Raw genomic sequence first — 72089 nt, forward strand, 5'->3', positions numbered from 1 at the left:
GATGAGCAGGTGTTTCCATGTTTTACACATATAGGCTTATTTAATGTATATATAGGCTTAATTTTTTATGTTTCAGTCAAAATGGCTGTTAAATACAATGTGTTCATTTTTCAGGAGATATTTCTGATATTCATGAGATATTTATTAAACATAAGATAACCCTCGTGCATAAGAAGAAAAATACCAAAGTAAATTAACTAAAAAGAGCACTTTCTTTCCAAAACTGAGTTCAATCTTTTTACATATAGACGTAGGAACACCACAAAAGCTTTTCTCTGAGAGAGAGGAGAAAATCAAGCTTCATTCCTTCTTCAGATGTAAAAAAAATCCACAACTCAACACTATGAGCCTGAAATGATGTGTAGCTGTCAAGCAGACCTTACTGAGAAAAGAAAATAGACAAAAGAAACAAAGAAGCTGCTGGTGATCTCAGAATGCAACAAACTTCTAAAACTAAACTTTGGAGGTGTGGAATAATAGACCTAAAGATTTCTTTGAAACACTAAAAGCAAGTTCCCCACAAAAGAATGAAAGCTGTAATAAAGGCAAAGACTTTCAAACGCTAAATACTTAAAAATCTGAAACTATATTTAGTTGTTGAGGCTTCTGTGTAAATTTCTGATAACAATATTGTTTATACTTTTTTGTGACGATGAAAAATGAATAACTTGCACTTAATGGCTGTTTTGACTGGAAGACGAATAAATGAAGCATAATTTCTGACTTTTGCACAGAGATGTACCTTTTTAAAAACCTTATTTTAAACCTACCTACCTTCTTTATTTACATTTTTATTGTCTTTTAGGCCCTTAGCCACCGCAAACACTGCACTTTACCCCCCTAAGACAAAAAGATTGGACACCCCTGATCTAAAGAGGAATGAGACGTAGCTCAGTCAAAGCTGCTTGTTACATTCTGCTCAATATAAATGATGTGACAGTGTGTCACAAATGTTGAGGTTACAAAGCTAAAGCAGGCAAATGTCCAAATAACACCACTTTGAAAGTTAAACTATATTATTTAGCAGTACCCAAATCAACACACGTCACATTTAGGCCAAAATCTCTTGAAGTTCAATTTAAATACTGAGAAAAAGTCTCAGTAGTCGGTACTGTAAATATGGCTGTTTTGAAAATGCTTTGAAGCACAGTGCACAGCTGCTGACGGCTGAACAGAGACAGGTGCTTCTGCTCTGGTTCACTAGTTTTGCCCAGACATGTCCCTCCTATAGAAAGAATGACTTCTCTTGGTGCCTAGAGGAAGAGCACTCATTAATATTTATACTAATAAATGAACACTCTCACTCACACACACACACACACACACACACACACACATGCAGGGTGTAATTACTCTTCAGGTTGAGTGTTAGAAGTGTCAGTATGCTAAATCATTCTCTCCACCCGTGAAGCAATGCAGCTAAACTGACTGACAGCAACACAAACACTGCCTCGAGAGTTTTATGTTCAGACAAATAAGTGAGAGCAAAACACCAGCATCAAAAAAACCACACAAAAGCAGCAGTGCGTGATCTGCACAGTGGGCTGATCTTACTGTGGGTGTTTTTGTGTAGGCTGTTGCTGCAGGTGCCTCGACTACAACAGCATGAGGATGGATTTAATACCCCTGCAGTAAATTCAGATGCTACTTATTTCTCTTAGTTAAAAAGTTAACCACGTGGAACTTTTTCTTATTTTTTAACTTTTTTGTAGTAGGAATGAAAATCATAGATTGAAATTACATATATAAAAGGTTCTATGTGGTGAAACTTTATACACAAGAAAACTTTGAGTAGAATTCAGATTTTTAGTAGAATTAGACCTTATTGAAATCTCTTTTATCTCAGTTCTGCCCAAAGTGTGGCCCACAGGCCAAAGTTGGCCCGTGAGGACATCTGATTTGGCCCACCAAAGGAGAGAACCAATGAGAGAACATATTTTTACTACACTAACTACAACTCTTTATATCTATATTCTTAACCATTTTATCAGCTCCACTTACCACATAGGTGCACTTTGTAGTTCTACAATTACAGACTGTAGTCCATCTGTTTCTCTGCGTACTTTGTTAGCCCTCGTTTACCCTTATAGGACCACCACAGAGGAGGTATTGTTTGACTGGTGGATCATTCTCAGCACTGCACAGACACTGACATGGTGGCGGTGTGTTAGTGTGTGTTGTGCTGGTCCACTGTAGTAACACACACTAACAGGCCGCCTACAGTGGACAATGACTGACACACTGTGTCCAGTCATTGTCCACTGTATTACACACTCTTACTTCATTGGTCCACTTTGTAGATGTAAAGTCAGAGACAGTAGCTGTGTTAGTCATCCTTTAGTCCTTCATCAGTGGTCACAGGATGCTGTTGGCTGGACATTTTTGATTGGTGGACAATTCTCAGTCCAGCAGTGACACTGAGGTGTTTAAAACCCACAGCAACACTGCTGTGTCAGATCCACTCAGACCAGCACAACACACACTAGCACACCACCACCACATCAGTGTTACTGCAGTGCTGAGAATGATCCACCACCAAATAATACCTGCTCGGTGGGGGTCCTGACCATCGATTAACAGGGTAAAAGAGGGCTAACAAAGTATGCAGAGAAACAGATGGACTACAGTCTGTAATTGTAGAGCTACAAAGTGCACATATATTGTTAGTGTAGCTGATAAAATGGACAACGAGTGTAGATACAAGGAGGTGTGCTTGAAGTGACCGGTTGGTGTATATATAATTTTCCTCCTATTTTGAAATATTTTAGTACCATCACTACAAAACTACTGTGTAATGTTAAAAAATAAGTTTTTAAAAACATAATAATAAAAAAAAAACTACTTACCTTCTTTGTTTGTATCCTGTTTTGTCTGTTTGGGGCCTTCAGCCCACATATATGTAAAAACATCCATCCTCTACATATATACAAAAAATAAAATATATACATGCCACAATTTATTACTTATTTTCCCCCAATATGCTCAAATTCAGAAAATAATCAGTTATTAAAGTGGGCAGAAGTGTGTTCTAGACCATGTATTAGCTTATTTTCACTAACAAAATCAACAAAACAAACTTTTGTAATATCACATATATCATAAATAAGATGGTTCACCCCGTTTTTAAAATAAAAAGCCCAAGTATCAAATCCCTGCATTTAGAGACCCAATGCTGCATGTCTGCATGTACAGAGGTGCTTTACCGTGTAAACTCACAGTTCGCTGTTTCTTGTATTGTTACCCGATTTAACTTGCAGTGCTGAGTCAAATTCTGCACAGAAAACTTATCGGTGTGTATCAGAGTTTAATTGCAGACTCAAAGGAGTTCACTAAACGCTCTGAACTTCCGGACCTGCGCTCCGCTCAGCCCGTGTGGTCGGTGAGTATAAAGAGGTGCAGAGGGGGGCGAGGGGGCGAGGGCTACGGCTGAAGTACACAAAGCTCGATATGGTGCAACTCTCCAAAGCAGGAATGAAAGATACTCTAACCCTGAAGGCTGGTCATCCTCCTGCAGGTCTGATATTTCGTTCTAATCGTCTCTTTTGGTCGCCTGGTCGTTTAGAGTTGTTGTTGAGTTCTCTTGGTGGTGGTGATTGTCGCTGCGTGCATTGAAGTGAGGACGGCTGTTAACTACAGAGCCCTTTTAGACTGATAAGGGCTCTGTTTCTGTTTTTATCCGCTGAACACGCTGTGTGGAGTTGAGAAAATCGTTAGTTCGTCTTTGGAGATGTTTTTGTGTGTTTTTCCCTTCATTTCAGTCGCTTGCAGGCTTAGTTTTGGTGTTCGAACGAGTCACAACTACACAGGAAAACCAAGTTCAGGGCGAATTAACTTTTTAATCTGACCTGCTTTCTGTTATCTGACTTTCACTTTGCTCGGTGAGAAGCAACGTCGAGAACTGAGAAGTAGCCGTTCAGGTCGCCTCACATGTGGAGGCAGATGAAAAATGAATATACGAGGCTGAAGTTGTTTTCCTGTTTGCTGGCTTTTTGTTCGAATTCTCCCGTTCCACCTTAAATGGTGCCCCAGTAATTGCTCCTCTTTAAATGGTGCAGCAGTAACTGCAGGACCATTTAAGGTGGAACGGCAGAATTCGAACAAGAATCCGGCGAACATTGTAATTTTCCTTGTTCGAATTCTCCCGGTGTACCTTAAATTCTGCAGCAGTCACTTATGGGCTATTTAAGGTGGAACGGGAGAATTCGAATAAGAAGTTGAAGATAAGTTCACTTCAGCTTTCCAGGTGTTGTTTAAACACTTCAAATAACTCATCATTGCCCTGCACGTCACGGGGGGTCTTCATGTAGCCTAATGAGTCGTTTGCTGATGCTGTAAATGAGCCCAGTATTTCAGTACTGGCGCTGAAAACTAGTGAGTAACGTCACTGAGTGAATCCAGACAAGTGGATAATTGGATCATTGTAATTTCATGTATTCAGGGTCACAGGATGTCACTGTTGCATAATGATTGCATAATTCTTGCTTGTTGGTGCTGTTGATGCTCTCTTTAGGAGACTAGAGCAAACTCAAGAGCTAACATTATTAAACAGTGTCATTAAGTGTGGATACAGAGCCTTTCTAAGATGTCTTCTGCCAAGTGCTGCTGCATCTTTTACAACTGCATTGCTTCAGCACGTTGCGCATGTGTCACCTCTCTCTGTAGTCTCTAGGTTCTTGGCCTTAACAGGCTGGTTTTGCAACCAAGCAGCTCCTATGTTACTTTCCTTAAAATTTGGCCAATGCTGTTGTGCCGATCCCAGTGCTCTCTCTGCCCCAGGGTCTTTAGGCAGGCAAGTCACCCAGCTGGTTCCAATAACACTGGCTGCTCTGTGTACACTGGCCTGGTGGGGATCGGCATACCACAAATGAGTTTAACCATGCAGATTGGATTAATTAAAAAAAAAAGTGTAGATTCTTGATAACATCCCAAGCAGTTAAGCATATTACAGAACTGTCTGGGTTGTGTGTTTATTGTTGAGGGCCAATTTATTTGAGACATTTTACACAATGACAATTGTTATTGTCATAAATTATTAACTTAATTATGAACAGTACAGATTTAAAGAGCTCTGATCTGCATGTTTCATTACGAGAGAGCACAACTTGGCCTGGTTATTAGGATTTGGGGCAGCGCAGTATGCAAAGGTTGTGGGTTTTAATATTTATTTATTTATTTTTTTTATTTATTTTTTTTATTTATGTATCAGGAATGTCTTCAGCTTATCATAATGTTCTGTTTTTGCCGTATTCCATATATGACCGCGTCTAATGTCAATGAGGTGTACCTGGTATTGCTGGTCTACCAGAAAAGTGGTAGAGTAAAACCTGTCAGACCTAAGATCTAAATCCTGCCACTTTTGCCTTTTTAAAAGATGGTCATGGGAAACTGAAAGATTTAGCTGAATTGGTCATGGAAGGTTAATTCAGTTAAGCTTGCCACACTTTGTTTTAATGCAGTGTTATCAAAGTTGGGGATGTGCTAAACAGGCCTTACAGTGCATTTATGGTAGATTATATTTTTTGTTATATATTTTTTTTCTCCTCCTAATTTTATGCAGTGAAGGCAGGAGGAAAACGAGTGGTAAAGAAAAGTAATGAGGACAATGGAACCCCAGAAAAAGAAAGCAAGAGACCAGAGAAACCAAGGTACACTTGTTTTACATCTCCTTTGTCTTCTGTGCATACGTTTAAGCTACAACCACAACGTTCTTACAAGGTTCTTTCAAGATCTGCAGCAGAAAGCAGGAAATGTTGCTGCAGTGTGCTGCTGTTACTGCTGACACTTAACACTCACTGGTACTGTTTAGCTACACAGAGCTAGTAAGAACAGAAATGGCACAGGGTGAAATACTGATTGATTTGCATGAAATCCTCAGTGCATGCAGGATTAGTGATGTGTGAAAACAATGTATGTTTTCCTTCACCCTAAAAGGAGTTGTTTTTTTCTCGCAGGTCCTTGACTGTCTCTTCCCGGATGCAACAAATTGGTATTCTGATGGCAGGCCCACTGGAAAAGGTTTGTGTCTTTGCGTCCGACAGCTGAACCATGTAATAAGAGTTATAATAGACATTGGATATGCATTAAAACACTCCTATCAAGAAGAATTATTTTCATTGGAAACTAGTAAATTTTTTTATTTTTTTATTATTATTTTCTTTTTTTATAAAGGTGCTTCTGGCTGAAGTTCTTTAGGCATTGTTATTTGATGTGGGGATAAAATGACTATAATGTGAGAATATATTAAAAGGCAGTTTGATGAGGCTTTACTAGGTGCTTGTTTATATATGATTTCTTTAAAAAAGAAATCAGTGAGGATCATGGATTTTTATGATCCTTTCCAACATCTTTATAGCTAAATTGGCTGAATGAACACTGGAAACATGCTACTGCTTCGTACTGTCTTTTGGCCAAAATTGCCATATAAATAACATGTATTTACTCTTTAAGGGATAAAACAAACTTTTTTTTTTTTTTATTTTTAAACTAAAACATCAGTTATCCATTAATCACATTAATCCAACAAAGTGCTACAGTGAAAGAGGCACCTGGCTGTTTAGCACAATGAGTCTTCCATAAAACCAAACTTGATATTTGGTATCTGTAAACCACCAAATAACTTGTCTAATTATGTATTTCTTCACCATGTGTTTTTCCTGCAGTTGGGCCATGATTTCCCTGAGACTCCAGTTTCAGTGCGGCACGGCAAGGTCCGGCCCAGTGTGGAGAAGATGCACATTCAGCGCACCTTCTTCATTCAGCAGCCCCGCAAGTGTTGAGCCAAAATGTCTGCCATTGAGGATGTGGGTAGCTGTGTTGAATGATGCACAGCAAGGACCTGACACAAAGTCCCCTTTAAAAATATTTAACTTGTCATTAAATGACATCTGTCTAAGCTTGTAGATATCTCTGCTTAACCTTGCGGTTGTGCAGCAGAATGCTTGTTCGGCATAGACCTTATGCCCATCCTTGTGCTTAGACATCTGTCTACTTTTGTTGGTGCATGTAGGAGTCATTTTGTAGCCCAATGTAGAGCAAAACACACATGAATGATGTTTCTTATGACTGTACTAATGTTCAGTTTCAATGCCTGTGAGCTAGTTTATATTGCTTAAATAAATATGCATGGCATTTCAGAAAAATCTGCTTTGTTGTGGAGTGTTTGGGGAATTATTATTATTATTTTTTTTCTCTTTTCCCTCAAAGTGATTAATACTGCCGTGTTCTGTCGGTGAAGCTGTTTTGCAAAAAAGTTAACTTTGAGTTATGTTCAGTGTTGTTTTGTTTCATGACCACAAGAGGAGGCCAGAGGCTGCTCAGCCCACACCAAACGTCTATGGTTGCTCCTTGTTTGAGTGGAAGTGGTTTAAGTATAAAAACTATGCATTCTTATTGCCCTGATTCATGATCATGCCAGCAGTTTTTCCCTGCATGTCATAGTTTTGTTAGTGAAATTCCACCAGAAGGTGAGTTTCTCATCTAGATGAAGACAAAGCAAACTTATGACATCATATGGACACAAGCAAGCCTCTATAGTGTCATGATGTTTTTTGTTAGGTGGGCCTTATGACAAACATTACCTCTCGCTCCCTTCCTGTGTTTGTATAGGTTCTTCAATAATAGAAAATGAAATGAACAATTTCATGTTGAAAGCAATTGCTTATCTTTAAGGCAGGCAGTGCAAAGTATGCAGCATCATTTGACATGCAGGTAACAACAGGTTTTAATGAAGCCTTGTAGAAAATGTGAGTCAACAAAAGGCATCCAAACATTTTCCTTTGAGATCACATGAAGATCGCACTAAGGAGTTGAGTGGTCACAACACCTTAGCGCGTTATAGTCCACAGTACTAGAGCCTGGATGCGGCAATGACATGCAGCTGATTCAAGTGCAACTACCTTATCTATATTCATTGTCCATTTTATCAGCTCAACTTACCGTAAGTGCACATTGTACTTCTACAATTACAGTCACTGAACAGTGAGTGTAGATACATGGAAGGTAGACCCAATAAAGTGACCAGTGAGTGTATGGTGAAGTGGTTTCTGTATTCTGACTGATGTTACAATTCAGTGAAACTTATTTAAACACTACTAAATGGTTTTGTTATCTGAAATAATGAAAGTAATCAGGGCTCTAAAATCCTATTAGTCAATATCAGCTGTTGTTATTCAATATTTGGACAATGGTGAGTCTGTAGAGGTGAAGAATCTTTGAGTAGTGGAAAATAATACAAAATTAAATCAGTTTTAATTCTACATTTCAAGCATGCATATGTTTTTATAATTCAGTAAAGATTAAATAGTTAAGTTTATATATCGTCACTGTCAGAACAAAACTTTCTATCTTTTTTTTTTCTCCATACTTTGAAGTCCCAGCTGCTTTAAATTGTCTCAAAATTTCATGACAAACAGACCAATAGAAGCGGCCCAGAATGACTTACAAAAAAATCTTGGTACATTAACTTACATTGAAAGGGTTTACTTCAGAGTCAACTTTCTTACAGTTCACAGTGTAATTCATATTATGAAGCATTAATGAAATCAGTTTTTACCAAGAGAAATGTAAGCTGGTAGAGAATGGGTATTCATCTCTAGAGGATAGAGCAATGATCTTTAAAATAAACAATTTTTAAAAACACATTTGTTTAAAAAATTTTCATAAAAATAGATACAAATGTAGAAAACAGATTTTTATGAACTCAAGAATGCATTCACACAATTTTATTCCTTAATCTTTGTTTCCATTTTGAAAAGCGTGTTTGTCATTGACCCTCCTATATACCCACCCACAATTCCTGATTAATAACAATGCAAGACACACATATGACAAAGGTGCATATGAAAAAATGTTTATAAAAATGTTAATGATAATTCATATAAAATCTACAACTACAATGCCAAACAAATGTTAACATGCACAATTAATGTCATTTAGATCCCTGAAAGGTTTTGGTAAGTAAAATATAAGAATAACAGACATCCTCAAAAATTGTTCTGCAGTATCCCTGAAGACTTTAACAGATACAACAAATAATGGTTAGACAATCTAAAATCATGCATGATACCATTGTTATAAAAAAGTATGCCCTATTAATACTAAACAATCCCATTTATATGAAAAAAAACAAGCTGGATTAATAGTTGTGGGTCATATTAAAAAAACGTGTAAAGCACTTTTCTCAAAAAACTTTGGAATGTAGGTATATGATCTAACATGATTTCTAGTTTAGTTGCTTTAGAATTCACAGCACCCACTGTATGTGTTGTAAAAGAGGTCTTAAAGGCCACATTAGACTTCTTAGGCTCTGGTCAGGTCCTCCATGACATCACCAGCATGCTTCCACAAGGCCTTGACCAGATGCTCAGCAGCTTTTGTGCTGTTTGTAAACTCCAGAACTTTCCTCATTCTGGCCTGTTCCGTTGGCTCTGCTTGCACGATTGCCCTCATTTCATCTGATAGTTGGAGGCCGTCAATAATTCCAACAACATTTTTTACTTTATCAATTAAGGCACTTCTGTTACTCCTCAGAAACTCCTGGTTATCTGTGTGTTATGTAAGGAAGAAAGGAAGGGAAAAGAAGGAGAAATGCACCATTAAATGACTTATAAAATAAGATATGAACAACATTGTAGCACAGAAAATCTGTTGGGATATTGACTTTTCTCATGGAAGCTCTAATTATATGTTTGATCAGGGGTTACCTGCTATTGTCTGGTTTCCAGCATAAGAGGTACTGTTTGGGTTGTTAGCTGCAAAACACAAAAAGACATGAAGAAATTACTGCATTTCATTTGCATGCAACTCACATATGCAGATAACAGCCTGCATTTATTGGGGCTGATACTGTTCTAGTTTGCCCCTTGGAGCTTTTTATAGGCTGTTGTACAAGTTTGCCCGAGTTTGTAATAGAGCCCCCTGTAGTGCAAGGTTTTAAATGGTGAGAGTGAAACATTTCACTAAGTGTTTGAACTGTGCCCTCAGGTTATCTACATTTAGAGCAAAATCTGAGTGCAACAAAATTGTAATACTATATTTACCATAGTTAATGCATGGTTTTCCATCAGTTCTTTAGGATTTAGGACTCATATTCACATTCATACTGAAGTCATTCATGCTCAGGTTACTAAATACAGGGGCAAAAACATTACTCCCACGATCTGCCTGAATGTGCACGGTTTTACCTGTTGACACAGAGAGTCAAGTCATGATTTACATTCAGTAAATATCTGCACCCCCTCTTAAGTAGGCCTGATGAATGGATTTAAATTGTATGTCAACTCAGTAGAACATTAAGTATTATATTGTGCACCTCACAAAGCCTAAATATGAGGCTATATAAGATGTCTATTAGCTTATCCTGTGGAGATCATCATGATCGCAATCACAATTTTTACATATACACAAAAGACCTTGACGTTTAAGAGTTTAAACACACCTGCGCTTGAGCTGCTAATCTCTGAAGCTGCACTTGGACCTGTAGAAAAGAAGAACAGAGAGACTGCATGAGTTCATATAACTCTGTTATAATCCGTGTTGCTGGACTAGTACATGTGTCTGCACCCTGACCACTATATTTTCTACATTTCCCCAGTTACATTCACTTAAGTACATTGTTGATGGGTTTTTTTTTTGTCAAAAACTGTCAAACTGTTATCTGTTTTAGATTCTTTTACAACCGTGGAGATCTACTTTCCTGTGGACTGTAGTTTGAACTATAATCTGCCACACCTGCTCCAGCGAATTAATATCTTCAGAAGTCCTTGATTAGCTGGATCTGACGCTGTATGGCATTAGGTAAAGCGATGGGACAGAGTTTGGTACTAAACTCAGCAGGAAAGTAGATCTCCAGGAGGATGTTTGGTGACCACTGTTTTAGAAATTAGCTCCCATTTGTCTCAATGCAACTGTGTGCACTTTCGGCATAGCAGCTTTATGATGAGATGCTTTTCCAGCAGAGCTGAATAAGGCAGTCATATGCTGACATCTCGTTGTAGCTGAAAACTACTTGTTGGGGGCCATTTTTTTATACAAAGCCCTGCTGGTCACATCCCATATAACACGTGGCCAAAACATAGTAAGGCGTGGGCACAAGATAGGTCATGGCATGGGAACGAGATCCTAATGCATGCCCACGGCTTAGTAAGGCATGGGAATTAGATAATCAATCATTGGCCACAGCTTAATAAGGCATGATCTCATTCCTACTACTAAGTCAATCTTGTTCTCAACCGTTAAAACAGCGTGGCCACGCATTATTGTTATTTATATGCGATGTCACCAGCAAGTCTCTGTATTTTTAATGTTTAGTTTTTTTTTTAAATAAAACATTTCATACCTCTGCCTTACCTTAACTGGTGTCTTAGAAATAAATGTCATGTGCATTTAGGCATTAGCCATTGTATCAGAATGTCTTTTATGATACGAAAAACAGTATCTTCAGTTAGGTGTGTCTAAACTTTTGACAGATGTATTATTTTTTGACAGTGTATTTCTGCTTGATTAACTGATTCAGTAATGAAATGCTGAAGTACTCTGACTGAGGCTTTCACCTACCTGAGGTGTTCACTGTAGTTATCCACTCTCTGAGTTCTGGGCAGGACTCATTCACGTTTTTATCTCGCAACAGGTCCAAAAACTGGCCGCAAACCGACGGTCCCTTTTTCATAATCCTATCCAGAAGCTCTGCAGTCATTTTCTGTATTCCTTTGCGTTCCTCGAATTGCTTCAGCTCTTCATATTCGTCGTCTGTTATAAGCGGCTTTGACTGGACCTCATGTAAGATCATATCATTCAAGCTTAGCCACTTGATCAGATCCCGTTTCTTAGACCTGATAATATCCTTTTCAGCCATTCTCCCTAAAATCGTCAATACAGAACAATAATCAGACGCTGTAGAGTAACAGTGCACAGCATAACAGTATAACAGTATAACAGCCTGACAGAGAAAAGCTCCTGGCCGCTGTACTCCAGCTAACACAGTCATCACTCGCCTGAACCTCCTGGATAAAATAACTTTTACTAAGTGAAGTAAATTATGAGTATAAACCTTTTCATTGAAAGTTTCATTCAGAACCGTACTTCAGTCTTCAGTCTTCCGCCTTCTCGAGCACCACGCAGCTGCTTTCACTTTCCATTTCTTCACATTACCAGCAGAAACAGCGACCCCCATGATGTTGGATGATAGATTCTGGATCACAAACGGCACTCCAACTCATCCCAGGTATTGGATGGAGCTCCATCACTTCAGTGTACGCAGTTTAGAGCTCCACAGCCCAATGCTGGGGGGTTTATATCCCTCTGGAAGACGCATGGCATTGAGTATGGGGAACTTAGGTTCATGTTCGGCTATTATATTATAGTGCACCCCATTCTATTGGCAGAGCCATTCTATACAAACGTTGTGGGCACAATTAAACATTTTAAAGTAGCTGAATTCACTAATTAGAAGGGCTGTCTGGATACTCTTGGATAGTGTATCATAAAGAAGGCCCAGCAAACACATTTCTTCAGCATACAGCAAAGAAGTGCAGTTGCTGATGCAATTCTATTCTGCACTCATCCAAAGCAATCAGCAACACAGACTCTCAGACGAGAAAACCTGAACAAATTGAGAGCAGGGCCTCAAAAGTAATCTGATGGGATCCCCAATCAGTGCAATCCCTAGGTCTACATTAAATACACTAAGGGCTTCAAAATCACCTCAGACTCCTCTCCCGTACCACAATCCATACTGAGTTTAGCCCCTTCTTTCTGGTAGATGAAAGGTTTTCATCATCAAAATGAGCAGTCATGTGAGAAATTCACTCCTGACTGCACTTCAGTGATTGCTGCATACCAGACTCTTTCAATTTGCATTACTAGAATATTTGGATATCACTCTCCTATAATGCAGGCCTCAACTCAGACAGCAGGAGTTTGCATTACTATGTTACACTTCTACTTCTCTTTTATGCTATTATTTATAACATTTTGTGTTGTTTCTCATGTTTGCCCATTTTGTGCCTTATTTTGCACTTTATTGTACTTTGCAACTTGAAGCAGGAACCACAAGATGGAGACATTTAGTCACATTTTTAGAGCCAACGTGGCAACAAAAGTGTTTTTTTTCCACCCGTACGCCTCCAACTCCTTCCATCTACTCAATCATAGCCCAGCTGCAATATTATGTTACCCCTGCTTGTCAGAATATGGGTCATATTCCAATCATAGCACATGAGGGGGTGATGAGTCAGAATACAGGTGGAAAGACATCATAGGTGTGCTATTCATGGTCTACAGAGGAATGTTTAACCTGTTTAATCTACACTTTATGGCTAATTAGGCAACACATTAAAGCAATAAATAATAACACGGCTGGTTCAGTTTGGGTATGTACTAAAATGGACCCTGTGCACTGACTGTGAAACAGAGAAATATAGTCATTAACTATAAAGTGGCATTTTAATTCTTCTCATTAGGCTCCCAGAAGCCTGGCTGACACCTGCATTCAATTAGTGAATTTTACAGAGCAGCACTCAAACAGGCAAAAGGCATTAGATGAATCTAATTCAGCCTATTTAAATAAGTGCACCTCAGCTGTACACTGATTGTCACAAAGGACATTTTATTTAGTCATGAAAATGTTAATTTGGTGTTTGACAACAACAATGCAATGTAACAGAACATAAAGTAGGAAAAATAATCATGGTGAGGATGATACATGCAGTATACAATCAGGGAATGATGCAAACCTGCCCCTGAGTACAGCAGGACTCCTATCATTTCTAACTATATTGCCTATCTATATTGTACAAATTGTACAACTTTGTATAGACATTGGTATAAAGACAAACACTCATTTTTTAAAATACTTTCTTTTGTTGTTTTTTTTTTCAAATTTAACTGTATTAGACTTTGTAACTCAGTGTATTATATAATTTATTTCTGTATATCCTTTTTACTTGATGAAATTTGTGTATACTTCTGCAACACAACAGTTTCCCTCTGGGATCAATAAAGTAAATAAAGTAAAAATCAAATCTAATCTCTTTTAGGTTTTGTTGATGTGTGTAAATCTTAGGAGGTAAAAGTTTTTATGTTAGTTCACAGGAAATACTTCAAAACCAAGATTTCTGTTCTACAGAGGAAAATTAAACTGTTAACTCAAATTGCTTTGAAGAAACTACTTATTTATAGTTTAGGCTGTTAAAACATTAAGTGTGATTAAGTGGACCAGGTCTGTGTGCAACATACTTATTTATTTTTGGTAAATGTGATTCAGGTACCTGCTTACAGAAAAAAAAAAGAGTTATTAAGATCACATTCCTGTATTTTAAGAAAAACACTAGGATAAGAGGATTTTCAAAGCCCCCCTTTATCCCTTCAACACAAGAACAATAACAGAAGAAAATGAATAAAAGTAAAATTTGGTAGGGATACTGGATTACTGGATATTGGACTGAGTATTGGATTGACACTTCAATTTATGCTTCACTATTCGGCATAATCGAACAACCAGAACTGTCCAAGTTGAAAAATCAGCTGATCAATGATAACGGAGTATGTTTCAACTTAAACAACCTTGAGCCTCTGAGCGTGTCTCTAGTTGAGCTTCAAAAGTGGCCTCTCCTCCCTTAGGTGCCAAGTGTTTTTCAGTTTGTCCACTCGTCCCTTCTCCTTTGCCTTTCCAGTTCTGTGTCCTCGTGAGCTGGATGCACACTCACTGCCCTCACGTGTGTTGGACGTGTCTGCACGCTGTCTGTCCTCTGGAAGGTTGGAGATGGTCCCGCTGCTGCTGTGGAGGGTGTTTTTGAGGGCAGGCTCCTCTGGGCTGCAAGCTGTGGTTGTTCCACTCTCGCTGCTGCTTAGATCAACATCTTCTGAGCAGAGAGGTCGACTCTGGGCCGTGCTCCTCACATACTTCTGACCTGACTGCTGCTCATTCAGGTCTACCCCGGAGTCCAGACTGGTGTCATTGCTGTCAGTGAGGAGGTGACTTCTTCGAAGGTCTAGGACAGAGTGACGTACCTGAGCAGCAGGTTTGCCCTCCAAGGAGACGAACCAGGCCCTGGGGTGAGGGAAGGGCTTGCTTTTGGACAATTTTAGCAGAGTCTGTTCTGAGATTCCCTGATGATGTTCGCAGAGGGTGTCCATCCCCACAGCTTCGTTGAGGGTTCCTGGAACAGACACGGACTCCAGCAGGCCATTAAAGCAACTCCAGCCTCCTGGACTGCTAGACAATCCAGGGTCCCCATATGGGATCTTCATGGTTACCGCTTCTTCTTTGAGCTGTTGCTGGACGTCTGAAAGCTGACTTGGTTTTGGTAAAGTTTGTGCAAAAGTGTCTTTGCTAACTGGCTTTTCCAGATTCTCATACTGGACAACCTTCCTGGGTAGTGTGGCGGACCTGCTGCCTGATGCTTTCCCTGATGACCTGAAGCCCTCTGGTACCTGTAGTATAGCCACTGGCTGGTTGAAGAGGACTAAGCTCTCCGGAAGAAACATGTTTTCATTCAAAGATACAGGCATCACTAACTCACTGCTGGTGATACACAGGTGAGGCTGCTGTGAAGGCTTTGAAGATTCTGCAACTATTCCACCAATATTTTCATAGATATGAAGTGCTGGATGCCCACTTTTCTTCTTGAAGGTACTGAAGTTCCCTTTGATCTCACAGTTGACAGATTGATCCTTTTGAAAAGTACTTTGAGATGCAGCTGAGTGAGACCTCTCCTCAGGAGAGCGCTCTGGATTTTTCAAGGAAATGTCCAGGCGGTCACTGTTGTTTGTGCAGGTGGTCTGATCTTTCTTCTGAACTGCTTTTGTTGTGCTGCTGACTCTCTTCCTCTCTAACTTGCATAGAGAGTCCCTAAAGGAAACCAAAAAAATAGTAGTATTTTTAGCTGAAGTAGTCAGACATCGAACTGACTACTTTTAAACTGACAGGACATTATATGGTTGCTCCCAGGATGAAACTAGATCATGTATTGCCGGCTTGCGTTGACATATTTACAACTGACACAACAGCTGACAATTTAATATAACAGAATGCAGCAAAGACAAGCATCTATGAATTTATTCTAATCTACATTTTATTCTGATGCAAGTAACAGCAGGAATAATATATTGCTGATAATTCTTATGTTGACTCAATAACTCTTTCACATGTTCTAACAGTTACATCTCTTTAATATGTAGCACAAGGAAGTTCCATTAACAGGTAAAAATCTGACATGGTGGACGATATGAAGGTATTTATCGTTATTATAATGAATTATGTCACAACATTTTCTAAGAATATTGTGGATACTATCAGTACTTAAAGTTCAATGATCAACTGCATTTTTCATTACAAAAGAAAGCAGAATTAGTCCTGTTTAATTGGATCTAGTGGAGCATGTGAAACACTGAATAAAAATCACTGTACTCAGTTTTTGTCACCTTTTTTGTTTATTCCAACTCATCAAACCTCAATATTGTGATATACATTGTGTGTTGTGAAAATTCCTTCGGGTACTGTGATGTTATCCCTTTGCCATATCGCCCACTCCTACCAAGATGATTAACAGTAAGGACAATAGTGTCACAGTAAGGACATTAATGTCAGTGCAAAACTCAACATAGAACAATGTCTTACCTACAGTAGCAAGACACCACACCACACAGTCCAATAGCAATCACTAATGTTCCACCTAGTGTTGCCATCAGAAGGTACGAATGGTATGAAATGAAGTCTAGAGTGCTTTCACCTCCCATGTAACCTAGTTTTCAAAAAGAGAAATCTGGTTACTGATGCATTTCCCTGAGAAGGAATAAAAGCACTGATGTCAAAGGCCACTACAGAGGATGATGATGTGGAGGACAATGACAGATTTCTACCTGTGGGTGAAGGAAAAGGAGCAGCTATCCAGTAGCCAAGATGGGGAGCGACGTATACCCAGACCAAATGTCTGTCCTCCTTCTTCACTGTTCCCAGACCACGATTCACCCATGCACCTGAATCAACAAAAAGGTATAATTAGTAATAATATGATTCGTACGGCACTTTTTTTATACAGTTTCTAATACAACTCAAAGTGCTGTTCAATCATGAAACAAAAAGAGACAATTAACAAGGCATTAAAAAGAAAGCATGAGCTTAGCCCAAGCATCATACAGACCTTTTCACTGCTTTTGAAGAAGTTACTACTGTATGAAGATAATATTGTATATATATTTCTTAATTAAAACAGTGGTTATGAAGTGATTCCAGGAAGTCTAGACCTACCCGTCTTTCTGTTGAAGGACCAGGCTGGGATTGTGTCAGAAGGCTTAGATTGGCTGCTTTCAGGAAGAGGCAGAGTGATCTGGATAGGCCCTGTGACCTGGACTTCTCCTCCATTACACAGGAGCTGGACACTAACTGCAGCAGCTGGCTTTAGTTCAATACTTCTATACCCTGTGAGTACAAAACACACCCACAAACATACATGATTGCTCTCAAAACGGTTGTTTCAGTAATACTAAATACATGCATTCGGTAATATTAAGTCTCACCTGACTTGCTAATGATAATTCCTGTGGTGTAGGGGAAGTAGTGTTTCTGAGGCCCAGTCAGGTAGGCTGATAAGGACGAGATGTTGCTCACTGGTAAAGATAGCAGGCTCTTTGGGAACTGCACATTTGGCTGGGGCATGGCATCTGGCAACAGATAAGCATTGTAGAGAGCTTTTTATAGCTTAATATAGCCAGTAACCAATACAATTACAATGTAATTTGCTTGTTTACTTGCTATTGTCTCAAACAAGCTCTTAAGGCATGCTACTCCATCCAACTAGCATCTAACGTTAACCTAAATGTTTACATTAGACTACCTATAGAAGATGTCATTCATTTCATAAGGAATACAGTCAAATTACATGTTTTGTTGATTGAAGTAAAAATAAGTTATTACATCCTCTGCAGAGAACATACTTCTGCATATTTAAATACACAATTACTGTTTGCTAACTGATTTTAACTTATTAGAAAAAACTCAAACATGGCCTGTGCAAAAGGCACAAAAGGCAAAAAAAAAGGCACACTTTATATTTTATTGTTTTCTTATATGTTAAATTCAAATTGAGCAAATAAAAAGAAACAAGTTTTTGAAAAGAATAACATTTAACATATCATGAAAACACATTAACACAGCATTAAGGTGGTATTAATCATAAAACATTGACTTTTTCTTGCATATGTAAAGTCTGCTCCCAACAAATTATCTCATAAAAAAATCTAGAAAATGGTCTATAATCTTTCATATCATGTTGCAGGTTACAAAGGATCGGATTGAAAACTGCCATGGATGAGATGCATAATGAATAAGAGGGAGATAAACAGACATCAGTGCTGTCTGTGTAGTGCTGATGGAAGCTAACTGGTGAAGTATGTTGTTAAGAGATTGGATTGTTCTGTGAGTCTTCATTCCACATTTGTGTCAGTCTTTATATGAGGTGCCCAATAAAGATTTCAGGTCACCATGGCCCCCAGTGTGATTGCCCTCCTTCCCCCCTGCCAAAGGTTGCACTACTGCTACCTTTGTACTGTACCATAGGTTTCTTTTGATCAAATGCAAGATATGTCTCCATACCAGAGGTTTTGCCTGTTATGAGGACAGAATCTTCAAATAGCCATATGTTTCCTTGGTTTTGGGAGAAAAGTGACAAAGTCACAGATGAAAATACTGAAAAACAAATAAAAACAAAACCAAACATTACCACACATTGTTAATACAATGGTATCACAAAAACATCCCACACACCGTGCAGCTACACTTACGCTCCGCTAGATGGCGACAGCCCATTGAGCAAAAACATACACTTGTTCATTAGACCTGTTCACAAACCTTTTTTTCTCTTAAACTTCCCCGTCAGTTTTTTGTGTTTTGTTCGGCAGTCATTTTTACTTACTCGGCCTCTTGGTGGTTTTCCAAGGCAGTGCTGTTTGGATGTAGCCATCCTTGCTGGCCACCAGGGTGAGCTCCCTGCCCTGTGCATATGGTATGCTGAGTACACTGGATCCATCACTGCTGGTCTTGGTGGAGCTGATAAGTGTGTAGTGTGCAAAGACGTCCACAGACGCCTCACTCAGAAGCTGGTGGCTCACTGCATCCTTCAGCTGAACCCTGAGGGTGAATGCTGTGTCTGAAGCATCAACAGAATCAAAATTAGAGCTGGTGTTCATTAAGACACAAGGTTTTTTCTTCTGTTTCAGCTTTCAACACTGATTCAAGTAATGCAGGGCTGAGGAAGGCTGAAGATTGAAAACCTCTGGGTTATTAACCACACTGGAAGATCATAATTAGAGTGCAGAGAAGCTGAAATATGTTCCTCACATAAACACAACATTTTCAAAATTTGCTGCTCATCTAACAATAAAGGGTATTAATAAGGAATTTGTCCCCACTTTGCTGCAGTAACAGCCTCTATTCTTCTGGGACTGCTTTACACTAGATGTTGAACATTGCTGTGAAGATTTGATTGCATTCAGTGACAAGAGCATTAGTGAGGTCAGGTACTGATGTTGGATGATTAGTTTTGTTTTTTTTTTTTGTTTTTGTTTTAACTTAATTTTTTTTTGTTTTGTGCAAATTCACATTCATATCCAAAAAATACAAAAGAGGTGGCAGAAAAAAAAACAAAAAAACAAAAGTACATGAGATCTTATTTAAAGTCAGAGGTTTACAGGTACAACATCTCAAACATAAAACTCAACAACAATCTCTGTTTACATACAAAAGGCAGAATGATCAGAGTCAAAGGTCTCAGTTCACCACGCTTACTCAGGTGTAGCAATCCCATTTCATCCAGTTTTTTTTCCCTCTCTCCTTTTGAAGACGTACAGAGTAAGTCAACATTTCCATGGAGCGAATATAAGTAACAATTTCAACAAAAAGGTCCACAGTTAGGGGGGTTTCTTCTGAGCCAGCACTTAGTAATAGCTTTCTTACAAGCGAAATATATTCAATAGGTAGCAATCACTCTTACTTAACCCTTCAGGGGTTACATCAAGATACATTTAAATTAAATGACACCTCCACATTAAAACCCAAGATGTCGGAAATAATTCTGCCCATATTAATCCAAAAGGACTGAATTTTTGGGCAACACCATACTACATGCGCATGGTCTACGTCCATTGCCCCACACTCCCTCCAGCAGGGGAAGTGGGCCCCAGTTAACCTTAATTTGAGTTTGGGCGTTATAAAAAATCTGATCAGACTCTTCCAGCAAAAAATCCCTCCAAATCAATGAATTAGTGGAAGTACAATGGTTTTCCCATACTCGTGACCATACTTTCTCTGTTATCTTTTCCTGTGTATCTTGTTCCCATCAAAGTCTCACATAATTAGTAGAATTTTTATTCATTAAACAAATGGTTTTGTGCAGTTTGCCAATAACCCCTTTATTTCACCCGTATGTGCCTCTATAAAAAACTGAGTCAGTCGTGAGAAAGGAACCGGGTTGGGGCCTTTAACCTCTTTCATATAGAAGTGACGGATCTATAAATATCTGGATGATGACACGAAACTAGTCCAGATGTGGACCTTAAAGGACACATATTCTACATGTTTTTTACATTTTAATTTTTTTTTTTCTTCTGAAGTTCATTTATAAAGTTTTTGTGATTTTACATGCCTAAAACAGCCACAATTCATTTTCGTCAAACCATTTACCACCCTCTCTTTATCCCTTAGAATGAAAATTGCTGTTTCTGAACTATGTATTTGTACTAGGCCTTTAAGACTGATACGTGTAAATAAGCCCTGTTCTGATTGGCTGTTCTCTATTGTGGCTCATTCTGGGCAGAAATATTGCTTATAGCTTCAGCATGAATGGGTGAGGCTAAAGTGCTGTAAACTGAGAAGTCAGATATATGTAAATGACTACATGACTTTTTTCGGACATCACAATCACAATCAATTCAAAATAAGTTTTGTAGCCCAGTTTCCATATATAGACTGTCTGGGTTGGGGAGGGAATGGTACATATTGGAAACTTGAACATTGCGCTTCATTCTCCAATATCTCCCTAGGTTTTTTCTTAAATTCGTTCTTGAGAAAGGTTCTAAGAAAAAGTCCACATCAGATTCATGACATGTTCTTAACCTTTTAAAATCCCAGGCTTATTACATACTAAGGCTTATTGTTCAGTAATTACAGGGACTTCAGTACAAGCTGGTTGTGATATTTTTAGGTTATAGGAGTGTGTAAAACTCTGGGCCCACCGGTGGGCCCTGACCATGTAAGGGTCTAAACCGCAGCATTGTTCACACCTTCGTGCTCCTGAGTGTGCGTAGATTGTGTTCTTACCTAAGATAAAATTGGTGAATGTCAGAATCTTTGTGAAAACTGCGTAAGTGGGTTAAAAAAAATTCTTCTTAAGAACAGTTGGTAAATGAGGCCCAATGTTAACACCAAACTCTTGTTTTCAAAAAGCAAAGGGTCAGTTTTCCTTTATGCTGGCCTTTAAAGTAGCTGAATTCCTTTATTAGAAGGGGTGTTTGTAAACCTTTGGAAATATAGTGCAAAATTATGCCCAAACATGCATAAAGAGTATACCAAACATCTAGCAGGACAGAAATAGTACACTCATTAGTACAGCTGTGACCTAGTAAGCTTAGTTTTTGTCAGCAATATTTCTGCATATCATCACTGTTGGAACAAAACCTTGTATCTGTTACCTTTGTATGGAAGTTAATGGAACAATATTTTTTCCAATATTTTTCCATGTAATTTTGGACCATTTCTATTCGTCCATTCATCATCAAATTAACAGTGTAAAGAGCTGACGGTTTCAAATTCTGTTGAAAAAATTAAAACGAAGAACAAAATGGAAACACAAGGTTTTTTTTGACAATGAAAATATACTGTATCACTCAGTACGTATGCAACAGTCTGTACAGCCTGTAACAGTCTAAATAATGCAGCAGTGTAACAATCTGTAACAGTCTGAATAGTCCTATAACAGTCTGCGCTGATAAGTGTTCAGTTTACAGCTAAGTGTTGGTATCATGTGTGCACTGGAGGACACCTTACAAATTGGCTTCCCAAATGGATGTGGAGGACATCCAAAGACAAAGCAGCAGCTCATTAGTCATATCAGCAGCATTACATATCAGCATTTAACCTCCATTATGTACTTAATAGATGCCAATGAGACAAACTCTACAGGTCTGTACTGAATGCACTGACATCATAACCTGCTGTTAGTCTAAAAGCTGATTTGATCTGAAACCAACAGTCATGCTCCAGGACTGTCAATGGCAACAAGATTTCCATTTCAAAAACATCCTAAGTGAATTTATCATGCATTTTTAATAAACACCAGGGAGGTTTTAATAAACACAACAGGGAGAGGAAAAAGATGAATACTGTCAACCACTGCCTGCACAGACACACTGCTTTCAGTGTTCTTTGTCCTTTGTTCTTGCTGTTGCTTTCCCTTCCTTTCTCGGTCCTCTCCTTATCCTGTTCCCCTTCTTTCTGTCTCACTCTCTTTTCTCGCCTCATCCCTCTCTTACTCTGTCTGTTTTGTGCTCTATTGTCATAATACACACTCCATGAGCTAGCTCTCCTGGGACTGCAGGTTACCCTTGTCAGCAGGAGCACTCTTTACACAGCACCTAGTGTGGGATGGCTAATTAAACCAGCAGTAGGGAGCGGGTGAAGAGCTGAAACTAAGCTGTCATGCCAAGACATCACTGCCAGCCTTCTGCTGTGAGTCCCTCACAGTGTCCACCCACGCTGCAACCCCACCGCTAACCTCCAGATGGGTTACTGAACAGGAAAACATTGCATTCAGTTCACAATGTAGAGAACAGGCCTGCTGCAACTGATCAGAGAAATTAATGACGCCTTTTATCTATACGACTACAAGACGATGTATTTTAATTGCATAAGTGTCCTCTGTTGACTCTTAAAAATAAAAAAAGTGAAAAAGAGGTTATTTAAAACAATGGCATAAAAGAAACACTTTTGGGTCCCTTATGAACCTTATTGTACAGTGCTGTACAAAAGTCAGAGACCAGCCTTCATTTATTTAGAGTCAAAACAGATAAAGTCAAAAGAAAACAAGTAAAAAAAAAAAAACCAGTAATTTCCTGAACTAAATTTCCTAAAAAGAGAAAATGAGACTCCTGGTAACCATCCAAGGCCTTGTAGACCACCAAAACTGTCCCAATAAAAACAATAAGATAAACAATACTTCATGTATTCCTCTTCTATCTCTCAAAAAAAGTCTTAAGTTGAATATAGTAGAAAATCAAGCTCCACTCTTACTTCAAATCTGAATTAATCCACAGGTGTTTCTGTCCATCCTTCCACTGTGAGAAGACAACTCAATGCCATGGGTCTGAAAGGATGTGAGAAATAGAGAAAAAAGTAGAAAACCTGCAAATGAAACAAAGAAGCTGCTGGTGTTCTCAGAGCAGAGTCCAGACCTCAACATCACTGAATGTGTTTTGGGATTACTTGGATTGTAAGAAGCAGAAAATGCAACAAACTTCTATGACTGAACTTTGGAGGTGTGGAAAAATATTCCTGCAGATTTCTTCGAGAAACAAAAAGCAAGTCTACTGAAAAGAATGGAAACTGTAACAAATGCAAAGTGTGGACACAACAAATACTGATAACTCTATTATATTTAGTTGTCTAAATACTTGGCTGTTTTGTTTTGATAATAGAAATGAAAGGTGGTGGACGTTTGCACATTACTATATATGAAATGTGTGAGTGTAAAAAAACTTTTGAAACTTTATAGAACCTTCCACCTAATGTGAAAGTTCCATAGTAATTCAAGGTTTTTCTAGAACTGTAGTTCCAATTTAGGTACCGCTGTGGAACCCTTATTATTAAGAGTGTATGTGGCCGGTGCAGGAGTTCCATGCTTTAAAACCGTGACATGAAACATGAACAGAACACACAGCACATGGATAAGTTCTTTGATGCTGCCATCCATTTGTCAGAAAGATGAAACACAGAGTGACAGCAGTGCCACACAGCTGACATGGCGGATCTGAATTTCGGAGCTGAGAAAGCACCTCAGAGACAGATAATGACTACTCAAGGAACAGTTGTTAGCAATGCCATTTTTCGTTAAAAAAGTGCTGTAATAACCTCAGAGCACTTAGAATTGACCTAACTCACCATAAAAAGCTGCAGCAAAGTGCTCTGCAGACGCAGCAGTCAATAGTTATAGAATTGCAAAAAGGCTTGTACAGGAATTTGAACCATGGCATCAATATGTGAAATCAATGCAAGAGGAGGGAAAGGGAGAATAATTTCTGCCAAATTATCACCTGTGAGCATGAGCGAAATAACTTAACTGGGTGCATTATTATTGATTTATGTTGATTTTGCACATTACATCGCTTTCATAATGAACTCAAGTTGCAGGTAATCATTCATAGAAGTTCACAGGGTTGTCTCATAGGACTTCACAGAGGCAGAAAAATAAGTATGATTAATTTACACCATCAGTACGTACAATGTCTGTAAGATGGAAAGCTGTTCTCGAAAAAGAGATGATTTAAATTTAAAGCACTTTCCATTTGCCGACAGTACACATAATTTCATAAGAGTAGAAATGTTAATACATGCAGCACTGACTTTCCAGTCTAAAATAACATTCACATTTAATTATCCTCATGGGACTATTAAGAGATGCAGAATCAATTTTTACATGGAGTGGATGAAGGAGGGCTACAGGTTTGCCCAACAGACTCAGAGTCATGAATTGATAATTAACTAAGGCCTTTTACACAGTAGGCAGAGTTTTAATTGACTGAAATTAATTCAAAAGGCCATGTCCCTCTTATGAGCATCAGTTTGGTGAATAGGCTCGCTGGCCCTAAGTGAATTCAGTTACTCACAGGTGGCTAAAGCAAATATAAGCTGTAAATTCTAGCAGTTAATCATTGTGGACTGTGTACTCCAGTGTTAAGTGTACCACACATTTTTAGCGTAAAAGTATAAAGAGGCTAAATAAAGTCAACTGGAAATACTGCATGAGAATCACTGTCACCAACAGCAGCTTTTTTAAACGCTTTTTCACAGTAAACAGAATTTTCCCAAAAATGCAATTTTTCATTAATTTTTTCTTCAATAATATTAATGGAGTATATTTACAAAATCAGAAGCAAACTGGATTTTTATCTTCATTGGTGAGCAAGAAAAAAAAACATCTATCAAACGTCACTGTTGAAAACGTAATTTGAAAATACCAGCTGCCCTTTGCATTGTGTGAAAGTTTTATAATGAATGGACCAAAAGAAATGTCAGAAATTACCTGGATTCAAATGTCATTGCATTGACTTCCATTAAAAATTAATAGCATTTTTTCTGTAAAATAACCATTTTAGAGATACAAGATTTTATTCGAACAGCAATGAAAAGTGTTTTTACTGTGTTTAAATGCTATTTTTTGTGGCTGTTGTATGTGATTGTTTGATATGAAGAAAGCAGCTGTGCTGTCTGTTTTATCTCAGCACAGCCATTTTTGTGGAGAGGTGTGGATTGTTTTCACAGCAGGGGGTCTTCACCCCTCATCTTTCACCCCACATTGCTCACTAGCAGATCAAAGAGATCCAACAGTGTTCTAGTTAATCTAATAACAGAGTTATGGGGAAAACATTTTAATTGATTATATCAGCCCCTTAAAATCCCAGACTTATTACATACCAAGGCTTATTACTCAGTAACTTCAATGCAAACTGGTTAAGCTATTCTTAGGTTATAAAAGTGTGTAATAAGACTTGGGGCCCGCTGGCAGGCCCAGGCTTTTTAAAGGGTTAATTAAAATATATGTGCTTCAATTTACATTTCCAAAATATGACTACAATTTCATATATGTGCTATCTGGGGAGATTTCCTACCCCTATATCCCTATAAGCATGTTGTAACTAAGTTACAATAAGTGAAACAAATGGAATGAAGACGGCTGTATAGACTCAAACCTGTTAATACAGAATGCAAATCAAATGTATATTCACTATGTAATTAAATATTTAATCATAAACTATCATATTTGAATAGCACAGTAAAATAAAAGTTCTCAACCTCATTGGGTTAAATGCTGTGTGAATCAGAAAGGGTGCGGCTCTCTGTGTGGCCACATGCTTGGTCCTGCATACCTCTGCCAAAAGATCTTTGGAAAAATGCCAGTGGACACCACTACTGACTTTGATTACTGGTAAACACCACTCTGTCACTTATGTTTAGAAGGATTTGCAGCATCTGATGTGATCATTAATTATGCAGACTTTATCAATGTGACAGTCACAATGAACTAGAACATTTTACATTCCCGACTGCCGATCCACATCAGCCACAATGTCTGTGTATCGTTTTACAGAATATATTACGCCTTTCAACACACTGTGTACTGTTGAGAAATCACAATTAAGACAGTTTAGGGTCATACACAACACAACACATGTCTTACTTTAACAGACATCATGACAAGCATAAAAAAACTGTGGTTTGCACAGCAGTGGTGCCAATAGAGAGACAGCCAGTTTGACAGGCCCGATAAATCTGTCTGGGACTGAATGATGACAGATTACTATAATCCCCTTGTACAGAGATTCATTCCTCCTCCATGAGACCCTCTGGTGCAAAAGCTTTGCCATGTGTAGAACCAAGCTTTTGGACTTCTACATGGACATGACTGTTAAATCTGCAGGATATGGTCCACAGAGGAGTGTAACTAGGGCTGTCAGTACAGATTATATTAGTAATTGAGTTGTCTACTGATTATTTTTGACAATTAATCAAGTAAAAGTATCAAGCAGAGTTTAAAAAAATGGCCAAATGATGAAAATGGTACAATAATAAATGATACCTTTCAAAAGCCTCTCAAAGATTCAAAATATGCTGGCTGTTGGGTAAATACAAAACACATCCTCGTTTTAAATGCATTGTGGTGTGATGCTGTTCATACACACACACACACACACACATATATGTGTATATATATATATATATATACACACACACACATACATATGTATGTATGTATTTGTATATATGTATATGTATGTATTTGTATATATGTATATATGTATATGTGTATATATGTATATGTGTGTATATATATATATATATATATATATATATATATATATATATATATATATATATATATATATATATTGTTTAATAGTACTTTATAAGTACTTGAAAGTACTCGAGACAGCCCTTGTAATTAGTTCAGTTTGCTTATTTACATCTACTTAAGTAAGATTCTGATGGAATTGTTTTTGTATTTTCGTTTTTAATCAATAAGTTTATTAAGCTTTTGCCTTTATATCAAAGTTATATTAAGGGGAAAAAAACAACGGTACAGTTTGAAACTCTACTGACCCACCCTTCCCTCCCCACCCTTTTTTTGTTCTTGTAACAGACTTACCACCTAAGTAAGTCTTGGTGACAAAAGTATATCCACACTGGTGACCTCTGTACTAGCATCTGTTTTCTTCTCTAGGTCAGGGAAGGCCAAAGCACATGTAACAATTTCTACTTTTCATCTGGGACAATACTTTGAGCAATCATTATTCATTCTGTGTAGACTTTCATGAGAAGTATACCAGATGAAGGTTACTAAACTGAATGTACTTATGGCGTATATTAAAAGAAAACATTTGTGCCTTTTCACAAATTGATTTCCACACATTTTCGTGGATTCTGCATTCCAGGTCTTTTTTTCCACTTTAGTTTAACAGTGGAAACAGTATCTGCTTGGAATTTACATAGCTTGCCATACACATATGAAATAAATCCTTCACAATCCTTTTTGTGCTTTATCATATCCTCTAGGGGGAGAGAAAGTAGAGGGATGTGTTTGTACTTACATATAAAGATACTTTTATTTTTTGCTTGAGTGCATGTAAGGAAACTTTTACTCAGTTCCACTTTAACCATTTGCATCGAGTAACAGAATCTCTTTTTGTGTTTGATTTCATCCTGCTGTTAGTCAAGCACTTGGCCTGCTTTGCTGTTGCTCACATCTCTCACTCTGAAGCTTTAGCATTTTTTTTTTGACTGAAAAGATCACGACAGCTTCTTCAGTTGTTCTGCTGATACATACTGAATGCTCTATAGGGAACTCAGTGCTCAGTACCTTTTTGCCCTGATTCTGTTCTATTACAGTTGTTTTGGTAGCTTATTTTCCCTCTACTTCAGTCACTATTTCAGCAACTACACTCGAGGATGGGTTTAGGCTTTTCTTCCCACCTCTGGTGATCTTTACTTTATCCTTAGGTGTCTCTTTATTTGCACTTTCATGTCTATTTTTCCAACAAAGGCTACAACAGCATCAAATCTGTGGTGTCAGCTTCACACTACATCCTGAGAGGGTTATTTGCTGATGATGCTGAACGCCGGCCACATGTACTGTTCCAGCACTGGACGGTTATGGTGTGTTTCAATTACTAGCCTCTCTTGACCTTGGTGAGTCACAGTGGTGCTTACATTTGCATTTAATTTAATTGCACTTAAATGCTTATCAGCCCAGGCAATGGCCCAAGGACTAACTGGCAGGGGGGATATCTTCTCTTATTAGGTTATCATTGAATTTGCCTGCTGTTTTTATGCTACACCGGAGAAACTTATTTGTGTGTGGAGAACAGTGAAAGATGACCTTTTAAAATCATGCTCAAACAGCGTTCAACACTCTGTAGTGACTGAGAAACCACAGCAACTACTCACAGCAGAGGAATCAAAGTGGAAAGCATAAAGAAACAAGAAAATGCCAGCAGCGCTTGATAAAACAGAGCATCACCATCAGCATGAACATGTCTTTCATCACTGGCCTACTTTCATAGCTACACAGATGCTTTGTCCTGGTGATATTATTAATGTTGTACCCTTAGGCACAGATATTGTTTTATGATATAAGATGGCTACGTTCAGCCAGAGCTGCACTAGATTCATCCTCAAATTGTAATTCCAAAAAATGTATCATGCAAGTCCTGCAACTAGTGCAACATGTTTTAGTAACACTTTCTTTTACAGTCCTCTAAGTTGTAGGTATTAACCAGTGAAGTGGGAGGTGCAAACTCCAAAGTACTAGGTAATTTTTTTAGGCAATATGATAATAAGTGCCGAGATATTTTAACTACATTACACTGAAATGCCAAACATGTTCCAGATATTAACTACATTACACTGAAATGCCAAACATGTTCCAGATATTAACTACATTACACTGAAATGACTAACAGGTTCTAGCTATTAAGCTGATAAAAAGTTGGAGTAACAAGGTGGTAAGTACAAACATACTAACACTAAGTTTCACTGTAATGGTACATGTTTAAACAGAAAAGTACTTTTACTTTTACCTCATATAACTACCCAGTACTTTTTATCAAATATAACTGCATAGTACTTGCACTTGCTCAGTTAATACCTAGAACCTGTTGGGCATTTAAGTGTAATTTAGTTAAACCATGAAACTTACCATCATGTTGCCCAAAACTATTACCTAGTACTTTAGAGACTGTACCTCATGCTTACCTGGTTAATACATAATACTACTGTACCCTCATCCTCCAATCGAAATCACGGCTGATGACTGAATAGGGGCAGGTAAAAGGCTGACCTGCGAACATGTAAATAGGGGAGAGCAATATGTGTGTCTGTGATGCCTTTAGGTTGCTGGCAGTTTGGTGACTTGTTGCGCTGTTGTTAAAATTGTAGCCACGTTAGTTTTAGTTCTGCCTTGGTCTCACTTTGTCTCTTTCTCTCTCTCTCCCTTCCACCCCTCATCACATACTCCATGTCACTTCCCCTTTACCTCTAGATACAATTACAGGGAGAACATAACATTAAGCAAATTTTATACACTTTTCATGTTGATCAGTCTGAGCGTCTAATAGTAATATTGCTGTGGCACATTAAAATCTCCAGGCGTGGTAGCTAGAAACTTTGTCAGTTACTGGTAAAGTTTCTAAGATGGAACGACAGTGGATCACGACCAATCTTTCAAAATCCAACATTCTTTCCTGAATTGTAGGCAGTTCTACTGCAAAATGTAAAGTGATGTTTCAGTCTTTAGACTGAAGCCTCACAAAGACTATGGCCAACCTGATTGGTTTGGCAACACTACAACCCAAGAATATTCTACAAGGATAGAGAGTATAATCTCTATTGATACAACAAAATTATACTTAACATACTTTTCATGATATACAATATGAATAATGATATCACATTACTTTTTGTGGTCTACAAGTTATTACAAGGAGGTAGTGCCAATTTTACAGAAGACTACAACAAAATGAGAGGGATTTAGTGTTTCAGGAAAACTAGAAAGACACTATTTTTTATCTATATATCTGAACATATGCTGACACATGAACATTTACTAAACGTAGAAACTGGGACCGGGAATATCATTATGGAGAAATATAACATATATTTATTTAGGATTACAAATTAAGGGTGTAGCAATTTTTAAAAATCAGATTTCTTTATGTTATGTGGGTGTCTCGATTTGATACATTAAATAAAATGCAGACTGTGGCAGTTGCCTGGTCTACAGGCACCGTCGACAGCCATGAGTGAGGGCAGGAAGGCGGTGCCTGAGGCTCGCACACCGACGAAGGTCACAAGTGACAGCAGAGGTGGATGTCAGCTGATAGAGAGAGAGGGAGAGTGACGACAGCCACAAGAGGCATGAGGACAACTGCTGAACTATGCCTCATGTTTGATCCCGGTGCACAAGCTGCGAAGCGGGGATGGGGACGGGGCAGGGAAGATGATGCCGATCTGGTTTTGGCAATGTGGCCGCCTTTGAAAGGAGCAGAGAGGGAACAGAGAGAGAGGAAGACAAGCAGCAGCATAACAGACTGGCGAGCTGAAAAGCTCACACATGAGAAAAAGGGACTGAAAAGTTTAGTGTAGAAGCCACAGAGGGTGGGCAGCTTTGAGCTTTGTTTGCACTTTGTGTTTTGAGTGTAAACTAAAGTGAATATGCTTGCTGCAACTGCTTATCTTGCCTCCGGCGTCCTTCTTCCTCCTGGGGTAGCACAGAGATTTTAGCACAGTAGCCCTTGCCTACACATTCTGCTTTCCGGACTACAACAAACACATTATCAAAAATCTGCTTGAAATATTGGTCAGATCTAAAGATCTGTCTGATAATACATTTGAAGCAATTATCTGCCAATATGACTCCGATATCACTGTGCATCACTAGAAAAAAACAGAAATTTTAAGTTTTTTAAGAAATGTAAACCTCTGTTATGATACATGGTTGCTCAGTGTCCTAGAAGTACTGACAACAGGTGGTATACTCAGAAAAGTTAATTATAACATAATTTATTACAATTACATCAACATATTGCCCACAACTACTTTGAAGTATGCTCTCCTCACATTTTTGTGTTTTCAATCTTGCTACCCAGTGAGGTGGCTATTGACTTCTAGTGTTTGTGTGTACCATTAGCCAAACATGTCTCAGCTGACTGACTACATTTGGGGTAAGTGGAAATTTTGCCAAACCACTCATTTAAAGCTACGTGTCTTAAATTCGTTTTTTCCCTAAATTCTGCATGGTGGGATCTTAACGAGCAGGATTACGTATAAGCTAACATTAAGTAGCTTAATAACAAACCGCAACCATGTTCTGTGGGACAGTGAGGCCCTGCAGTGTTTACTTGGCTCTGGCATTGTGCGTGATGGACACATATAGTCAAGGAAAAGAAAAGAAAAAAAAGAAAATGAAACAGTCCACTGAACGTTAAAATATCAGTCTACAGTGGCTCTATATATCACATCATGTTGTAGGTCAATAAATCCATATCAGAGAGGGCATAAATCACTGGTGCTGAAGCCTGCAGACATAAAACCAGACTGAAGTCAATTCAGAGGAAAAGTGGAAGAGATATTCAATTAGGCCAACATTCAAATAGGTAATTAAATTATGTATAAATTGAAAAAGAGGATTTAACCCAGAAGTGAGCTTCCCAAGCAGTTTATATAAATTATGTTTGACATACTACATATACCTTTACAGTAATATGGCTTTATGCAGTCAGCAAAACAGGCAAATGTAGCCCTTTTGCAGCTCTGAGCTTGAGGCTTGGATAAAATCTAGGCACACCAGGCCAAAATGCCTGGGTACCCTCGGGATAAACAAATGAACAAGCTTGCTGGAGAAGGGAACACTAAATTCCACTGTACTGTGGCCTGCCCAGACTGTAAGAACAGAATACTGAACTAAACAAAAATAGCACATAAATGGCATTTTAATATTTGTAACTGCTCAAATGTTAACATGGCATACAATTATTCTAGTTTATATTATTCACATCAAAGCAGAAATCTCCTTTATCCCAGCATCTAGTAGAGCCACAAAAGAAGCTTTCACATTCCAGCACACATCTCTACTCCTATGAAATATTCCATATTCCAGCATAGATCTTAACTCATTTCAAAAAACTCCCAAACTGAAAGATTTTCCTGCCGTTTCACACAGAAGTGCACTCCCACGTGGCATGAATAAATCGTTAGCATCAGCCAGATGGAATCACAATTACTACACAGTCATGAACCAACAAACACTAATATAAGGTGGGGATGTGCATGTAAGTAAAATCAAAGTTTACTAAAAAGCACACTTTTGGATTTCTCAAGCTTATTAACCTTTTCAGCTCCTTGAGACCACATGTGGTTCCAAAATGTCATATTCTTCATAACCTTCATATTTCATAAGCTACATTCAAAAGGTGGGTGTCGTATGAGAGCTGTAACTGTCTTCTTTCCAGTCAAATAGATGGGTAATGTAATTTTACACCCTTATAATAAAAGAAGCTGAACTCACATTTTTTTTCTACTGAAAGTCGACCCATTTTTCCACAAATCTGGGCTATAAACTATAAACAGATGGTGCCTCTTCAGTGATCTGCTCTGTAAAAATTATTTTTATAAAAAATTACAAAGAGCGTCTAAGATTTTTGGCTTTCAGCAATAAATTGTAAACATATAGCAATATGTGTATGATCATAAAACACATGTTCTGTTAAATTGAGAGGAGCTTTTACAGAAAAAAAAAAATAAATAAATAAAATTTACAGTTATTTCATGCAGTTACTGAATAATTTGCCTTATGATTTGGTTATGTAAATTCAGATGGACAAACCAAAATATACACTGGTCATTAAGAGGTTAAAGGGTGTAACGGCTACTGTTACAGGAACTTGACTGGGTTTCTTGTCTTTAAGTTTCCATCTGTCCTAAATGGATTTTAAAGGGCCTGTTTCATGTTCTGTCGCATAGTGTTTTTAGTGTATTATGTAGACATTGTTAACAGTAAACTGTACCATTTAGTTTACATAGTTTGCATATTTATATAGTCAGTTTTAAAAAAAAAAAGCTACAAAAACAGCCTGTTTTAAATTCACTGTTTTTGTGATGTCACAAAAAAAATATTTACTTATATCTGCATGTTCAGCACACAACAGTATAGGCTCGCCCATTCACAGTGAAGTTATAAGGAGTGTTATAAGCCTGGAGTGCTTTTTGAATGAGGCACAATACGAGGCAGCCAATGAGAACAGAGATCATTAACATATATCAGTCTGGAATAGTAACAAAAACAGTCTCTGTAATTCTAAGGGATAAAAAGAGGTCAGAAAATGGTCAAGTAAAAAGGAATTATGACTCATTTGGTATATAAAACAATACAAACATTAAAAGTGGGCCCTTTAAAGCCAAACACAACATAAACAGCAGGCTAAATAAATTGGTTCACCTCAGAATGAAATTCTTAAGTGTTTTCTATTTCTCTTGCTCTGAAGCCTTTTAAAGAAAAATTGAATCCCTCTAAGATGCACTGCATACAGCATCAGTTCGCTCTACATTTGTCGCAATCTTTTATTTGGATTCACTAACAAGACACAGACCGTACACTGAAAATACCACACCATGTAACTGATACCCTTTGACGCCAGGAGGACCGTAGCCTAGTACAAAAATGGTAGGTTTCAAGGGCTGTTATGCTCTTTTGTGTGCCATTGATAGTCTTGTACTTCAGCATTATTTATGTCCTTCAGTACGTCTCATCTGGCTTCATTCTGGTAACAAGATTGAGGTCAATTTAACATAGGATATAAGGGCTTAAATGTGTTCTGGTTACAGGTGGGCAATATGATATATATATATTTTATCTTTATTGTGATAAATGACCTGATGCCTGAGCATATCAAGGATATCGCCACTGAGTAATCATTAGTAGTTTTTGACAGTATTCGTTTATACTTTGAATGTGGCAATACTGAAGCTTCTTTGTTTGTCTTTTCCACTAATCCAAAACCTAATATATGATATAAGTATCATGATATTGCATGTTTGCCTTTTCGCCTGCCCCTAATTCTGGTAAAGACTTTATTTAGTTTTAAACCTGTATTCTGGTGAAGACTTCATTTAGTTTACAAACCCAATTCCAAAAAAGTTGGGACAGTGTGTGAAATGCAAAGAGAAAAGGCAGTGATTAGTACATGCACTTTAACCCGTACGTTCCTCAACGAGCGCTTGCAAGGATTTTAGGTATTTTATCCTCTACGGTGCATAATATTAACAAAAGATTCAGTAAATCTGGAGACGTTCAGGGAACTCCAATTCCCAGAAGCCCTTGGGCTGATTAGGACCAACCTGGCACACCTGTGGACTCCTCTACTTAAGGCTGTGGCAAACAGCAGCCCTTTGTCACACCTTTGTAGAGGAGTGACTGGTATAGTACTTAGCCCAGGTGAGTATTTAAAGGAAAAAAAAGAAAAAGAGGAGAGGAAAGGAAAGGAGAGGAGAGGAAAGGAAAAGAAAAGAAAGGAAAGGAAAGGAAAGGAGGCTGGGAAAAAAAACCAAACGAGAGAAATTGCCCCAAAACTACTTAAAAACTAAAAGAAGGCTTGAGCAAGAAACTGCTCCAAGCCATACAAATGATGTTTGCTTCTTAAAGAGCAAACAGGTGAAACAAAGTCTACCTTTCTCTCATAATCACAGAGGAAGTATTTTTTGTTTTCTGACCTTTTTTTATTTCACTTTTCTATTTCAGCCTTTTTGCCTTTTTCCCACCTTTTTTATTTCCCATTCGTTGGTGTTTTTCCCGTTTTCGCCTGTGCTTCCCGGTGGCACAGCGGTAACTCCCCGGACCGCCAATCAGCCCATTGGCGGTTCGATCTTGGCTCTGAGCCACCTGAACTCCAACATGCACAACGACCAAATTCGCACTCCATCACCTCAATAAACTCATTTAAAACCCTTTCTCATGGTTTTTCCGCCCTGCCGTCCCATAACATCTCTGTGCATAAAAGAAAAGGACAAAAACCACAACTGAATGCCCATCACCTTTGACCCCTCAGATGGCACTGCATTAGAAACCCGCATGCTTCTGTGACGGACGTAACTGCTAGGGCTCTGGAACACTTTGACAAACCCTTGTCAATAAACACTGTTTGTTGCTGCATCCACAAACACAAGTCAACAACGTCCAAAAACTCTGCCGAATTCTGGACCCAAGCTCATCTGAAATGGACTGATGTGGAAATGTGTATTGTGGTCTGATGAAGCAACTTTTCAGATTGTTTATGGAAATAATAGATATTGCGTTGCCATCCTTTTCAGGGACGCCCATGCTTATTTTCACATGACAACGGCAAGAAACATTCTGCACACTGCAACAGCATGGCTCTGCATGCAATCAAAGAGGCTGGGCACTAGACTGGCCTGCCTGTCTTCTATTGAAAACATGTGGTGCATTATGGAGTGCAAAATGTGACAACAAAGGCCCTGTGTGGTTGTGCAGCTGAAGACTTGTACAAATGAAGAATTGGTAAAAAATCCACTTTTAAAACTGGATCTGTTGGTGTCTTCAGTTTCCAAATGTTTATTAAGTGTTAAAAGGAAAGGTGATGTAACACAAGATAAAACATCAAACATTGTTCTGTATTGCTCTCGATTTAATACAGGTCAAACAGAAATCATAGCTTTCTGGTTTTACTGGCATTTCACATTCTGTCCCAATTTTTTTAGAATTGAATTTGTAAAATCCTAGTAAGTAGTAGGAAATGGTTCCATAACTGTTATTCAATCATTCGTCTTTCACCTAGAGCTGGTTTCACCTAGTTGTCAGCTGTTGTCGGGTATTAAATGAAATGTAAACCAAAAATTTTAAGCCACAAAAAACAGCCCATTGACAGAATGTTGATAGGCTGAGATCTTAAAAGAACAGTTCATTTAACAATGTTAATATTACAAATAACAAACATATTAGTAGATCGAAATGGGTACTGGTGTTAGGCATTCCTTTGACAAAACAATCCCTTCTTTTCCCCATCTTTGGATGATCCTATGCCAGAAGAGACTGAGCAACAGGCATATGCTCATTTGAACTGTAGATTGGCATAATCAAAGGCTGTGAGCTTGTGGTTATGGCTATTTTTTAGATTTCTTGCTTTAAAGACATGATTCCCAAATCTGTCCTTTATGACCCCCAGGCTAACCATGCTTGTTCAGCACTTATTTTTTTCACCCAGGTACCAAAGATGGCTCAGGATTCAATGGGACTTGGGTCAGAAATGACTGCTCTGAAGGACTGTAGAGAATTCTGAGAGCCCGGCTGCTCAGCTCGGTGAAAAACAGCAGATGGAGAGCAAAGCAGGAGGGAGCCATTTAGCACATCCAAATGCAATGCTAGAGTAGAGCAATGCACTGAGCTGCTTCCTGTACGAACATTCAGCCTTAGAGATGCAGTAGGACAAAATCCAAAGAAAAATTACTTTTGCACTTATATGCAGTCTTACTGTCTTCATTTCATTTAAAACTACTATTGGGCTTACACCATACAGTATAATGTACATCAAAGGTGTTCAAGTGAAGACTATATATGTAGTAAAGCCATATGCATAATGACTGTTAATTTCAAGTTTGCTAATTACCGTTTCAACAAACTGATTCTAGGACTCTTATGCATATAGGGTATGGTATAATGAGGGTATATTTAACATCCCATGGGTAACAACACAGCAAAATATACTTAAGTCCAACAAACCAAACAAAAGCAGTTATGACTCTTGAAGACAAAAATATTATGAGTTTCTTTAAATAGCTGATGTTTAGTGAGCCACGCAACGCCTACAGTGAAGAGCTATTGCAAGCTAATTCACCCTTGTATAGAAGCAAGCTGTAATTCTACAATTCTCTTGCATTGTTCAGAGAAGTGTCTGTCTGTGTGTGTGGGTGGGTGGGTGGGTGTTGGGGGAAGGTGGGGAGTAGAGGTCCTGGGAGACTTTCTACTGTTTATTATGTAAACTTCGCTGTTAAACTCACTACCTGATCAGCAAATACCAACCTGACAGTAATTATCACCACTACAGCCACCAACATTCACCACAATATAAAGAGAACATCTAAACTGAATAAAAGAACACTCAGACAAGACACACAAAACTGCACAGGCACAATACATTTACGCTCCTACAGTTGCGCGAAAGGTTTGGGCGCCCATGGTTAAATTACCTGGTACACTTATTTGATTGTGTAAATGAATATACATTCACTGAGCTCTTTATTAGGTACACCTCCTTCTATTTACACTCTTTGTCCATTTTACCAACTCCACTTACCATTTAGGTGCACTTTGTAGTTTTACAATTACAGACTGTAGTCCATCTGTTTTGTGCATAATTTATCTCACATTTACCCTGTTCACCAATGGTCAGGACCCCCACAGGACCTCCACAGAGCAGGTATTATTTAGGTGGTGGATCATTCTCAGCACTGCAGTGACACTGATGTGGTGGTGGCATGTTAGTGTGTGTTGTGCTGGTACAAGTGGATCAGACACAGCAGTGCTGCTGGAGTTTTTAAACACTGCGTCCACTCACTATCCACTCTATTAGACACGCCTACCTTGTAGCTTCACCTTGTAGATGTAAAGTCAGAGACGATAGCTCATCTGCTACTGTACAGTTTGTGTTGGTCATCCTCTAGTCCTTCATCAGTGGTCACAGGACACTGCCCACAGGCCGCTGTTGGCTGGATATTTTTGGTTGGTGGACTATTCTCAGTCCAGCAGTGACACTGAGCTGTTTAAAAACTCCAGCAGCACTGCTGTGTCTGATCCACTCAGACCAGCGCAACCCACACTAACACACCACCCCCACATCAGTGTTACAGCAGTGCTGAGAATGATCCACCACCCAAATAGTACCTGCTCTGTGAAGGTCCATGGGGGTCTGGACCACTGAAGAACAGGGTAAAAGGGGGGCTAACAAAGTATGCAGAGAAACAGACAGACTACAGTCTGTAATTGTAGAACTACAAAGTGCATCTATATAGTAAGTGGAGCTGATAAAATGGACAATGAGCATAGAAACAAGGCCTGATTGGTGTATGTCAGTACTGTCGTGTGTGTGTGTGTGTGTGTGTGTGTGTGTGTGTGTGTGTGTGTGTGTGTGTGTATATATATATATATATATATATATATATATATATATATATATATATATATATATATATACACACATGAAAAATACTGGATAACAGCATCGGCCCACTTCCCAGTTCCATATCTGTGTATCTCTAATTATTAATGATAATACAGTCTGATCTTTACAGCTCTGGCCTGTGTGTATAGTGAATACTGTACTGCTACTCTACTCTACAGTACTCTATTGGTCTATATGGACTAATAGTAAGACCAGGCATAGATTTGTAAACAAACACAAGCCTATTAGTCCCAGTGTACCAGAACAGCAGCCTACAAGAACACTTATAATAGTAGAGTTCATGACTGACGTTCCTTGCTTCAGGTCAGGACGTTCAAACCACAGAAGCAGCCTAGTACTCACAGACACACAGTAGCCTAAGGACATGAACATACCCGGCACTGCTGGCCTGGCGGAGACCCCTCGCGCCTTCCGCGGGCGATAGTTGAGCGAGTCCTCTGGAAGAACGAAGCTGTGGCCGCCCTCGACCCCCCTCAACCCATCCTTACTGCATACAGACAAAGTTAGCAAGAACAATAACGCAGGAAACGAGAACATGGCGATGAAAAATGGAAAAAGGGAGACATAACTGAGAGAGTGAAGCTACTGAAGACTACAGTCCCTCCCTGAACTCCCTGAATTCTCCATGTGGAGAGCCTGAGGGGAAGATAAAAGCCCTGCATACACAGCCTGAGCAGGAACACATCCCAGTTCATTCAGAACAGGGAGGGAGGGAGTGTGGAGGGCGAGGGGATTATATGATGCCACCTTCTGGTTAAATCATGAAACTACACCCGAGTGAAGCACACCAGTGCGATTTAGAGCCCATGTCCTACATTTTCCTTCTGTATCTCATTCTTTCCCAATCATGCCTTATGTAATGGCTGTTTTTAATGTGCTTTTATGGCTGATGTAAGATAAATGAGTTTGGTTCGGAGTGGCTGTCCTGTATTATGCCTCATTCAAAAAAGCACTCTGAAGTAAAAACACTGCTTAGAACTTCAGCGTAAATGGGCGGAGCTAAACTGATGTTGGCTGAAAAGGTGCATTTATTGTAGCGTCATGGCGAAAAAGGAGCCGCAGGAGAGGCCGTGATTTCTGCTGTGAGAGATGCTCTTCATTACCTGTTCGGTAAGAACGAAGGCCCAGCAAAGACAACCTTGTCACACAGTTGTCTACTTTCTTTTATACAACAGTTAGTTCCGGCCACGCAAGCTGATTGGTTGAGAGGCGTTCTAACTGTGCTGATATTTCGCCATAACATCACGGGTTTTTCACAAACACTATCACTCCGCTAAGGCGCCGTTGCTAAGCAACGAGTTTGACAGCTGTAGGAGACGCTCAAGCCGTTTGAACGTTTTTACTTCTCACTTTGCGCACAAACAGAAAACGGACGCTTAAGATCGCATTTGACGGACAGCTATAAAACTGCCGCAATAAAAAAACAAAACAACTGCTCAGTGACAGTTTCTGAATTTAGTGTAAGGAGCTGAACGAACCGCCGGCTGTGCAGCGAGTGAGCGGAGCTCGTTACTCTGACGTAGCAACAAGCTGCTTGTTAAGGAACTATAATTTGGCGGAAGGAACTGCGAACATTAAAACATATTAAATGCCGCGTTCACGACCCAGTTTATTAATTTCTCACTTTATTTATTTAACTGGTGTATAAAAGCAATAGAACACTCGAGGTCGTGTGTTATCGCTATAACATCACGGCTGTGATGATCTACCAAATCAGAGCCAGGAATAATCTTCCTGTTAATGTTCGGGACTCAGACACAGCCTCAGTGTTTAAGTCTAAGCTAAAAACTTACTTGTATAGTCAAGCCTTTGGTAATTAGTTTTCTCTGTCAGTTCTATACCTGCCAGAGTCTCTGCTGCTCTGCTAACACTGTAATCTGTGATCAGTCACCCATTACAGAACTGACTCTAAACCTCACCCTCACAACCTGACTCCACTGATGCTGCTGATGCTGCTGCTGCTGCATGAACTAAACTAATCAAATTAATCATTTGCTCCACCTGTTTTCCCTGTTTTTGTACTATAATACTTTATACTAACAATGTTTACTATCTGGTGTCGACCAGAGGAGGATGGGTTCCCCTTCTGAGTCTTGGTTCCTCTCAAGGTTTCTTCCTGTTTCTTAGGGAGTTTTTCCTCGCCACTGTCGCCACTGGCTTGCTCATGGGGGCTTGGACCCGGATTTCTTTCTGTAATGCTGATTTCCTTGTAAAGCTGCTTTGTGACAACACCTGTTGTAAAAAGCGCTATATAAATAAATTTTGCTTTGCTTTGCTTATTTCGTGACAACACAATCCCTCTCGTGTTCTATTGCTGAAACAACGTCGCTAACGTTGTCAAAAGTTACGCTGTCTCAACAAGGTTGTCACAATGTCGTCACAACCTCATTATTAAGTGACGTTGTCCGATGGTATTATGACTACCTATTGATAGTCACAGTCGCGCTGCCACCATTTTGGTAGGCAACTTTGAGCTCATTCAGCTGTGCTGTGGCTGTTAGTAATGAGATAACAACCCAAGGTTGTCTGCTTTTTTACAATGTTGTTTCAGTGTTGTCAAAAGGTGGTCACAACGTAGTAGTCACAACCTCATTTATTACATCATTATTAGTCTAGGCTAAAAACTTACTTGTATAGTCAAGCCTTTGGTAATTACTTTTCCCTGTCAGTTCTATACCTGCCAAAGTCTCTGCTGCTCTGCTAACACTTTAATCTGTAATCAGTCGCCCATTACAGAACTGACTCTCAGTTCTGTCAGTCACCCATTACAGAACTGACTGTGTGTTTTTCCTTTCTTTCGTTTCCTTTGCTGAGTTGAACAGCTGCCCATCCGGTTCATTCTGATGCTGATGCCTCTCTGCCTTGATCAGTTGCCACTGCTCGCCAGCCCTCTGGACCGGCTTGACCACCATCAAGCTCCATGCTGTACTACGCCGTGCAAACCTCACCCTCACAACCTGACTCCACTGATGCTGCTGCTGCTGCTGCTGCTGCTGCATGAACTAAACTAATCAAACTAATCATTGCTCCACCTGTTTTCCCTGTTTTTGTACTAACAATGTTTACTATCCGGTGTCGACCAGAGGAGGATGGGTTCCCCTTCTGAGTCTTGGTTCCTCTCAAGGTTTCTTCCTGTCCCTAGGGAGTTTTTCCCTTGGATAAAACCTATTGGCTTTGCTTTCTAATGGGAATTGGCTTAAAGGTTTCCAAAAACACTAATTACCTGTAAAATACTTTTTGATCCCATTAGGAAACCATCAAGTGCATTTTAGAATCAACAATTGGTCACCTGTTAAACCATTAGGATCCTTTACAATGTGATGTCAACCCATTTAAAAAGGCCAAATCACATTACAAAACTACAAGGAACCAACAAACACTTAATGGTTTCTATGTTTTTTTTTGCGGCCGGGCATCGTCAGTATATTGTCACAACCTCCTAGAATCCCTTATAAGTTTCATGTTTTGCATGGAGCTCCAGAGTTTTGCTCAGTTGCCAATAGGTAAAGCCACAACCCAGCAAAAGTAGTAAAACACATTTTTAAACACTTTTTTTTATTGTGTTTAAATGTATTGATTTGATTTGTTGCTGTAGTGATGACAAACAAAAGCAAAAATCTAAAGGGCTGAGATTTCACACTGCTTTATTTTCACGTCCCAAACCACATACTAGCTCACTAAATAGTATGCAAAAAATAGTACATACACCATTAGAAGTGCACTCATTATTGTAGTAGGTGAAGTACAGATTCAAATAAGAATTTGGCGAATGACAAGCTGACTTGAGCTTCATATATAGCTATGCATTAGTTTATTATTTAAAAGCTTTGGCTATTTATTTTGGTAGCCACTTTTATTAGTTTTTATAAAATCTCACGCACTGGAATGTAAAGAACTCTGAAGAAACACAGGCCATATGAATCCAGTCTACCAGTTTAGCTAATCTTCTCCTCGTAGCGTTTTCTGGAGACTACATTTAAAGTGTCCACATATCTTCATCTTTTTCATGGTCATTTTGCTTGGTTTTTTAATCCTCCTGCAGGGTTGTAGATTGTACAGATGAGGGTTGTAGAGATGAGACGAGCTCTTTCAGAGCACAGTCAGAGCTGCAGCGCCTACCAACATGGCAGCGTGGTCTTCTTAACGACGTAATAGAATATTATGAATTGGCCACTTAGCAAAATTACATGGAGTTCCATGCACAACATAATGGAATTTATGAGGATTGTAGGAGGTTGTGACAGCGTACTGACAATGTTGCTTTGATGTTGTCAGTGTTCTCCCTGCTGAAAAACCCATAGAAACCATTAAGTGTTTCTGTTGGTTCTAATGGTTTTGTAATGTGTTTTGGCTTTTTAATGGGTTGATATCACAGTGTAAAGGATCCTAATTATTTAACAGGTGACCGATGGCTGATTTTCTAAATGCATTTGATGGTTTCCTAATGGGATCTGAAGGTATTCTACAGGAAACTACTTGTCTCTATTGGCTACTATAAAACTACTGGTTTTAATCCTAATTTTTTTTTAATGGGCCTTTTTCAGCAGGAGTCAGATAACAGTGTCACAACTTTCTGAGGAATTACATTTCAACATTGCACAGCACAACACAAAATAACACAACAAACACACATACACATGTTTAACTAATGACCCTAAAGGGTGGGGCCGGAGCACGTGGCATAGTTTTGCATACCATGTCTCCAGTGCCCCTCCTGCAAACTGGAGGAAGTGGGTAGGTTCATATTGAAACTTGAAAAACAATGTTTGTATGTAACTTCAAACTTGGAAGTTCGGTTTTCCATGATATGGGCTCTTTAATGTCTATATCTATCATTAATTTGTGTGGAAATGGCTGCCCTTCAAATGACTAATTTTACATATAACATTTTGCCTTCACCTGTAAAATGGTCTAATATAACTACCTTTTAATATTGATTTCAAAAGATGACCAAACGGTCATTATGGGGATTAATGTGTAGTCTGAATCTGTTTGCTGGATAGTTGTATTCAGACTTTTGCACTCAGAAAAGTCCACACTAAGGCCTGTTGTTACTGATAAACATTTTTAAAGCTTTAACATGTGACCATAGAACTGTTTCAGTGTAATCTCACCAAGCACTTCTTCTGTAACTATAATGGACTAAATCTGCAATAAGAGATGTCCATATTTTTCATTTTAAATGTTTAGTCCTGGCAGATGTTGTTTTATGCTGTCACCGATGTTTTTTGCTACTCCCCAGTCTGTAAAGCTCTGTAAAGCCACACTGAAAAAGAAGCTGGCTAGACATTATTAGCTAGATTAGGGGGGCACCTCTTGTCTTGACCACATCTGATCCAACTCACCAGTTTAGTAGATCTGTTAGAGCTTTTGGACATACCTGGGGTTTGACATTTGGTGCTCCATCATACCACACTCAGCCACTAGGGAGCAACATTGTAACATTTTTCCAGGTACATCAAAAGCTGTTTCTGAATTGGGGTGAACTTCGTTGTTTGATTTATTACAAATGGGCTGTACAGTGGCTACGTCAGCAGTACATATTTCAGCTGTACAGGTGTTTTTTTTGTTTCATCATAAAGAGATGAACCAGCAGAAAAAGCAAACAGCACAGTAGCTCAACAGAGGCCAGTGACGTTCCTGAAGTATTTCCTGTCTTTGCTGCACCTGCAAAAATGCCTGACGATGCAATCCGTCTTTTCAGACCCAGAAAAAGTAATGTAGTTTTAAGAGTTTAAAGGACGTAGGCCATGAAAAGAATTTACTTTATTTTTCTTATTTGGCCTTTGTTTCCACAGGGAAGAGGCAAAGCTGGGGTCTGTACAGTGGGATGCTTACAGTAGAACACACATGGATAAAACGGGGAAAATCACATACAGACATAAAATACACACAATGTACAGGTCAGAGAGCACCATTCATTTATTTGATTTCCAGTCAAAAGCCATTTATAAGTTATTTATTTTTCAGTGTGTAGGGAAAAAAGCAGAAAACACATTAGTAGAAAATTACACTGAAGCATCAACAACTAAACATTGTGTGTTTATTATTATTATTATTATTATTATTATTATTATTAATATTATTATTATTATTACTACAGCTTCCATTCTTTTTGCGAGAGAAATCTGCAGAATATTTTTTCACACCTCCAAAGTTCAGTCTTACAAGCTGGTTGTATTTTCTGCTTCTTACAATCAAAGTAATTCCAAACACTTACAGTAATGTTAAAGTCTGGACTCTGGGGTGGTCAATCCATTGTTCAGAGAACACCAGCAAATTTTCTTCTTTGTCTATTTTCTTTTTCTCAGATGGACAGAAACATCTGTGAATTTTTTTCAGATCTGAAGCAAGAGTGGAGCTTGATTTTCTCCGCTCTCTCAAAGATGAAAGCTTTAGGTGCTGTTTATCTGATGGAGACAGTTTGCATGGTTGTTAGTCCCATTTTGTGTATAACTTTTTTAATAATTTTTTGAATGCCAGGTTTTATTTTCCCTTGACGTCCTCTTGCTTGTGCATGTGGATTATCTTATCTCCTCAGAAATATTTCCTGAAAAATGAATAACTTGGCTGTTTTGATTGGAAATTAAGTAAATAAAGACTTTTGCACAGTGCTATACCTCAACAGACCTCAGTAATGAGCATGTACCTGTGTTATTTCTTGATTTGTCCTGGCAAAGGTTCATATTCACTCACCAAGAACGTAGCCTGCTGAAAATGTTAGATTACATTGTAGGAAATTGAGCTGGTATACAACACACTAAGCAGTCAGCAAGTGGAGCCAAAAAAGGGAAATAAATCAATAGAGTGAGATGAAAGGCGTGTTACAGATGATTATCTCAGGTCTCGGGGAGAATGATAGCATCTAAATATAGCTAATTCATAAACTTCTCTGTGACAAAAAGATGTGATCAGCAAAGCAACAAATCCAGTCGCGTTTAAACACAAATTGCCTTTACAAAGTGTAGCAGAGAAATATTGCACCCATTTAAACACAGTTTCCTGGGCTTGAGCTTAAGCCTTTCAGTAAATCTTTCAGTAAATTTGACCTTTACACTTCAACTAAGTTAGGATTTTCTTAGATTCAGTAAACTCTCTGAGTCTGGTCCCAAATGTAAAATAATGAGAGTATCATCGCTGACTCTAATGCTCTAATAACCATTAGTGAACATGTGCTAATAGGTGTTAGCTTTTTATACATAGTTCACTGTTCAGTCCGTACAGAAGCCAGACTACATTTAAATGCCTACATTAATTCCAGTTCTTTATTTGGCCTGAATTGCTTAAATAACTGCCTTAGCAAACTATGCTAAAGCTAAGTTCTCTGATCTCTGAAAACTTATGGGGATCACTGAGCATGCTGTTTTTTGCATAATGCTATTATCATTGTCATTTGTAAACAAAACAAAACAAAAAAAAAAAAAACAAGGTAATAACTCATCATTAGCAATGTTAGTTTTTAAGTGACATTTTCCTTCAAGCAGTCAGTGAAATCTGGCACCACCAGTCAGCACTTGGCTTTTAATTACTCATGTTCAGCAGTTTGCTCAAGGCAGAAAAGAGAAGATGAGAACATGTCGGCCTGAGCTATTGCAGCAGACGCGTCCCATTGCCAAGGCACCGTTCTGCTGGCCTCCTCACCTTGTGCCAGCAGCAGAGGCCCCAGAGGAGCAGTGAATCCACCCCATTTCTGCCCCCAGTATCCCCATCCCTGACCGATGCACACTAAGAATGGTCAGTTGGAGATGATGGAGCATGTCTCATGGATCCCCCCTCACAGCAAATTAGATACTGTAATGGCTCATTTCTCTCTGTAAATATCCACCTCTGCAGGGACTATTTTGTGTCATGCCTGGTTCTGTGCCCACCACTTCAGACTTGTATCAATCTTGTCCTGACCCAGATAGGCTCCACTCCATCAAATTTACAGTTCACAGAGCAACAACAACACCAACAACAGAATTTGTGCAATCTGCTGAAGAAGTGGCCTTCTGATACTAATCAGTATTAGAACTGCAACAATTAATCGATTAATCGATTAGTCATCGACTATTAAATTAATCGCCAACTGTTTTGGTTTTTGATTAATTGGTTTGACAAAGTAAGAATTCTCTGGTTTCTGCTTCTTAAATTTGAATATTTTCTGGTTTCTTTGCTCCACTGTGACACTAAACTGAATATCTTTTGAGGTGTGGACAAGAAAGACATTTGAGGATGTCATCTTGGGCTTTGGGAAACACTGATCGACATTTTTCACCAATTTATAGACCAAACAACTAATCAATTAATCGAGAAAATAATCAACAGATTAATTGACATTGAAAATAATTGTTAGTCGCAGCCCTAATCAGCATACAAATACAAAAATCTGACCCTAGAGCCCAAGCTTATGACAAGTGATAAAGTTTTATTCCTTCCTAACCTTCACATTTTGATGTGATCTGTCAAATCTCTGTCATGGATGAAATGACAAAGCAATTTTTCTTTGGCGAAGTCATACAGAAGCACACAAAAATCAACCTATTTGCTCTTAAATTTCACAGTCTGCTGATGACGCAATGAAAATTCTGCACAGAATCTGCACTAAGTGCTGAGCCGTAGCACAGCGCAGAAAGCACAGCGTCAGACTGTAATGAAGGTGCCAAGCCACCGCTTTCGCACCTGACAAACGGAGCTCTTCCCGCACACCTTTCCCATTATCACTCTGCATGAGGCAGCCCCCCAAGACGTGACAGGACTTCAGGCCTTGCTGAACTACACGGATGTGTGGCCTGATCCATTTTTCTGTGCATTTTGGGAGCAAGGCCCTGAGGGAGACTCTTTCTCTCCGACGTATCTTTTTGCGTATTCTTGTCAGCGACTTATCCATCTACCACTGCTGGCTACTGCATTGTTCTTGTCTAGGAAGTAGCATTTCACCAGGTGTTCCAGACTCTTTCCCTATGTGACAATGAAGCATAATCCAAATGCTGGTGCCACTGGGCATAATCAATGGCCTGAGATGTCGCCTTCATAAGTTACGACCAATAATGTAAAGTGCAAAGCTGCACATTGCTTTTCAAAATGGTGACGTCAATGCTGCACATTTGAAGCTTAAATCAAAATCTTAGGGCTCAGTGATGGAGGCCAATATCTTGGTATTGTAAGTCGACAGCCTTATGAGCCGCAAGGCTTCAGAGCACTGTAACTTGCCTAGGGACCCTCAAACTACTTTTGGCTTTTTCAGCTAGAAGGATGAATTCCACTGACGGCAAGTTAATGGAATCAAATATGGATCTTGTTTGCCCACGTAGCCAGTGCTCCTTAAAAATATGATGAGCTACATTCACAAAGCATGCAATAGAAGATAAAAGGGCCAGCAGTATAAATACTGTTTAGAGTTGATGCACTCAGCCAAGGATTCAGTGCCTTCCATTAGTTTTTCCCATTTCTTCCTTTTTTTTATGCACTTTTTTAAATGTATACATGATTTATCACTGTCAAGGAAGCAAAGTTGTTCTTTGTTTGTCTGCTTGCAGTTGCTAATCCAGAAAACCTATTTTACGTACCTCATGTTCAAGAAAAGGAGCAGAATACTGAATTAGATAAGCCTAGAGCGAGGGAAGGAAGGCTCAGGGGGTGATGGAAAACGTCCCTATTTTACAATATGTTTGCATACAGATTGTAAGATTTGAGGATTTGCAAGGAAGTGTCTAAAAGGAATGCCAGACTGAAGCAGTTAATTTCACTGTGCTTCACAATTTCAGGAATTTTCCCATTTTCAGTAAACCAACAGTATAAAAGCTTAAAAAAAAACAGTCATCTGTTAATCATTTCCTCTTTAAGTGAGTTATTGACTTCAGGTGAAGGAGTTGGAGAGTATGTTTCAATTTTAAAACTTATTTCATTCGCTTGAAGCTGAACTTAAGCAGAAAACTGTTCCATCACTCACTGAAATGCTTGCCAGCACAGGCATATGTTGGCTGGCATAACAGAACTGGTGGTTAGCATTCTCCTCCAAGCACATTCAGCTGTCCAGTGATGTTGCGTTAGCGGCAGTTCGAAAAAAAATGTGGTGGCTGGCTTCACATGACTTGGAGGAAGCTTGTATTTCCCTTGGCCCTCTTAGCAGTGGTAGCATTGTGTAATTGCAGGAGACTTAACTAGTGGGTGGAACTGGATATGACTAAATTGGGGAGAGCATTTCGGGAAAAAAAACAACTATCCAGCTTTGAGTGATATAAAGATGGATTAAGTTTCGAATACAACTGACCATCATACACATTTCTGTTTCACCATGATGATCATAAGTCTATATAAGACTTCTGACACAGTGATGCTCAACAACATAGAGTATGTGTCCTCTACCTAGAATAGCCTAATTAGAGTAGAACCTAACAAAGCTGTTCCCAAAATAAATGATGGTCAGTGTTGATAGACTATTTAAGCTGGGCATTCAATTCGGGCCATAATGTCAAAAACATAATGCTAATAATACTAATTTCTGCTGGGGGTTTTAATAGTATGTTAGCGCTAAGCTAACAGCAATTCACTTGAACTTTTTTTGGCCATTCTAGATTAACATGGACATTTGAAGCTTATAAAAAACATTCCATGTTTTATTTAAAACTTGTAAGAAGCATAAATGCATATATTTTATCTTGTAACAGTGTCTACCTCAAAGCTTTGGCTCGAAGCTACTGTTTTCCATTTCTAACTTCTGACTGAAATGCATTGGCCAGGCTAGCACTCATGTTCAGTCAGTGATGTATCTAGGACTTCTGAAGGCCTAGAATGACATTTTGTCTTACAAAGTTGGTCCCACCCATTGGAAATCAATTGGTTGAGTTCCTAGTTATGTGGTTAATCTGACATGCAAGGGCTGCAGTTCAGCACTTGAAGTTCTAACCAATGGGAAAGCTAGCTTGAAAAAGCATATATAAATAATAATATATATTTTTATACATAAATGTTATAATAATTTCCTGTTGGGCATTTAACTCTTTGTTTCTAACCTCTATTACAATACTTGCAGAGTTCAAATACAAGAAGTATGATGGTACTATTAAATAAAAACTTAAAATTACAGTATTTTTTTTTTAATGCACAGATATCATTATGCCTTCTCTGAATGCCTAGATGGTCCTAAGGTTTCCTTACTGAGGAAAGCTGCCCTGACGAAAGCATCTCTTTGATGCTTCCATATATCAATCATGGTTTGTGGTTCCACAAAGAGATCAAATAGCTCATAGTAGGTCTAGTTAGTGCTGAAAGTACTGATAAACAATGCACAACACCTGTTTTGAAAATCTTTGCAAGGTCAAAAGATTTGCATATATAGTCAAACTTCAACAGTTTGGCATCAGGTAAAGGAATCAGAAAAGCACTACAAGCATGTTGGCACAAAGAGATAATGGAAAAATGTTTAATTAGGAATCATTGTCTCTGAGAAATTCGAAGCACATTTTGACAACTCGTTATCAAAAAGGATCCTGTCAGCCTCAAGAGAAACAATGTAATAGAAATCAGCCTTGAATAATAGTAGAGAAAAAGACAGACACTGTCATGGCTGCACTGAAAAGTGATTTTCAATATTCTTTTTAAGCATATTTCCCCATATTAAAGCATGACTGCCTAGTGCCTATTTGTTGCAGACTACTTGCAGTTATCAGCAGCAGACTGTCTTGAAATGTAGCTTTAGTTTGCAGCTTCTGCATCAAGTCACATCACTTTTTCAAACTTGAGCTCAGTATTAAAAAGCGTCCACCACAGCAGTGCATGAGAAATCAATTTATTTTCAAATGTTGATGTGATGGGATTTGAACACAAAGTAAACAGACACGGTGGACATCTAAAATGTTCAATTTCTTTTTCATCGCCAGCGAGCCTGAGGCAAAATGTACTTGAGCATAAATGAAGCATGAGAACTTTGTCTGTAGCTACAGTGTTATTCCTTCTCTCTGAAGCACAGCCTGCTGAAAAAGGCAGGTAAGAATCCGTTTAAAACTTACTCACAACACACACTTCGAGATACATTCAGTAAAACTTCAGTGTTCAATTAACTGTCCAGCATTGCCAGGTCTGGTTCTAGCATTTCGAATTCAATAACGTTATAGACTATATGGCCAAAAGTATGTGGACACTTGACCATCACACCTATATGAGCTTGTTGGACATCAGTATCATTATGGAATTGATCTCCCTTTGCAGCAACAACAGCCTTCACTATTTTAGGAAGGCTTCCCACAAGATTTTGAGTGTGTCTTTGGGAGTTTGTGCCCATTCAGTCAAAAGAATGTTTGTGAGGTCAGGCACTGATGTTGGACAAGAAGGCCTGGCTTGCACGCTCCAGTTCATCCCGAATGTGTTCAGTGGGGTTGAGGTCAGGGTTCTGTGCAGGCCACTGTAGTTCCTCCACACCGAACTCTTCAATGTCATGCTGGAAGACGATGGGCCTTCCACAAAGTGTTGCCACAAAGTTGGAAGCATACAATTGTCTAAAATGTCTTTGTATGCTGTAGTATTAACATTTCCGACAATGATAGACCTACAGTTGACCAGGGCAGATCTAGCAGGAAAGAAGTTTCACAAACTGACTTTTGTGAAAAAAAAGTGGCATCCTATGACAGCACTTCATTTAAAGTAGCTGAGCTCTTTAGTACGACCCATTCAATTGCCAGTGTTTGTGTATGGAGATTGCATGGCTATGTGATTGATTGATTGATTTCATACATCTGTTACTAGTACTCAAGTCCAGTCTTAATCTCAAGACTATAAATTAAAAGTCTCAGTCTTGTCTCAGTCTTGAGGTAACGTGGACTGAATTATCAAACCAATTCAGTAAGAACACAGAATTAACTGCTCTCCATTCCCAGCACTTCACTTATAAAAAACCTTTTTTTGCATCCAGCAGAAATGCCAATGCTATCACAATAAGAGTCCCATGCAATTATACTGTTAAATGTAAGTTTATTTAATTCAAGTGAATGCTGAGATATTTATTAAAAACTCTATGTATTTAAGACTTGTTAAGCACTTTCGAAGATGCACTTAAATGAAGGCCTATATGTAGTTAAACTTGGAAAATGTAGTTGTACTTGGAAAAAAGGACAAGGAACAGTTTTTTTTTTTCCTACATTTTTTCTACTGGCCCTTTTTGGATAGGTCCACATTTTTTGTGTCCTCCAGGTTATTTGAATTTGAGACCCCTGCCCTACATCAAATCTAAAATCTGTTTGCTGCCAGCTGAGAATCTAATTGACCCTTTCCATGATGGCTTAACTGGGCAGATGGGAATATTTTAATTTAATAAAAAAGATGGATGCATGTTGTTTTGATTTATATTCATTTGACTTTAGGTGGTGATTCTGAATAGGTTTTAAAGAAGAGACCAACCTCACCATCATTTGCTTCCAAACGTTACAATGCAAAGTTGGACTAAGATTATAATATAATAATAATATAATAATATTGTTGGGCTCTTGCTGCTGTTGCCACAAAGCCTCATATCTCTAAAATGGTAACTTTACAGGAGAAGGAAAAACGTTCTTAACTTTGAATGGAGGTTTATGGAGAAATATTGAAGCCGTTCTACTGGTCCATTCATCATGAAATTTTGGCACGTTGTAAAGGGCCATGGGCATTTTCTAATTTTGTAAAAAAGGACAAAATGACAAAAATAGAGACACAAGTTTTGGGACAAACACTCTATTAATACCCTTGATTTTAGGAGAAATGTTGGAAGAGCAGGTGTCTACAATTTTTTGTACATATAATGTACTGTAGTGAGGGTCCTTTTTAGAAGGCAATGCTATATCAATTAATTTATAGAATCATTTGACTTTGTCAAATTTATATCGTCTAATGACCATCCCATCCTGTGAGACAGTACCTCAGTACATAAAAAAGGATTGTCTCAGAAGAGGGAGGCTGTTCCCATTAATGTCATTAATTAATTACGAATGGAATTGATGAGCATGATATACAAAGGGGTAGCTAATTAGTTTTTTGTACTGGTTTTTCAGAGAGTAAATCACTTGGGATGGCCTACATTAATCAGGTTTGTAATGTGTATTGAGCAGAAGACTGTGAAATACAGGGCTTGTCTAACACTTCAGCAGCACCTGGGACCTGGGAATCTATTGTAGCCATACCTAATTAGGCAGAAATAATCATACATGCTGGAAATAGCATGTCGTGAGCAGTGTCTTTAGGACCACACATTTCTTTTCTGGGGGAAACAGCAGGTTTCTGCTGAATGAAATGTCTAAGACACTTCAACAAAAATGAGTGAAGTTTGATAGGTTTGTTTCCTGACATTTTGCAGCCTTGATTTCAGCCTTGGCCCTGCTGGATGCAGGAGGTGATTCCCACTAGGATAGGTCTTTCTAGTTGAGCAGAGATGGAGTGTGAAGTTGGAGCCCTTTACCTGCAGGAAAGCAGGCAGTGGCAAAAAGAAAACAGGTGAATTCAGGATAAACTGAAATGACAGTTCAGTGGCTAGACGTTACTGTTTATATACCTGAGAGCTGCTGTGAAGAGGTTATGGTGTATCAAAGCCATCTGTGACTCAAAGCTGGACTCCCGAAGTTGGGCTCTGTCAGTTTGATCTGAGAAACAGCATAGTGTAGGGAGGAAGATGTTTTGTCAGATTATTTTTTTTTACATTGAAGAGATAAAGCAGGCGCCAGAAGTATGAGACCACATTGAACTAGGATGTTTTTCATTTTAACCTGAAAATAAACAACAAAGTTTTTGCATTTTGAAAACAAATAAAAGTTATGACAAGTAAAATAAAGAAATATTTGAGATTCTGCTCTATTTCTAGGTCACTATTTAAATTTAAGCAAATTTTTGACATTGACCACATTAAGGCCGTTTAGCGTCCAGTTTTTTGTAGTCTTATTTCTTTTATTGTAGCTCGAGTTCAGATGGACTTGATCTACTGATCAGAGGCTTTTGTACAACCATGCAGCATCCATTTGTAGCAATGCTGAAATTTTTAAATTTATGTTCAAATTTACTAAGATTCTATGTTCTCTGAAGTTATGCTGATAATATAACTTGAAGTCAAAAACTTATTTATGTATTAATTTAGAAAAGAATGCAAAATAGAAGCATGTTCACTTTTGGATCTTCATTTTCATGTAAAACAATTTGAGATTGATGTACAGACTTTCAATGCAGTTAAACATCTTAGTCCCTCTCTTTACTAGCCAATCACAATGGCCCACACAGTCCTGCTACATGCCCTGAAGACATCAGGGTGTGTCCACAAAGTGTGCACAGTTTTCATTCCTATAAGTGCAGGTGCATCCAAGTATTCCGGTCACAAAAGAGCTATGGGATGTGGATTTGAAACAGGAATGTGTGGTGATTCATTAGAATCTCAGCAAATCAAAATACTCTGCCTTATTTAGTAAGGTAAGACCAAGAGGAAAGTGAGGTGCATACATGAAAGATACTAGCATGACATTAGCTTACATGTGGAAGCAGTAGCAGATCTCCTCAACTTGAAAAAATGAATGCTTGAGAGCAAGGAAAGAATTTGTTTTAATACACATTCAGCTCAATCAGCTCAGTTATAGAGACAGACCACAAAATGCAGTGGGTGCAATGCAGTGCCAGGTCTGGAAAGGCAACGGAGCATCAGGTTGGAGTTATTTCGCGGCAAGGCTTGTGAAGATTGTATGAAGTCTCAAATTAATTAAATAAATTAATAAAAAGCTCTTCTATAGTGTTGTTATTTTTTTTGCTGCCATAAAATGTGATTTCGGCCTATTTTGGAAGGTCCCTCAGTTGAGCCTTGAATTAATAATCAATCAAATCAATAAAAAAATCATTGATTTTCCATTCGAAAGGCCTGTGGAAAGGGATTAATGCACTCAGGGAGGTTTCGTTTTCTTGCCATTGCCACCCTCAGCTTGCTCATTAGGAGTGTAGAGCTTGATTTCGGTAAGTTTGCTTGTGAAAATGCTGTTATAAAGAGCTTTTGGATTTAATCAAATAAATCCACCCGCCATCTTCTCCTCTGTGATTCTCACAACCCTTAACAGCAACATATTGCTTTCCCCTCTAAACATAACAAGAAGGGCCAACTCAGGTCGTCCACCCTTTTACCTGCTCAGGTTAAACTCCTCCACTATAAGAATCCTAATGACCCACCTTTCATTCTGAATCTTAGTCCTTCACTTCCACAAAAAGCTCACTTTTGTTTCCTGTAATGAAGTTTTACAGGAATATCATCTGTTAATACAGGGCAGTGATTGTAACACTATCTACCCATCTTCTAGACGTAAGAGCTGGCAGGTCAGGTCTAGGGAACTTGAATTAAATAAGATCCCTGATGATCAGCCATCATTTTACACTATTTTAAATGGCAGACTCAAACGAATCACTTTCTCAAGGCTGTAAAGTTGCCTTCACACTGCCAGAACTGTCTCATAACAGCATTCATTCAAGGTTTGAAGGACACCGCAGTGGTGGTCATGCACTAAAAAAAAAGTTGTGATAACTATAAAAAAGACTGAGACACCTTACCTCCCACCTGCTAATTCCTTCCGACTCCTCAGAAGTGGTGCCAAGGCTTTGGTGCATCAGCATGTGTAGGAGCAGCTAACGGGACAACTAGCCGCAGGGTGCCTTCTCTCACTTGTAGTTACAGCAGACATCTCTCTCTCTCTCTCTCTCTCTCTCTCTCTCTCTCTCTCTCTCTCTCTCTCTCTCTCTCTCTCTCTCTCTCTGTCACCCTGCCTGTGGGCATGGAAAACTGAGATCACTGTGATTAATTCCTCTCAGCATGGCGCGTGACCCATTCCATCGAGATGAAGCCAGTGTGCATGAGTGTGTGTGAGGGAGTGCGGGAGGGCCTTCATCTCTCTCCCAGCTGGGGATGGACACACAGCTTGCACAGGGCCACAGCCACTTGTAATTTGTTTGCAAGGTTTGTTTAGTGAAGGAAAAGGGGGAGGGAGAGCAGGATCTGCAGCAATGTGTTAACTCAAGGCCTTTTTAGGATTCTGCCAAAGTCCTTTTCCCATTGCACCTCACAATCTGCCAAAACAAACTGACTGAATTACGACTGCTGGAAACACAGATAAACAAGCTTTCACTCACAGACTTTTGATACTAAACTAATAAGACATTTAAATGGTATATTTCAGTGGGAGCTCAGTAAAGCTCAACACACTAAATAGACAGCGAATATAATTACTGTTGCTAATGGAGATATAAATCACCAGGTCTCATGTTTCAGTTCTGTTTCCAAGATAATGATTGTTAAAGTTCAGATAAATCTCTTCTTAGGCTTTGTATCAGTGGGGAACCCTCAGGGCGTTCTAGGCCTTCACAAAAGGCCTAATAATTTATGTGAAATAAAAAAACATGTCTTATTTATAGTTCTTATTTAATTAAAGATGAACTCCAGTGTCAGATTTGATCTCTTAGGTCTAATGACTTTAATGGTCTAAATGCTAAAATTCATGCAGTAAATTTGATAGCAATATCTGCATTTGATCGGTTTTGCCGTAAAGCATTGTTTTCTAAGCCTATATCATATCAGGCCCTTTGTTCTGCCCAGAGTTTAGTGGATGCTAGCCAAAATTTTCTTCCAGTACCAAACCAATTCACAGCATGTAAAAGCCTGTTGTTAGAGCTGAAATCCTTGTCTATAAAATGCAACCAAATGAAGAACTGACAGTTGAACAGCATTAGTTGCTGCTGCAGGCTCTATTTAACCGGTTTACACTTTATTCTGAGTAACTGCACTCACAAGATGATGCATTCTACAGAAACGTTCATAGGAGTCACTGGTGTGACCAATCCTCATTGGTGTTACACATAAAGGTAACACCAGAGACATTTTCAATGAAAAATGCATTTTACAAAATGGCTGCTACATAGCATCAAACCACGTTGTCAATCATGGAATATCCACTAAAATATGTAATTTAATCCATTTGTATTCTTTCACAATTACCTAAGAATAAAGTCGGTCACACCAGTGACTTCAACTAAAAGCTTCATATGAAATCATGAGCTAAATGAGAAAATGTCTGATAACTGAAAGACACAGTGGACTCACCATGTGCTTTTCTTCAAAGATTCTCAGAAAATCAGTAAAATGAAGCCAAGTGATGTCATCAGTGTGATTTTTATTTCAAAATAAGTTTTTTGTTATGCGGTTACACCAGTGACACGACTTTCATTTTATATTATATTTATTTGGCATTTGATATTCTTTGTCATTTAATTCATATACTTCATAGTCATGTATAGATTATTGCAGTTAAAAGAGCAGAAAAACACGTTTTTTACCTCAAAATATGGCCTCACCCTTTACACATGGCTGTGGGGACGAGCACTTCTGTGGGGGCTTGGAATTCTACATAATTGATTTTAAAAAATAATATTGATAAATTGATGCTCAAGAAGGTGTAATTGTTAAAATAATGTATTATTTTATTTCAAAATGTAAATAAATTGTAACTATAAAGTGTAATATATCTGTAAATGCTAGGGACACAAAAAAATGGACGTTTCTGTAGAATGACCCAGTAGTCAAGGCTCACCACTGCTATGTGTCACTAGAATATTTTTTTTATTATTATTTTGTTTTGCTTTGAGTCTTTTGAGAACTTAATTATTTATGTTATTTATTTATATTTATTTATTTACTTATTTATTTATCTTGTTTATTTTTATTGCTTTTCACTCTTGAGCGTGTTTTCTTTATTTTTCCTTTTGATGTTCCTTTTGCTTTTATTTATGTAACACATGGAAATTGCCTTTGTGTATGAAATGTGCTAGATAAATAAACTTACCTTGCCTTGCCTTGAGATAAAGGTAGGCTTTGCCTTAAAATAGGATAATCCTAGTACAATCAGAAAGGAAAAATAACATGCAGACCCCAAAAGCATCAGGACATGAAGATTTGAGATATATTTTGCCTGCCAGGCTAGCAGAGAAGGATTTCTTTGTTTTGAGTCTGCTAAGTGTATAATTCCATTATCTAAAGGAGAGCAAGCAAATGAATGTAACCAAAGATGTCCTTGCCATTGATTTTCCTAAACCACTGATTTGGATGGATTTGAGGCGAGCGCTTGTTGAGCCAAAACGTGTTGCAACAGCAGACAAACCAATTTACCCCCACATATAGAAAAGAGCTTTGCTCCACAAATGTGCCTAGCACAACCATCCCAAATCTAATTGAGGTTTTAAGCAATACAACTGTCTATTAACACCAAGCAGGGTTTCCAAATCTAATTGATGCCCCCAACGAAAGCACTCTAATTTAATAGAGCCCATTCTCTTTTCCTACACCTGGCCCTTAGTAGGGCACAGCAATAAGAGATAAATGTGACACTTTACACTACAACAGTTTAAGTAGACATTACCTTTGGCTAATCTTCAAGCTGGGCTAAGCCACCGATATTCGTCTGCGTTTCTCTTATTTTCCTTTAGGCCCAACGCTGTCTTGTTGCCCTTTGAGTTCAGCTGTGACCTACAAGGACAAGAGACAGGGTTACACTTTATAGAAGATACAGAGTCTATTAAGTACGTCATACTGGCACATTCAACATGACCCTGTGGACGTCCAGAGTCAGGTGTGTGATGGGCAGAGAAAGGCTTTGATAAACATGTAATGATGTGTGGCACAGTCTTCAGCAGGCTGTGTCAAGGGATACTGAGAATTCACTACATTTGGAGCTAGGAAAAAAAACAAGAATATGATTTTTATTGGCCTATCTTTGGAGGTGTGTATAATGTGACTAAATTATGTGGCTGTGAGATCGACATGGTCTGTAGACTTCAATAGGTTGCGTCAATGGGTTAGAGCTTTATGCTCAAAGCCACACATGCATGAATGGCTGATTAAAATGGATGAAGTAGCACAGCCTATTTAATTTCAAGAGCTTTTGTTACAATCCTATTTGGGAATTGACCAAGGAGATCCACATAGTCAAATATGAGCATAAAAAGAAAGAAAATAAATCCATGTTTTAATTATAAGGGTTTTTTTATTGTTAAACTATTATAAACACCTTGGTTTGTAATGAAACAGATAACATTGATGTTCATTGGCAGAGGTGGAGAAAGAAGGCTAAAAATAGCCCTGGCGCTATAGTGACTGACCGAGACCAATTGGACTGATGCGGAAGAGGTCATTAGATGATAAATACGAGGTCAATCAATAGAAATGTCAAAGCAGCACTTGAGAGTAATCATTGCAATCTGGGAAGAGCAGGAACCCAAAAGGACTGCCCTGGAATTCTCTCTTCCATCTAATATCTTGGTCACCTTATCTGGCTCTGTCTGCGTTCTCCTCCCCTCCCCCTCTCTCTTCTCCATACTCAGTTCCTGAGATTTCATTTCTGACAATCAATACTGCATTTCAAATCACAGTGACATTTATGGGACAGAACGATTTACTTTCTAGCCTGTGCAAACAGAAGAAAAATGCAGTCCCTGCTGGTGCAAAGCAGAGTGCATTGTATCATCATTACAACAAATCAGGCAATAACATGTTGTGCAATTAGAAATGCTCATAACTTGCTCTCACAGAAGTGACACTGTTTGACTACTTGGACTGCCAGTGACATTACTGGAGCTTCAAGATCCTGTCCAGCACATACTGTAAACCTCAAGGGTACATCTCAGTACCTTTAGTCAGGGAACATAATCGTACCACAATCCATTGAAATATATATTATTATATAATTTTAATTTTATTATATTATAGTTGTATTGACTCCACATACCCCGTCTCGTCTCCAGACTTTTTATTTTATTGTTTTGTTTTAAAACTTTAGGTTATAAAAAGATACAAATATGTACTTTTCCACTGGGAAAGCTTATTTAAGGTACACAATTGGACCTTAAACCCACTGTTGTACCTTTTGAGGGAACATTTACATTGTTTGTACCTTGATTAACGAAAAATGTACCTGCACAGCACCCATATCGCCTACGCGATAAAATGTTTGTCAGTACTTTAATTGTTGCAAAAACTGTAGTGGAAACATTTTTGACAGGAAACATAATGTAATTATGCATTGTTTATGACTGTTTGCTTTATTAAGTGTATAACAGCATTATCAAGAGCCTATTCTCCTTTCATTCTGTTAGTCAATTTGATGGAAACAAAGTGTATGAGTACTTAGACTCCCTGGTTACATTGTAGAATCTAGATCCTGTCCAGCACAGGCTGTAAGAGCAGCAGTTCACTAGCTTGTGCCCTACTCGATTGCCTGAATTTTCCTAGTCTTGCAGGGCCAAACATGATCTTGTAAAAACATCTTGGGACAAGCATGAGATTTTTGGGTTAAATGTGGGTAGGAACATAAATTCATGGGGGGTTTAAACCAATCCAACACTTCATGAAGGCGGAGTTCAAAATAAGGAGTAACGCTGTGGTTGTCAACTTTGTCAGACAACAAGCCTATCGTTTGCCCAGAGACGTAAGTTACCATCACACGAAAATTCCCCCTAGTTAAGCATGTAAATGTGTGTCACGTGTGTAAATAATTATATATGAACACATTACATGCAGTAAACAAAACAATTACCTCTTGCAAGGATAAAACAGTTCTATTAGCTGTTCACTAGCTAACATCTTGTGCTTGTTTTATTGATTGTAATTCAGAAGAGCACGGACTAGAGAATTTGAGGGGAAGGTGTGTCAAACTCTGAAGTTCTGGAGCTTTACAGTCCTGCAAAGAGTTGCAGAGAGGAATGACTTGCTAATTAGCTAACGATTTGAATGATTTGTGTTCTAGATCCACAGGCCAATAACCAGTTCTTGGACCCCTCGGCTCAGCACAGTCCTGCTGTAAAATATTTGTTTCAGCTCAAGAAAGAGATGCTAATTAGCTATGATTGTGTTAAACAGGTAAAAAATGCTAAAATTAGGGTCCAATCAACATTATGAATTTTAGAAGCAATAAAACAAATGTGTTAATGTTCAAGCAACTTGTTTCCTTTAAATTGACTTACAGAATAAAAAACTTGATAAAACAGGCCTTGATATTTAGCCAATGCATTGAATCAGATGTGTTTAATGAGGCAGACTGCTGGAGCCTGACATGCCACCCACATCAGTTTGTCACACAAATTTTGCTTTAAAAATGTTGTTTTTCCATGTTTTTATTCAAGAATCTAATATGCATTGCAAATTATGTATGCATTTTATTTGGTTTCCCCAACTTTTCCAAAGTTTTTCAGGATTCTTGTATTTCAGCTAATCACCACAGATAAAAACATTCCCAAAGGAAACAAAGCTCACATGAGAAAATAAACCCTCTTTTTAATTGTAAGGCAAATTTATAGGAAAAACTCACTTGAAAATGAGTAGAGATCCTGCTTTTTCTGCTGTTCGTTTCTTGTCAGATATGTTCTTGATAATACTGTCATACAAGTCTATATTCATTTATAAGTAATATTTGTTTGTTGATATTTCCATCCATTTTCATCGCATGAATCATCAGACATTTCAAAGCATTCAAACATTTTCACATGAAATCCTTTGAATGGCAGGCTGCCTTATGATCCTTTCTTTTTCCATATCAGAATCCTCCGGAATATAATGACCATGCAAATCAATAACAATGTTTTGTGTTTCCAAAAGGAACTGGCCTTAGCTGAAACCTACTGGCAGAGATTTAGTGTAACTAATTTGTGCCGAGAGGAAGACATGTTCTCATTTATCTCATTTCAGAGTTGGCAGCACCAGCATAATGAGTAGATGTAGTGTCAGCACGTCCTCACCTAACAAAAGCACAATTGATCCACATATTCTGCATTAAGCTGAACATCCGCATCCTAACTGAAAGGACAAGAAGACAGCAACACTGAAATATGATCTTTTAAAGACATATCATTGCTCACTGTGGACGCTTGTCATCGTATCCATTGTAATCATCTTGATCAAATCAGTAAAAGTCACACTTTCACTCTGTTAAACAGTGCTCCTTTGAAAGGCATGTTCAGATGAAGTCTCATCTTGTGTCTCACGGACTGCAGTGTAAAGCAGACGAGCAGCTAGATGGTCCAAACAAATCTCTGTGGGACTCTTCAGTGGCTAATTTGCATACTGCAAATGGTGGCACGTGCATGCATCATGACACTTGAAATTACAAATCTGTTTTACAAGGTCTGTTGTGACTGTTGTAATCTATGCCTCCTCACATCCAAACCTTTCTCTGCTGCTGATAGCCATACAAGACATGCGCTATTGAGAAGCAACCATTGCGTTCAGTACTTTGTCTGTAATTACAGAAGGTCTGACGGCCATGCTTTCCCACTGATGCTTTGCTTTGAGGACCACGGGGATGAAGGGACAGATCTTGTTTTAATCTGCCAAGCTGGAATGCAAAGCAGAGCAGCAATTCCCTGACCAAAGGGACATCTCAGAAAACTCATTAACATCTGTGCTATGGAGTTTGTAAATTAGAAAATGAAGGCATTGCGAATTGGATTGTTTTGTGGAACATGGAGGTTAGTCTGACCACTTTTGTTAAAAATGCCATTATGGCAGCACTATAAGCTGATTATGTCCCTGGGAATCTAAGCAAGCAGTTTGAGTTGGCTCCTGAAACAGGCTGCTAGCTAAGTGCAATATCATGTTCGTCATTTGGCCTAGAGAGCCTTACTGCAGACACTCATTGAGAAGATGAACTATGAGAGCTTTGACAGCAACAGTGCCAAGTGGGGATAGCAAATGTGGTCACTGACTTTCAGAAATCCTTTCAGACATTTTCCCCCATAAGAACATGTCAGTCAAATGCAGCTATAAAATATTTATAACTTGTCATTCCGATGGCATTTTGGAAAACCATTTTTTACTAGAGTGTGCACCATCTCACATTTACAATGGCATAGGAAGAGCTCCAAGTAAAAAAGACAAACAACTTACTATGAATGTCACCTTTATGCTGTAGTAAGACGGCACCTTCACAGTGATATTTACACACTTTTACAGAACGTTAGCCGCTCAAAGAGGAGGTAGAAGGTTAGGTTGTCTGCAGATCAAAGGCGCTGTCTATCACTCTGATCTTGTCCTTTCTACATGGATCAAACCCAGCCCATGTGGAGCTTCTCATCAAGCTACATGCTTCACTGGATCTCATCTTGGCCACTTGCAGGGAATAGGCTTGGAGACTGATCGTGCCTAGAGCCAAAAAGTAGCCCTCCTTCTGTCACAGGGCTGCCGTGAAGGGCAGAATGCTCGTCAGGATGGAGTGACGAGCTGTGCACTTAGACTGCAGGAGAGGGTGGGGGTGGGACATTGCGAGGAGAGGGGCAGAAAAGATGGACTTGCATTCACAGGAGGAATAAAAAGGTGATGTGGAGGAGGTTAGGTGGGTGCCGTAATGACATAGCTGTTAGATCAACAACAGATTATGAATGTAGTTGCTGCTCAGATCTCCAAAGCAGCTTGTTCTCACAGAGCAAAATGGTTTTTGTTATGAAGAACATCAGGAAAACCTTTGCGTATTACATTGTTTAGAAAGAGGGCACATAAACAAACAACAATGAAATATGAGAAACTGTAAAGGGGGGGACAGGGAAACCAAACAGCTGTGTGCACACCGAGCTGGAGGAAAAACAGCCAGCCCCACTGCCTTTTACTTCTATGAACATTACACACATACTGTTGGGAATATCTATAGACCATCCCCATTTGGAGGGCTCGTTTTGTCAAAAAAGTCCTGTCAATAGGGACTTGGTGCTACGACTGGCGAAGGACACAGGCAAGCTGTGCTGGGGAAATAACAATATAATGAGCTTTCTCTACTACTCCAAGGCCACACAGATAAAACGTGACAAATTCAGAGTGCAAAAAAAAATAACTGCATGAATGGGAGGTGAGATTCAGATTGCTGTATCCTGCTAAGCTGAAAATTGAAACCAAAGAGGGAGTCAACACTTTCAAATGTCTTCAGAATGGCTACTGCATTCATTAAAGTACTGGAGTAATGGTGGAGAAGTATGGTATGGTGGTTTAGTCCTCATACAAAGTGAGAGCCTAATATGTCTTTGTTTTTCCCCTTGCCCCTTTTTTATTATTTTTTTTTTTGTTTCGTTTTTTGTTTTGTTTCGTTTTTCCTTATGCTTGTGAGCATTAATATAAGGACACTGGTTGGGAGTGATAAATATAGTAGTGAAGCACGCAGGACAGGTTAGCAGAGTCTCGTAGATGACTCATGGGCTGTCAGTTTTCCGTGGGACAAACTTTGGGTGGGGCGGGGGGTCGATGTGCAGAGTTCTAGTTTGTGGTGGGAATAGTTGGTGTAGTGTAGTGGGCAACACCCTTGTCTGCTGTAGACTGGGGTTCAATCCCCCGCCTGGGCAAGCACCCTACACTATACCAATAAGAGTCCTTGGGCAAGACTCCTAACACTACCTTCGCCTACCTGTGTAAAAATTACCAAATTGTAAGTTGCTCTGGATAAAAGCGTCTGTCAAAATGCTGTAAATGTAAATAGTGGGTTACTGGCTTTGTCATCACTGCTGTGGGATTGATATATTTTGTGACTGGTTATGTGCTACTAATATATAGACAAATATTTCACCCACATGTTCTATGTGTCTCTCCATTTGAAATGTTAATGGTCTAGGGAACCCCATTAAGAGGAAAAAGGTTTTGACCAGTCTTAGAAGCAATAACTATGATGTAGTGTTCCTGTAAACACATATTTCATCGGAGAAGTCTAATGAACTTTGCTTGGGTTGGGTAGGACATGTGTTTTGCAGTGTGGGTTCTAGTAAGAGCAAGAGGGTTATTTTATTTATTAGCGAACATCTTTGTATTGTATTAAACAAATTAAAGATAAACTTAAAAGTCATTATTTTGGCTGAAATACATGGAAAAAACTTATTCTGGCCAATTTTTTTGTACCCAATGAGGATGATCAGGCATTCTTCATAGAAGGGAAGACACAGGCTGCTGGAAACTATGACATAGTTTTGGCAGGGGATTTCAATTTAACAGGCCCTCTTCTTGACCAAAGTGGGGTGACAGTCTGTTGGGCACCCAAGACTTCCTTGATATTGAAGGAGATGTGTAGGTCAGTGAAATTAGTGGACATTTGGAGAACTCTGAGCCCTTCTGGGAGGGATTATGTATGTTTTTCACCAGTGCATAAGATCTATTCTAGGATAGATTTTTGCTTAATATCTAAATCACTTATTCCCTCAAGCTGTTCTACAGGGAACACTATAATCTCGGCTACCCCAAAAGGAAAGACAACAGTCCTGTTAATGCAATGTAATTAATCTATTTTATAGGAAGCAGCCAACATAGAGTGGTTGAAGACAGAACTAAATGGTCCTCTGTATCATCAGCAGGAATGGCCCTTAAGGTACTTCTCAGGGGAGCATTATCCAACATGCATCATTTTGTAAGAGAGTTAAAGCCCAAGAACTGCTAGATTTGGAGAATAGAATTAAGTGCACAGAAAAAGAGCTGAATTAACGAATGACCGATAATAGTCAAAGGGAACTGACTTAATTAAAATATAACATATATAAATATAACATCGTATTGTCCCAGAAGGTCAAATTTCATCTGTTCAAGGTAAGACACACTTATTTTGAGTCAGGGGATAAAGCTGGGAAGCTACTTGCCAGATATGTAAAACAGAAAGACTTAGCTGCTATCATTCTGGTGGTTAGATGCATGTCTGGTCATACAGGCCTTGCAAATGTAGAGATCAATAAGATTTTTAAAGAATTTTACACAGATCTTTTCAGCTCATCATCTACTTCTACAGATAAAGAGATGTGCATTTTTAGGCCCAATCCCGTTTCATCTCTTGTCCCTACCACTTAGCCCTTAGCCCTCTGTTTTGTGCGTTCACGTCTAGGGTTAGGGTGTCCCAATTTTTGTTGAGATGGAGGGGTAGGGCGAAGTGTTAGAGCTACATGGCCCTCCAAATGGAGGTATTTCAGAGGCACACTCCAAACGGAGTGTTATGAGAAAAAAAGAAAAACTGGCAAGATGGCTGCGCGAGCGACCAAAGAAACCCACAAATGTGAGAATTTTCTCCATAAAAAAGTTACGATAACTATTGTATTATCTTAGTTTAACGTTGTTACATTGTATTATGGTCGTTTTCTTCGTATTGCTAATAGCATGCTAATGTCTCGGTAGCTAGCTAGCTAACTTTCCCGTTCCACCTTAAATAGTCCAGCAGTATTGACGACTGAAGCGCCAGAATTTAACTGCTGCACCATTTAAGGTTTAACTGGAAAATTTGAACAAGAAGCTGGTGAATAGCTGACTTCAGCTTTGTATCACCAAAGAATTAGCGGTGGGCGATAATAAATAATAGCCGTATTCCCCCTCTATGAAAGCATATGATGCCCTAAATGTAACTAAAGCCCAGCAGTGAGGTCGCTGAACTTTTCCCTCCTCTGCAATCACTGAAGACGGGCCGGGTCACCTACAAAGCACCACCTTTTTTAATTTGATGGTTGTCCCATTTCGTAGGGCAAGATTTCAACCACTAGGGTGACACTCAAAAACAAGGGGTAGGGGTAAAAAGAAGAAATGGGATTGGGCCTTAGTCATTAGGGCTACCTAAACTGACAGAAGAGGACTGAGGAACTTAAAGAAGTAATTAAGGCCCTGCCTGTGAGAAAGGCTCTGGGGCCTGATAGCTAAACTGCAGAGTTTTTAAGAGTTTTGAATCAGAACTAGCTCTGTATCTGTTAGAGATGCACACAGAGACATTAGAGAGGGGTGTACTACCGCCAACTATGAGGCAGGCATTGATTAGTCTTGTTTCCAAAAAGGGAAAGGACCCCCGTGACTGTAAAAACTACTGTCCAATTTCTATAATCCAGACAGATGTTAACATCATTTCTAAGGTCTTGGCAAATCGGTTAAACAAGGTAATCGCATCTTTAATTCATACGACTCAGGTGGGGTTTATTCAAGGTCATAGCTTGGCAGATAATATAAGATGATTTATTAATATTATGTGGTCGATGGCTGAAGTTCAGTCCCTGGCAGCTGCTATTTCCATGGATGGCAGAAAGGCATTCAATATGGTCAAATAAGGCTATTTATTTAAAATTCTGAGTCTGTTTGAGTTTGGTAACACCTTTATATGTGGATACAGAGGCAGCGGTTCAAACCAATGGGTTCAATTCTGAATGCTTTGAACTTCAGAGGGGAACCAGGCAGGGCTTATCCCTCTCTCCTCTTTTGTTTTGTTTAGCCATAGAGCCTTTAGCTGTGGCCATAAGGAGGGAAACTGATTTCCCAGGGGTTCTGACAGGTGGGGTAGTACACAAACTTATGCTTTATACAAACAATATATTCATCTCAAATAAATAAGTTATTCATCTCAAAATTTTCAGGATGCTCCCACTGATAACACATTGCCCTGTTACAGCTTTTCAACCAGGGCTGTTTAAATGGCCCAAGCAAAGTATTAAATGGTTATTCAATTTTGCTCATTTGAATTTGATGCCAGCAACATGTTTCAAAAAAGTTTTCAAAAAAGACAGGGACAACAAAAGACTGGTAATGCTAAAAACACCTGGTAGAACATTTTACAACCAATGTTAATTGCCAACAGATCAGTAACATGATTAGGTATAAAAAGAGCATATCAGAGTCTTTCAGAAGTAAAGATGAGGGGGGGGGTTCACTACTCTGTGAAAGATGGCGCAGGCAAATAGTGCGACAATTCAAGAATAACATTTCTCCCATAGCCAAGAATTTGGGGATTTCATCATCTACGGTACATAATATCATTCAAAGATTCAGAGAATCTGGAGAAATCTTTGAATGCATGCGCTCAGGAACACTTCTGTAAACTACTGTCTGTGAACACAGTTTGTCACTGCATCCACAAAGACAAGTTAAAACTCATTTAAGATGGACTGAGGCAAAGTGAAAAAGTGTTCTGTGGTCTGACGAATCAAAATTTGAAATTCTTTTTGGAAATCATGGATGCCATGTCCTCCAGGATAGAGAGAAGAGGGACCACCCTGTTTGTTATCAGTGCACAGTTCAAAAGCCAGCATCCATGATGGTATGGGGGTGCATTACTGCACATGGCAAAGGTGACTTGCACATCTGCGAAGGCAGCATTAATGCTGAACAATATATACAGGTTTTGGAGCAACATATGCTGCCATCCAGACGACATCTTTTTCAAGGAAGGCCTTGCTTATTTTAACAAGACAATGCCAAACCACATTCTGCACATATTACAACAGCATGGCTCCATCCATGTGCTAAACTGGCCTGTCTGCAGTACAGACCTGTCACACACTGATAACATTTTGGTACATTATGAAGTGAAAAGTATGACAAAGGAGATCCCAAAATGTTGAGCAGCTAAAATCCTATATCAAGCAAGAATGGGAAAACATTTCACTTTCAGAACTACAGCAGTGTCTCCTCACTTCCTAAATGCTTACAGGGTGTTGTTAAAAGAAGAGGTGATGCAACGCAGTGGTAAAAATGACCCTATCCCAACTTTTTTAAAACGTGTTGTTCGGATCAAATTTGAAATGGACATTTATTTTTTCAAAAAACAATAAGATTTCTCACTTTCAACATTTGATATGTTGTCATTTTCAATTAAATACAGAGTTTAAATGATTTGCACATCATTGCGTTCTGTTTGTATTAACATTTTACAACTTTTTTTGGAAAAAGGGTTATAGATGGGCAGTTCTTAAATTGTCCCTGGCTGGGAAGGTTATTGTTATAAAAATGAATTGCAATTCCAAACTCAATTATCTCTTCCATTCTCTCCCACTAGAGGCTCCTCTTTCAAATTTCAAATTATTTGACAGGATAACAAAGACATTTTTGTGGGATGGTAAATGGCCATGATTGCATCTTAGTAAATTACAAAGACCAGTTGATAAAGGGGGGCTTGGACTTCCCAAGATGCTGTTTTATTACTACACCTTTAATCTCAGACACCTGGCCCACTGGTCACATCCCCCCGAGAAGGCCCCTATCGTGTTGAGCAAACTGTTTTTGCCCTAATGTCATCTATGAAAAGTTTGTCTATTAAATGGACAAGAGAAGCAAAAGCACATCCAATAATCGCCCACTTAAATTTAAAGTGGCCCGGACGTTTGCTGTGGACCCATATCTAAAAGTCTCTTTTGAGTATTTGTCTGAATCCAAAGTCATGCATAATTAATTAATCTTTTTGTTGGAAAGAATGGATGGAGAAGTGTTACAATGTTACAATGGCATTTTGGGATCCTTCGGGACCTGGTGCAACAATTTGGAATTTCAAGATTTCAGATATTTGCAAAACTGACGTTTACTATTGGGAATCTGATACTTTAGCCCCTCAAGCTGTAGAGTTGCTAGATAACATGTTAGTGAGCTTTGTGAAAGGTCTTGTCAAGGGAACAAGGATATGACTTCAATTTAAAATTGAACGTTTCTATTGGACTCCCTCCAGATTATTGACCTTATTATTGACCTGCTGGACGTGCAAATCAGAGGAAGGTCATATGTTACATGTTTTATGGTTTAACTTCAAGAATTATGGACCAGGATATGTGACAATCTCTCTGAGATTTCAGATATACAATTTCTGTTCAGCCCTAGATTATCTGTTTTGGGCAATGGATCAGTCTTAACAGGAGAGACAAACACATGAGAAGCTGGGTCCAAACTAGCATTATAGTAGGCAGACAGATTTTAGTCAAAAGATGATGAGGGGGTTCCACCAGTCAGAGAGTGGGAAGATGAGATGGCAAGAGTGGCCATGATTGAAAGGATGTCTTCTAAACAATCTGAAAGACTGTATGTACACATGAGTAAGTGGGGCAATTATTTGGACTTTTTGGGGGCATATAGGATGGGTGAGTTGTTTTTCTATTTGTATTTCTCTTTAGTGATGTATTTTGTAGTGTGTGTTGTTTTCAAAATAAAATGTATTAATCAAAAAAAGAAAAAGTCCTTTCATTAGAAGCAGAACATTCAGGCACCTCATATCAGAATGTATTACCTTTATTCAGTTTATAAACTACTTATAACTATGTAACTTTCACATTCAGAATGGTGTTGTGAAAATTCAGATTATATTTGATTAACTTAAAAAACAGAAATAAAAGAGTAATTGTAGCATATGCAAATGTTTGAACATCCATCCAGTTATAAAGTTGTAAGTAACTCGTTAAGCCATAATTCACCCAAGAATTGTCATTAGAAATTGACATATGATGACAATTCTAGAGCGTAAAAAATTATCTGACTCAACCTTGTGCTGGCACTCAAGAACCATGGGCTCCTCTAAGCAAGTGGTTGAGGATCTGAAACTGAAACTACTCAATGCCTACAAAGCAGAGGGAGACTATAAAAAGATATTAAATCATTTTCAGCACTCAATTTTCACTGACTGAAATGTAAGTAAGAAATGGCAGGTAAAGCATAATATAAGACCAAGAACACTCTCTTGAGCTCTGAGACAGAACTGCTTGTATGCTGGCTGAAAGTTAATGCAAACCCCTCATATGACAGCAAAGAACTTGCAGGAAGATTTATCTGACACATGAGTGGTGGTGCACCATTCTACTGTCAATAGTGCAATGTGGAGTGGGTGAAAATTTCTAAAACAAAAGAGGTAGACCCCTAGCTGGCTCCAAAAAGAATTAGCAAGCTGTGATATCTGCCAAAGGGGATGTTACTGTCTTAATAGGGTGTGCAAACTTTTGTCACAATAACCACACTATTTTATTACTATTTTATTTTATTTTTAATTGAATAAAGTGGGTAGCACTGTCGCCTCACAGCAGGAATGGCCTGGGTTCGATTCCCCGGCCAGGCGATCAGGGTCCTTTCTGTGTGGAGTTTGCATGTTCTCCCCTGGTCTGCGTGGGTTTCCTCCCACAGTCCAAAAACATGCAGTCTGGCCAATTGGAGATGCTAAATTGACCCTAGGTGTGAGTGTGTGAGTGGCTGTGTGTGTCTGTCTGTCTGCCCTGCGATGGACTGGTGACCTGTCCAGGGTGTATCCTGCCTTGCACCCAATGACAGCTGGGATAGGCTCCAGCACCCCCCGCGACCCAGAAGGAGAAGCAGCTTAGAAGATGTGTGTGTGTGTGTGTGTGTGTGTGTGTGTGTGTGTGTGTGTGTGTGTGTGTTTGCTGCAAACAATGGACCTCATTCAGCTATATTTTCTTACGTTGTACCTTAAATTTATTCTTGAAAAAAGTCTTCTTGAGAAAAGTCGTCTTAAACCACACATTTGTGCTCTGTAGTGTGTGTAGATTCTTTTTTTACTTAAGGACAAATCCCAATTAAGAAAACATTGATGAATTTTAGAATCTTCCTAAAAAGTGGATTTTAAGAAAAAAATTCTTCTTAAGAACAGTTGGTGAATGAGGTCCACTGTGTTTACTTCTACTCACTTCAAAAATCAACAAAAACTTAATTTGACCAAAAGCGCCCAAACTTGTGCATACAGCTTTACCTTTGCTGTTTACTCTGAGCAGTTTGAGTCCTGCATGTCATGAACATTATGTTTGATTGGCTACTGATGCTCTTGTGTTGTGACTTTCACTAATGAAGTTCATAAAATTTGCTCTAAATGTTTTTACATGCATTAAATGTAACAGAATCCAGAAATGAAACACTGAAATTTGCAGCCCTTGCAGCACTTATTTACTGCATTACACGCATTGGTTGTCTTGTGCTAATACATTAATTTACAGTCATTTTTCTTTCTTTGTGTCAAGTTTATCATTATCAAAACATTTTCTAAAATATATATCTCAACAAACAGATCAGAGAAATAGCCCCTCAACTGTCAGACTAAATTTGTGCTCTGGATATACATTTATGGAAAGTTGTAGAAAATTGAATTATGACTGTTGTCCATGACAGTGAAGCACATATATAGCACAGAGAATGATTATGTGGATCATTCTACCCTATTGATTCAAAACACTTGGACTTTAGACTAACATCCTTTGCTTTGAGTGACTTTTTGCCTTAAATATGTTTATTTAATATATGTTTATTCTATTTTGTCACTATCAAAAGCAATCATAACACTACCAAAACCAAATGTTTCAGTTGTGACTGTTGCCACAATTTTAACTGATTTTGAGCAAAAACACTAGCCAGTAGAAGACTAACAAACACAGCACATTTAAATCATTATATTTTTTATTTAAACCCAAAAATGTTTACTTGATTGCAGAAAATATGTGCATCGGTAGTGACAATTCTAAATGTTCCCTACTGACTTGGGATATATTTACTTCAAAACAATGGGATCTAAATGTTCACTATATGGCAGTGAGGGACAGGGATGCAGCCTCACTTCCTGCTCTAAAATGCAGGGTTGTGGCTGAAACAAGGCTCTGCCTATGGACTAAAACTTGAAAATATGGGACAGCATTTAAAAAAACAAAAACATATTTTGTCTTTTAAAAATAAACTAACAATAAATCTACATCTTTCAACTTCACTTTAAAAGAAATCAAAAAGATCTTTAAAATCTAAAATAAATTTAAAATAAAAGTGTAATGTTATTTTCACAAATTGAAATTTAGGGTTTGAGTTTGGGACAGCCACCTCCCAACAGAAAGTACCATACAAATGATGATTT

The 72089-nt window shown here is 38.7% G+C and overlaps 3 protein-coding genes across 3 annotated transcripts; 1 reads left to right on the forward strand and 2 right to left on the reverse strand.

Annotated features, from left to right (window-relative positions):
* Nucleotides 1-3365: 3365 nt before the first annotated feature.
* Nucleotides 3366-7139, forward strand: LOC118807689 (death-associated protein-like 1-A). Its single transcript, XM_036569720.1, has 4 exons — nucleotides 3366-3514; nucleotides 5558-5645; nucleotides 5952-6015; nucleotides 6660-7139. Exons 1-4 carry the CDS (start codon nucleotides 3448-3450, stop codon nucleotides 6774-6776), a joined length of 336 nt encoding a protein of 111 aa, XP_036425613.1. The 5' UTR covers nucleotides 3366-3447; the 3' UTR covers nucleotides 6777-7139.
* A 1695-nt stretch (nucleotides 7140-8834) lies between these two features.
* On the reverse strand, nucleotides 8835-12148 carry si:dkey-10c21.1. The gene is made up of 5 exons (XM_036569730.1): nucleotides 12047-12148; nucleotides 11554-11856; nucleotides 10436-10474; nucleotides 9702-9749; nucleotides 8835-9542 (listed from the first exon to the last, which is right to left on the reverse strand). Exons 2-5 carry the CDS (start codon nucleotides 11849-11851, stop codon nucleotides 9298-9300), a joined length of 630 nt encoding a protein of 209 aa, XP_036425623.1. The 5' UTR covers nucleotides 11852-11856; nucleotides 12047-12148; the 3' UTR covers nucleotides 8835-9297.
* A 1438-nt stretch (nucleotides 12149-13586) lies between these two features.
* Nucleotides 13587-39167, reverse strand: LOC118807710 (protein FAM171B-like). Its single transcript, XM_036569738.1, has 8 exons — nucleotides 38880-39167; nucleotides 18909-19142; nucleotides 18590-18682; nucleotides 17515-17658; nucleotides 17246-17416; nucleotides 16858-16974; nucleotides 16616-16739; nucleotides 13587-15847 (listed from the first exon to the last, which is right to left on the reverse strand). The coding sequence occupies exons 1-8, from the start codon at nucleotides 39040-39042 to the stop codon at nucleotides 14581-14583; spliced, it is 2313 nt and encodes a 770-aa protein (XP_036425631.1). The 5' UTR covers nucleotides 39043-39167; the 3' UTR covers nucleotides 13587-14580.
* Nucleotides 39168-72089: the final 32922 nt, after the last annotated feature.

This window comes from Colossoma macropomum, unplaced genomic scaffold (genome assembly GCF_904425465.1).
Source record: "Colossoma macropomum unplaced genomic scaffold, Colossoma_macropomum, whole genome shotgun sequence".
Lineage (NCBI taxonomy): Eukaryota > Metazoa > Chordata > Actinopteri > Characiformes > Serrasalmidae > Colossoma > Colossoma macropomum.

What these genes read in the sequence shown, in the direction of transcription:
- LOC118807689 (XM_036569720.1), top strand. Translation starts at nt 3,448, where the DNA reads ATGGTGCAACTCTCCAAAGCAGGAATGAAAGATACTCTAACCCTGAAG. An exon ending in AAGAGACCAGAGAAACCAAG is followed by an intron (nt 5,646 to 5,951) that starts GTACACTTGTTT and finishes TTTTTCTCGCAG; the next exon opens with GTCCTTGACTGTCTCTTCCC. An exon ending in TGGCAGGCCCACTGGAAAAG is followed by an intron (nt 6,016 to 6,659) that starts GTTTGTGTCTTT and finishes TTTTTCCTGCAG; the next exon opens with TTGGGCCATGATTTCCCTGA.
- si:dkey-10c21.1 (XM_036569730.1), bottom strand. Translation starts at nt 11,851, where the DNA reads ATGGCTGAAAAGGATATTATCAGGTCTAAGAAACGGGATCTGATCAAG. An exon ending in AACTACAGTGAACACCTCAG is followed by an intron (nt 10,475 to 11,553) that starts GTAGGTGAAAGC and finishes TCTTTTCTACAG; the next exon opens with GTCCAAGTGCAGCTTCAGAG. An exon ending in GATTAGCAGCTCAAGCGCAG is followed by an intron (nt 9,750 to 10,435) that starts GTGTGTTTAAAC and finishes TGTGTTTTGCAG; the next exon opens with CTAACAACCCAAACAGTACC.
- LOC118807710 (XM_036569738.1), bottom strand. Translation starts at nt 39,042, where the DNA reads ATGTTCTCGTTTCCTGCGTTATTGTTCTTGCTAACTTTGTCTGTATGC. An exon ending in AATTATCATTAGCAAGTCAG is followed by an intron (nt 17,417 to 17,514) that starts GTGAGACTTAAT and finishes TTGTACTCACAG; the next exon opens with GGTATAGAAGTATTGAACTA. An exon ending in TCCTTTTCCTTCACCCACAG is followed by an intron (nt 16,740 to 16,857) that starts GTAGAAATCTGT and finishes TTTGAAAACTAG; the next exon opens with GTTACATGGGAGGTGAAAGC.